This window comes from Lepus europaeus, chromosome Y (genome assembly GCF_033115175.1).
Source record: "Lepus europaeus isolate LE1 chromosome Y, mLepTim1.pri, whole genome shotgun sequence".
Classification (NCBI taxonomy): Eukaryota; Metazoa; Chordata; class Mammalia; order Lagomorpha; family Leporidae; genus Lepus; species Lepus europaeus.
Genome location: NC_084851.1, coordinates 31785092 through 31857180, shown reverse-complemented (window position 1 = coordinate 31857180; position 72089 = coordinate 31785092). Strand labels below are relative to the sequence as shown.

Genomic DNA, 72089 nt, shown 5'->3' with positions numbered 1-72089 from the left:
GTGAAGTCATAAAACTATTTAGAAATTATGATCATATAAAAGCTGTTGTGATATCATCACTGAAATGCTATTGTATTGAATTGTGATGCATTAAAGCACAATTTTATAATGTAAAATGAGTGTTGTGATGTTATCTACAATTATGATGCAACAAAAACCACTGTGATGCCTATTCAAATGTGATACCAAAAAGCTAATTGTGTTGTAATAAACTTAGCATTGCTGAATCATAACCAGTTGTGTTGTCATAAAAAGACATTGTGATATCATAATACATTTTGATGTTATAAATCACTATTGAGGTGCTATGAAGGCACTGTGATGTCACAACCAGACAATTGTGATGTCACAAGCTGCATTTATGATGTTTTAATCAATTGTGGCATCAATTGATTAAAGGTTGTGGCATCATAATCAAATGTGCCATAAAATTCACTGTGATATCATAAACTTATTGTGATATAAGTCCATCTTGATGCATTAACCAATCATTGGAATTTCATAAAAATGTGAATTCTAAAGTTACAATTGCAATGCATCAATCAATTGGGATGTTATACACCTCTGTTTTGTTTTAATACAATCAATTGTTAAGTCACAAAAAGCACATTGACATACTAATCTAATGAGTTATTATTATTGTGTGATGTGATAAATTTTGTGATGTCAGTCATTGACATGCCATAATGCAATCATTGTATTGTGGAATATTATGATCTCATTCATAATTTTTATGTACATTCCCATCATTTGATATGTCCTAAGCTGAATGTTGTGATACCATAATATTTGTGGTTAGTCCACTGTGATATCATAAATGAATTATATTGTTATCTTAACCTATTGTGGTGTGATAATAAAGTTTGATATAATTTAGAACTATAATTCAATAAACTTACCATTTTTATCTCTAAAACAGTTATATCATAAACATTTGTAATATTTTGTACCATTGTGAGGTCATAAAACAAACACTGAAATGTCATGAAGATTTGTGATCCTTTTCAACTCTGTGATGTCATAAACCCACCATTTGATGGAGTAAAATTATGTCAATCACATTCTGATGTCATAAACCATCATGAATTTAAAATTCTGTCATTCACCAATGTGATGTTATGAAACAAACATTGCGATGATAAAATTGAACAATAGTTTGTCATTCACCACTAAGACAATCAAAATACTGTGATGTCATTCAACTTCTTGACGTCATATACCAAATATTGTGGTGTCATAAACATTCAGAATTGTGCTGCAACAGAATAACCATGTTGATACTGTTAAATACAGTGATGTCACTCACATCATGATGTCACAAACTATGTGTAATAAATCAAAACTTTTGATGTCATAAAACATCATGATGCCATTCACAGTTGGGATTTCATAAACCAGGCAGAGATGTCATAAGCTAACTATTGTGGTACCACAAAACATTGTGATATTATTCTCCATTGTGATATCATAAAATAATCATCTTAATGTCATGAAATATGGTGACATTGTAATTCAACCCATGGCATGTTAACAACAATACTTGTGTTGTCATAAAGCACCCATTATGAAGTCCTAAACCATTGTGATATCATTCACCATTTTGTTGTCATATTCTAAACATATATCATAAACCATTCATGTGATGCCATAAATAATGTGAGCAGTTCATATGGCAAGTGCTGTAGCAGTGGGGGATTTTTCCTTTGGATGGGAGGAAATGAGTTCAAGTTCATTTCTCTGAAAAGGCCCTCTGTCCCTTCTGGCTCATCCAATCCATCTCCGCAAGTACTGTTCCTTCTCGGCTCAGTCACATATCAGATCCCCAAGGGCTGAGTCCCATTTCATAACTTTTTCTGATGTTCCCACAGCAGCACCTGGAGAGACTTATTCTATATTAATCTGCTTAACTGGGCACTGGTGCCAGGGCATTGACACTTCTCTTGGGAGACCCTTTCTCCATGGGACAGCAAGTTTGACTGCAATTTGAGCTGATATGTAACCTTGAACTTGCGCATGAGAGCAATTCCAAGGAGAAAGGAAGAAGCACCAAATATGAGCACAGAGAAAGCACCCTTTTCCTTTACCCAGCTGAACACATTTGGGGCACAGAGGATCAGTCCACCTTCCCCATCATCTGCCTGTAAGAGTTAACACTGAGTGCTAAACTGCTGCAGTTCTGTCACTCCAGACAGCAATGCATGAAATGCATGATGGAAGTCTGTGAATGCCAAGGGCTATGCTGCATGTAGGAACTTTAGTGCAGGAGACAGTGTTGTAAGCCTCAAAGTGGAAGCTGAGGATGTGGAGTCACATCCAAGTTATAACTGTGGGCCTTGTCTATCTAGAGGATGCTCCCAGGAATAGAATCATGAATTTAAGTTGTAGAGCCATTCCTGGATACTAGGACTGGGGATTGAAGGGATGTACCCAGAGCCCAGGAAACAATTTGAATCTAAGAGCAAATGCTTGGATTCAGGAATGCAGACATGGAGACCAGGAATAAATATGAAAGACTCAATATAGAGTTGTGATTCCAGCTTCTGGGAAGAAATTTAGGGACTAAAGCCTTTGCTAATGAAAGGAGGAACATGCTTGGTAATTCTGGACATAAATGAAATAGTTCAATGTAAATGCTTCAAAATCCTAGACTGCATATTCCTAAGCACAAATCCCAAAAGCTATAATTTCTGAGACGTTTTATGTGCTGACATGATGTAATTACTGGAAATTTCATATATAACCTAATGTGATGGATCAGATTCAAAACATAGGGTACAATGCAAAGTTCATTCAGCATTTCCAAGGGACCAAATCCTTGAAACAATCCAAGCAGTCTATCTCCAATGCATATCTCATGAAAAGCCATGGGAGAAATGTGCATGTAAATATTAGAAAATTAAAAAAAATAAAACTCCAAACATTTCTGGCCCTGCCTTAAGTCTTATTATATGTTCATTATAAAACTTACTAAATAAATAATTATTTAAAATTTATGAATGTTCTCTAAGCTTGTTATTCTAACAGTGCACAGGATATATGGTCATACTCTCAGGTAGCACTGGGAATTTCCACTTAAAGAAGTATTTCATTTTAGGTCTAAGGGTTTGTTCTTAATTTTGTTCTTTCCTAAGATAAAAGGAAGGATTCACACTGAAGGGAATGCTATGATTTGGATGTCTCCCTCCAAAATTCATGTGGAGATGCAATCAGCAAACAGTAAAGTTAAGAAGGAAGGCCAGCATCAGGTGATTAGAGTCATGGAGTACACATTTATCTATAAATGGGCTGTTATTTGGGTTAACATAACAAGAGGGGACTCATTCATTTCAGCTATCTGAGTCTTCTTCTAAGTGAAGACATAGTCTTACACTACAGAAAACAAGTGTCATCTGGAATCAATTATTAGGTTCTTGTTATACAGTGAAGAGTCAGTCTTAAAATGCATAGTCCCCAAATATGAGGGAATGAATTTCTGCATATTGTGAATTACCTAGCCAGAGATATTTCATTTTAGCAGCACAAGTTGGATAAAATAAAATGGATATATTGAAATAGAAATAATCATGAATTGTCCATTCTCTAGCTGTGCAAACATTAACAAATGTAAAAATAGACAATAAATGGATTTTCCTCATTCTAACATAAAAAGCTGTTATTTATTTTTGAATGATTTCTTTATATTTGTAATGCATAATTACAGAGACAAGGATAAGAAAGAGATAAATATTTATTAAACTTATTCACTCCCCAAATGGTAACCATGGCCAATCTGGGGTAGCCTGAAGCCAAAAATCTGGAACATGATCTGGGTCTTCCACTAGGATGCAGGGACCCAATGATATGGACCATCTTCTAGTGTTTTCCAAGACACATTAGCAGGAAATTTGATCATAAATGAGGAAGCTGGGACTTGAACCAGCACCCATTTCCAATGCCAGCATCATTGGTGATTGCATAGCTTGTTGCACAATGCTGGCTCCAAAAAGTTGTTACTGTATCCCCTTCTGCCACAGCCTGGACTAGATGACTAACCTTATGTAAAATGTGCTTGGGAAACAAAATGACTACGGTCATTATACAAGTAGGCAAAGCACAAATATTCCAGTCACTCTTCTTCTCTTAAAGCAAGGTATTTAAATTTCCCATGTTTAGAATCTCAATTATATCTTTGCCTCCACTAAATTAGAAACAAACTCAAGGTCAGAAACTCTGTGTACTGTTAACCTCAATGATTCTTGGGATAACTGAATTCAAAATATCAAAATCTCCCTTTGATCTTTTTTTTTGGGGGGGGGCAGGCAGAGTTAGTGAGAGAGAGAGAGATAGAGAGAAAGGTTTTCCTTTGCCGTAGGTTCACTCCCCCAAGTGGCCAATATGCCCAGCGCATTGTGGCCAGTGTGCTGTGCTGATCTGAGGCCAGGAGCCAGGTGCTTCCTCCTGGTCTCCCATGAGGGTTCAGGGCCCAAGAACTTGGGCCATCCTCCACTGCCTTCCCGGGCCACAACAGAGAGCTGGACTGGAAGAGGAGCAACCGGGACACAATCCAATGCCCCGACCAGAATTAGAACCTGGAGTACTGGTGCTGCAGGCAGAGGATTAGCCTATTGAGCCATGGCACCAGCCTCCCTTTAATCTTTCAATGAGAAAATTACAGTAATTTGACATTGATATCATTCTAGTCACAGGAAAAACCTGTCACAGAAAAGCACTTTGCAGATGGCCAAAATGATCTCTTAATCTTGAAGGATTTACATGGCTTACCTAATTGTATCATTCACTGTGCATAGGGGCAAATGCTAACACCAGAATTGTACAGACCATTATCCCTGATGAACAAAGATGCAAAAATACTCAATAAAATTCTGGCCAATAGGAAGCAACAACGCAAAAAACAATGAAATCTAGTCATTTGCAACAAAATGGATGAATCTGGAAAACATTATGCTGAGTGAAATAAGCCAGTCCCAAAGGGACAAATATCATATGTTCTCCCTGATGGGTGACAACTAACCAAGTACCAAAAAGGAAACCTGTTAAAGTGAAATGGACACTATGAGAAACGGTGACTTGATCAGCCCTTGCCCTGACTGTTGATGAACAACTTAATACGTTATCCCTCTTAGTATTTTTTTGTCTGTTGTACTTAGTACTATTCATTGAATTCTGTAATTAATACACAGTTATTCTTAAGTGTTGAAACTTAACTGAAAAGTGATCCCTGTAAATATAAGTGTGGGAATAAGAGAGGGAAGAAATGTACGATTTGGGACATGCTCAAGCTGACTTTCCCCAAACAGTAGAGTTAGAAACATACCAGGGAATTCCAATTCAATTCCATCAAGGTGGCATGTACCAATGCCATCTCACTAGTCCATTTGATCAATTTCAGTTCACAATTGATGACTCTGATAGGTCTAAGAGTCAAAGGGATCACACAAACAAGACTAATGTCTGAAAATACTAACCAATAGAACAAAAAAGGGAGAGAACAATCCAACATGGGAAGTGGGAGACACAGAAGACTCATAGAATGGCAGATGTCCTAAACAGCATTCTGGCCTCAGAATCATCCTTTAAGGCATTTGGATCTGGCTAAAGAGCAAATGAGAGTATTTTAGGCATGGAAAGCCAAACACTCTGGCAAAAAAAAATGATTTAAATGAAAGATCTCTGCAAGTGAGATCCCAGTGGAAAGAACAGGTCATCAAAGAAGGAGGTACCTTTCTCTGAAGGGAGGAGAGAACTTCCACTTTGACTATGACCTTGTCTAAATATGATAAGAGTCTGTGAACTCAAAAGGCTTCCATAGCTTTGGCAAATCATGACAAGAGCCTAGGGTGATTACTGATGCCATAAACAAAAAATAGTGTCAATTTGTTAAGTCAACAACAGGAGTCACTGTGCCCTTACTCCTCATGTAGGATCTCTGTCCTTAATGTGTTGTACATTGTGATTTAATGCTATAACTAGTACTCAAACAGTATTTTTCACTTTGTGTTTCTATGTGGGTACAAACTGTTGAAATCTTTAACAAGTATATGCAGAATAGATCTTCTGTATATAAAGATAATTGAAAATGAATCTTGGCCAGTGCTGCAGCTCAATAGGCTAATCCTCTGCCTTGCAGTGCTGGCACACCAGGTTCTAGTCCCAGTTGGGGCACTGGATTCTGTCCCAGTTGCCCCTCTTCCAGGCCAGCTCTCTGCTGTGGCCTGGGAGTGCAGTGGAGGATGGCCCAAGTGCTTGGGCCCTGCACCCCATGGGAGATCAGGATAAGCACCTGGCTCCTGCCTTCGGATCAGCAGAGTGTGCCTGCTGCAGTGCGCCGGGCGCAGTGGCCATTGGAGGGTGAACCAATGGCAAAGGAAGACCTTTATCTCTCTGTCTCTCTCTCTCTCACTGTCCACTCTGCCTGTCAAAAAAAAAACAAAACAAAAAAGAAAATGAATCTTGATGTGAATGGAAAGGGAGAGGGAGCAGGAAAGGGGAGAGTTGCGGGTGGGAGGGAAGTTATGGGGGGAAAGCCATTGTAATCCATAAGCTGTACTTTGGAAATTTATATCCATTAAATAAAAGTTAAAAAAATTTAAAAATAAACAAAAAAAAAGAAAGATCATCCACCCGAACCAAATGGGATTTATCCCTGGTATGCAGGGATGGTTCGATGTTTGCAAATCAATCAATGTGTTGCACCACATTAACATACTGCAGAGGAAAATAAAATATGATTATCTCAATAGATGCAGAGAAAGCATTTGATAAAATACAACAGCCTTTCATGATGAAAATTCTAAGCAAATTGGGTATATAAGGAACATTCCTCAACACAATCATAGCAATTTATGAAAAACCCACGGCCAGCATTGTATTGAATGTGGAAAAGTTGGAAGCATTTCCACTAAGATCGGGTACCAGACAGTGATGCCCACTCTCACCACTGCTCTTCAATATAGTACTGGAAGTTTTAGCCAGAGACATTAGGCAAGAAAAAGAAATTAAAGGGATACAAATTGGGAAGGAAGAAGTCAAACTATCCCTCTTTGATGATATGATTCTTTATTTAGGGGATCCAAAGAACTCTACTAAGAGACTGTTAGAACTCATAGAAGAGTTTAGTAAAGTAGCAGGATATAAAATCCATGCACAGAAATCAACAGCCTGTGTATATGCAGGCAATGCCATGGCTGAGAAAAACCTTCTAAGATCAATCCCATTAGTAACAGCTACAAAAACAATCAAATACCTTGGAATAAACTTAACCAAGGAAGTAAAATACAATTTTGAAATCTTTCAAGTGACATTAAATAAAATCAGAAATTCATCAAACAAATTAAGAATAAGCAGTATTGGAATGATTAATGCTTGTAAATATGAATATGAACCATGAATATATCTTTTTATTATGGAGAATCAAGAAGGAAAGACTATCTATTATTCAATCACATACAATCCATGCCTAAGACATTTTTAAAACTATGCGGAATATGTATTAGAAGTAGAAATACATAGCTAATGATGACATCATCTCTGATATCCCTTCCCACTTAGGGAAGATATACACACACCCAGGGATCCTGAAAAGCTCAGGTGCCATCACTTATTTCATTAAAGTGTGATTTATTCCACTTTATTAAACAATGGTTACTATTTATTGTCTACCCTTATTTTTTTTCAAAAACAGATGCACTGAATTTTAAGATTTTATTTTGTGTAATTATATCCAATGCCTTTAGTTCCCAGATTATTTGTGATGATTTCTTTACAATTCAAGTATAATATCTTGGTATCTAACTGTATGTTGAAAAATTAACATCAAGGCCGGCGCCGCGGCTCACTAGGCTAATCCTCCACCTTGCGGCACCGGCACACCGGGTTCTAGTCCCGGTCGGGGCACCGATCCTGTCCCGGTTGCCCCTCTTCCAGGCTGTTGGGGCCAGTGGCCCTGGCCCGACATGAGATGCAGCAGGCTGAGGCTGTCCCTTATCTAATCCTGTTTCCAAGACTTTTCGTCCCACATTCCTGCAGGCAGGATGTGACTTCTGATGAAGGTTTATGATGTTCTTTGCTCTATCTGCAGAGCTTGTACCCTGATCATTGCTACTTTGTAAACTTGCTCTGTTCCTGTGCTATGCATGATTGCACACAATGAATGTTATCTGTATGGGGTCTGGGGTATATATCCTTGTCTTTCTGTGTGCTCGGGGCTGGAGACTGAAGGGTTTCCTTAGGGAGACTGCCTCCAGTCCCTCATCGCCGGGCCCCCTACTTTGGCTTGGAATGCGATGAGGCAATAAACGTGGTGATGAATTGACTGAGTGCTGCGTGTTTCCATGTGGTTTGTCGGGTGGCCTCCGACAGCTGGTGCCGTGACTCGGATTCATCTCATCCACAGGTAAGCCTCTGTAAGAGGGAAGGCTGTGGCGGTAGCAGACCGTAGGGATTACAAGGGAGGCACATAAGCATGAGTAGGGTGTGGCAGACTAGGGCTTGCCCGGGGAGCCTCTCCTATTGCCCATGGGGAATATACAGTCACATCTAAATGTGACAAGGATATAAAGGCCTTGTTAAAAAGCGCCCGGGACGCCGGTTGCAGGAGAAAGGAGGGAGCAATTGGCACGTGTAGGACTTAAAAGACTAAAAATTTCTCAGGAGCCCCTCTAAGCCATAACTATGGAAAATGCGCATTTAAAGAAACAAAGCAAGCAGTGTCAAAGTGTCCGGACTACCCATTCTATTTTGGTATTATGTACTAACTCTACCCTTCTTATTGATAGGAATGCTTGGGCAGATTATGCGTGGTTGGCTTTAAAAAAAAAAATTAAATAAAAATATGCCCCAAATAGTTAAGATTGCACAAACCTACAAAAATATAACAATTTCAGATAGTAAGAGGCTACTATCATTATGGCTAAATGGTTACCCACTGTGTTCCATCCGCTGAAAAATTTGTTGTCTTATCAAAAAGAGATGTTACAAATATTTAATGAAACCCAAATCACTAATTTCAGAGTAATGCAAAATGTTAGCGCATTTGTTAATTGGACTGTGTGCGCCTCAACATGTCTGTTTAACAAGTAACAATGCCTCAGATCTCCATGCCATGGGATCATCTAGCCAGTTCTCAGGCTGTCTGCAGCAGCTTGAGTTGTTGTATTGGAATGGTACTGTTTTTTATGTCCCTGACATGGGTGCCCAAGAAGCTAATTCTCCCTCAGTTATGTTTCAATTTAACCTTAAAACACATTGAGTATTATTGTGTTTGATTACTAAATGTATGCTTGTATAAAAAATTTGTATTGTATTCTTATAATGTGTTAATTATGTCTACCTCTCAATGCAGCCCTAGGGCCAAATGTAAGGACAAATTTTTGGAATAAAGAGGCTTGTATCTAGGTTCAGCTCTGGTGGACAAGTAACTTTGTTGCCAAATGACCTTCTCCTGCTCCTTGGGAGCCTGGCCAGTTCCCGGGGAGGAGGATAAAGGAATGTTTCTGATAAACAGGTGGGCATGCTTCTTGTCTTGGCTCTCTGGCCAAGATCCGAGACGGGACGCACTGCTTGCCTAAAATCTTGGCAATGAGCCACCCTTGTCCTTGGGGGCTTTGAGAGGGAGCCAGAACAAGCCTCTACTGCTGCTTCATCCCAGGGGAACACACAGTCAAGCTAAATGTTAAACATTCCTGTAATGATTACTAATAATGTCTGATTCTCAGTATGGATTCTTTTCCGGTGCTTTGTAAAGATTGCCTAGTGATGCCCACAACACTATAAATTCTACTAAACATAAGTACAATGTAAACATGAATCAATTGGCTACTATGACTGAGGTGTTCTGTGACAGTTCCTTTGATGAAAAGTTAACAAAATAAATTCACTTAAAAACAGGACATTCAGGACCGGCCACTCTACATGGTTTGTCATTACAAAAATTATCAAGGAGGACTATGCCCAATAAATAAGGGTACTATAAATGTAAACAACAGGGACATGTACAAAAATTGTCCAAAAGTCAAAAATCAAAATAAGGCTCCTCCTGGTATTTTCCCCCAGTGCTAAAGGGAAAGGCATTGGGCCAATATTGTCACTCCAAAACTGATAAAAAAGGTAAGTATACAAAGCAATGCCTTTCTTTAAAAGAAAAACTAAAGTTACATGTGTAACCTGTAATGTTCCTGGCTGGAAAGACCCTCAGTTCACCTCTTTGGCAAAGGAATGGGCTCTCTGCTCAGGATTGAGTAAAGATTGGAATGACAAGTTACGGAGTGCACAGCCTCCACAAGTTATTGAGGTTTTACAATCGGTAAAATAAAGGGATCCTATCACCAATCAATGAAATACACCTAATCCAATACTGGTATGGGACATGGACTCCTAAGGGATGGGTTTTTTTATGTAGCAAATATGCCTTCACATCGTTAGCCTCTGATAACTTCCGCAATTGCTCCCTGGAATGTGTGGCCCCGATGCTGACATCTGTATTTACAGCGGCGGATAGAGCGCGTCAGCAGCATGCTTCACCTAAAGACTGTAATGGCAACGTCATCCTAATAGGAGAGGACACTGCCCTGGCCATGGCTGTACCAGTAGTAAGTGTTCCTGGACTGGCCTTTGGAAATAACCGTGGACTGCGAAGGCTTGCATATTCAGTGACCAAAACAATCAATCTTACTGCTACTGGACTGTCCAATATAGCCGAAACGTTGGATCAAGTTTACTCAGGAGTACTTTTAAACCATGCAGCTAACAATTACTTAATGTTAAAAGATCATATAAGTTGTAAATCTGTCACAGGAAAATGTTGTTTTAACATTACTAACAATGTGCCATATATAGAGTCTGTTATTGATAAACTTAAGAGTAAAATGCAAAACATGTTTATTACTAACCCCCTAACATTTGGAGGGTTTCAATGGATTCATTGGTTATTAATGTTGACTGGACCACTACTGCTTTTCCTACTTGGTATGGGATGTTTTCCTTGTGTTCTGCATTTTATGCTGACTTCACTACAGTCTGTATGAACTGACATTCATCATTATTTGTAATCACAAATAATTAATATTTGGCTGTATGTTTCATCTCTCACCTAATGTTGGGCTGGAATGGTACTCAGAGATGGGTAAGACACTCAGCATCCTGTACCAACCTAAGACAGGGCTCTAGGCCAAGCTGCCAGAGTTACCAATGACGGGTAAGGACAGAGATGACTGAGGGCAACCTAAGACAGATGCCATTCTCAGTTAAATAAAAAAGGGGGAGATGTAGGCAGCCAATAAACAAGTCATAGACAAGTCAAGGTCAGTCTTGGCTTGTGAAATTCCTAAAAGGAAAAAAGGTCACCTATTCCCATGCTCCAGAAGACTGATCAAACAAGAATGCTCCGAGTGGCAGTGGATCAGCATATCCATTCAGGAATCTTATTACTAAACCAACGGGTCAACGTTCTCCAGGAAGAACTGAATCTTAGACGGGGATGTGGGGAACCCCCTGCTTGGTTCAATCTGTCGCGCTTTGCGCTACTCTGTTTACCTGGCATAACTATACTTGTCTTGCTAATTTGTCTCGCTCTTTAGGTGCCACCTTAAACCATACCTGGAATAGTAATTTCACTCGTTTGCTGCATGAACTACGGCAAGAGATTTGGGTTCTTAACACAACTGGACACAGATATTTGGTCCCCATTTGAAGTCATCACTGCAAAACCCCCCTCTCCTGCAATACAGCAGGTGTTTCTTGGTTTCTTGGACCAGTAGCCAGAGACGGGTAAGTGCCTTGAGGGATGGCATGCAACCTAAGACAGCGGAGGGCTGAGACTGCTCATGCAAGTCGACCCTCTGGCAAAGACGGGTAAGCTGCCACTCTGCTCAGGGGCGCCTAAGACAGGCGCTGGTCCTAAAGTAAAAAAAAGGGGGAGCTGTGGGGAGCCGGCCCCCACAACCTCTGGCTTCTGCCTGCCTGTAGACTGATGTGAAGTAATACAACCAAACATTCCCACCGTTCCAATGTGCGCAAACAGAGAGGCTATCAAAAGGACAGTACATACCCTCTAGGACACTCTAAAACAGGGGGCTGCAGTATGTGATATGCCGTGGAAGCCTCGGTCTCTCTCTTCCTAACTGCCTCATTGACCGCTTGCTCCTAAACTGTTCTTAGGGTGGACCGGTAGTCAACGACGGGTAAGCACTCGCAGGCTTCTCTAGCAACCTAAGACAGAGGGCAGGACATGTTTCCTGTATCCTTGATGACGGGTAAGCAGAGTAAGCGCTGTGGGGCACCTAAGACAGGCACGAGTCCACGCCATTCAGCGTTTAACACGAGGGACTTGTGGGGGATGGATCCTCCCCCGCGGCCCTCTGGACAGTGTAGACACCGGTTACCATAAACACCAGGCCATTCTTGTACAAACAAGAAGGGGGAGATGTCGGGGCCAGTGGCCCTGGCCCGACATGAGATGCAGCAGGCTGAGGCTGTCCCTTATCTAATCCTGTTTCCAAGACTTTTCGTCCCACATTCCTGCAGGCAGGATGTGACTTTTGATGAAGGTTTATGATGTTCTTTGCTCTATCTGCAGAGCTTGTACCCTGATCATTGCTACTTTGTAAACTTGCTCTGTTCCTGTGCTATGCATGATTGCACACAATGAATGTTATCTGTATGGGGTCTGGGGTATATATCCTTGTCTTTCTGTGTGCTCGGGGCTGGAGACTGAAGGGTTTCCTTAGGGAGACTGCCTCCAGTCCCTCATCGCCGGGCCCCCTACTTTGGCTTGGAATGCGATGAGGCAATAAACGTGGTGATGAATTGACTGAGTGCTGCGTGTTTCCATGTGGTTTGTCAGGTGGCCTCCAACACCAGGCCAGCTCTCTGCTGTGGCCAGGGAGTGCAGTGGAGGATGGCCCAAGTGCTTGTGTCCTGCACCCCATGGGAGACCAGGATAAGCACCTGGCTCCAGCCATCAGAACAGCGCGGTGTGCCGGCCGCAGCGCGCCTACCGCGGCGGCCATTGGAGGGTGAACCAACGGCAAAAGGAAGACCTTTCTCTCTGTCTCTCTCTCTCTCACTATCCACTCTGCCTGTCAAAAAAAAAAAAAGAAAAAAAAAGAAAAATTAACATCAAGATCACATTTTCTAAACAGCAAAAAAGCCTGGCTGAAATTTTTATAATATCTCATCTTTTTTGTTGACTTGCATTATGTCAACTTACTCAATTTGAATTAAAAAGTTGAATTAAAAAGTCGGTTTTAATAATATGTTACATAGTTTTCCTTATTTTAAGTGGAGTATCTAATAGGAAACTGTGCCCTATACAATGCAAGAGATCTTTCCAAGTTTGGTTATTTAATTACACAGGCAAAAATAAAATAGGTCATGAAGACCAGGACTGGTTTCACATCAAGAAAAATAAGACTTATGTTGTTGAAGAGATTCATGAGTATGTCATAAACTGTCAGCATCATAAACTATTTCCCCATGATTTCCTTGGATTAAAACATAAGGGGCCAGTGCTGTGTCACAGTGGGTTAACGTCCTTGCCTGAAGCGGCGGCATCCCATATGGGCACTGGTTCTAGTCCTGGCTGCTCCACCTCTGATCCAGCTCTCTGCTATGGCCTGGGATAGCAGTAGAAATGGCCCAAGTCCTTGGGCCCCTGTACCTGTGTGGGAGACCCAGAAGAATCTCCTGGCTCCTGGCTTTGGATCGGTGCAATTCCGCTCACTCCGGACAATTGGGAAGTGAACCAATGGATGGAAGCTCCCCGCCCCGTCTCTCCTCTCTCTGTGTAACTCTGACTCTCAAGTAAAAAATAAATAAATAAAAAATAAAAAATAAATCTTTCAAAAAAAACATAAAATGGCATTGTGTAAACAAGTTTCAAAAATGGAACATGACACATTTAGAATTATGGAAATGCCCATTGTTTCCTTCTTGTTACTACCACTGACTGGTGCTCATTCCAAATTATCTGTAGCTCCACTCTGTTCTTGCTAAGTTCCTGGTAACAACTATTAGGATTACCAATGGCAGAGAAAACTTCTTCAATACATACAATACAGAGAAGCATCTTATTGCTTGGAATAATAATCATTACATGTGAAATAAACCCAAATTCATTAATAAATTCTTGTGAACATCCTCTTATTGATGCACAACAGTCATTTGAACTTTGCAGCATATTTGCTGTAAATATTTTTTGCTTTTTTCATAATAGCTGTCATCCTGTGGACCTTGGAATATGTACACTCAGACAGCTATTTGTGTATCATCTGGCATTGTGTGTCCATACGAAAGAACTAGTGACAAAAATTCAGATTATATAACCATGAAAATTAAAATTTATAGGAGGAAACCAAGAGCTAATATTAGATATACAGAATAATACTATCAATATCAAATTTCTCAACAAAAATAAATAATTGAATATAAAACCCATTTGATCCATAAACAGAAAGGCATATTCTGTCTTCTCAGTAAATGAAAGTCACAGTATTAAGATGTAATTTGTTTGAAACCTTAATATATTCACACCAAAAATTGAGGACAGATATTAAACACATTTTTATCATACTATAAGCACAAATAAGTTCTCAAATTTAAGAACTACCATTCTCCACCCTCCGCGGCGCTCCTCCCGCTCCCGCCCCCGGCCTGGAGTCCAGATCATGCCTCCCGTGGTGGCCCGAGTGCCTGGGACATGGTCGTCTAGGACTGCTGGGCCATTTGGTGACACCGCGTCTCCCCGCCCCGCCTGGCCCTCGAGGAGGGGGAGAGCGAGGAAGGGGTGGGGAAGTGGGCAGTGAACTCGGCTCCATCTGGGAGGGGTGTGTGTGTGAGGGGGGGGGGAGTGGAAGTTCCTGCCCCAGACTGCGGGGAGGGGCAGCCACGGTTGATTATGGAAGATTCCCACAAGAGTAACGCTTCAGAAACAGCACCTCAAGCTGGTTCAGCAGTTCAGGGAGCTCACATTTCTCAACAGGTATCATCTTTATCAGAAAATGAGGAGTCTCAGGACTCATCTGACAGCATAGGCTCCTCACAGAAAGCCCCCGGGATCCTAGCACTACGCCCATCCTACGGAAAAATTTTGAAAGCCCTCTCTTCTGAAGATACACGAGGCAGAAAAGGAGACGGAGAAAACCCTGGAGTTTCTTCTGTTACTTCTATGTCTGTTCCAACTTCTATCTATCAGACTAGCAGCGGACAGTACATTGCCATTGCCCCGAATGGAGCCTTACAGTTGGGCAGTCCAGGCGCAGACGGAGTACAGGGACTGTAGACGTTGCCCATGATTCATTCAGGCAGCGCTCAGCAAGGTACAATTCCGCAGTACACGCAGACCTCCGATGGACAGCAAATACTTGCGCCCAGCAACCAGGTGGTTGTACAGATGGCCTCGGGAGATATGCAGACCTACCAGATCCAGACCACGCCCTCGGCGACTTCACTGCCACAGGCTGTGGTGATGACATCTCCTGTGACGCTGACGTCTCACACAACTAAGACAGATGACCCTCAGTTGAAGAGAGAAATACGGCTGATGAAAAATAGAGAGGCTGCTCGAGAATGTCGCAGGAAGAAGAAAGAATATGTGAAATGCCTGGAGAACCGAGTCGCAGTCCTGGAGAATCAGAATAAAACTCTGACAGAAGAGCTAAAGACTTTAAAAGATCTTTATTCCCATAAAAGTGTTTGATTCTTAAGGAAGAAAGAAAATATTTTTGTGGACTTGCCTAAAAATTAGATGGATTTCTTTTTAGCGGAGTTTTATAAATTAAAAGGTCAAAAGTGAAGCTTTTTATTTAGGCTTTTACAACAAAGATATCTTATGCAAGAGATGTGTCGACAGGATTAAGTGGAAAACAACCTCAAGGAAGCTCTGGGCACAACTGGAAGCTGTGTAAAAATTAAACTCAAAAAGCCAAGAAGCGAGCATTTTCTAAATAACAATGGTGTCAATCCAGAAATACAAAAAAGATGAAATATGGTAAATTGAATTTTTAAAAATAAATCAATTTACCCTATAGGTTTACATTTCTTACTGTTTCCTGAAATTTACCTTTTTTTCAGTTGTGTGTGTGTATGTGTTATTTTTGCCAATAAATTCTAAATTACAATTGTAAAAGAAAACCTTACTACATTACTAAAAGATATATTATGTTTTATGATTATATATGCTTGTTCCATTGTCAGGTCTTTTAAGTGAGGTTTTTTTGTTGTTTTGTTTTGTTTTGTTTAAGTTTATTTATTGGACTTGAGAGGGTTTTTGAAACTGGGTTAACCATTTTAAGGTCTTGTCCTAAAGGTATCTGAGGTACATGAATGGAATGTGGTGATTTTATAAGAAAACTGTTTAATAGTTTGATATTTTTAAATTGGTCCTTGCTTACTCTGGTAATGGTGATTTTCTACAAATATGTAATAAATTTTTTTTATTCTATATTCTGTATGCAGTTGAATATCCATTACTTATTCTGTTGTGCTTTAATAGAATGGAATGTTTACAGGCCCTTAAAATATTATTTTTAAAAAAACCTGAAGATCCATACCAAAGTTTTTCCAAGAGGATTTTATAGTCAGTGTAAAGTTTATCAGATCTTAAAATAGTACGATTATTAAGATAATTTTATGTTAGAGACTATTTTGTAATGCAATAAATGGTACCTTTATAAGAAAAGTGACTGCCAATATATTTTTATAGCTGATCTTTATAAATTCTAATATTGAGTTTTAATGATTATTTTAAATGTTTATATAGTTTGTTTAGTAAAAAAATTTGCATCTCAAAGTAACATTTTTATATTATGAGAGTAAAGTTTTCAGATTGGCTAATATTTGCATTGTAAGTTTATATGCAGTTTATCTAAAGAGAAATGCTGTCAGTACATACACTTGTGTTTAACCTCTCTGTATTCCAATTTGTATACACTTCGAAATTGTACCGCAAAACTATTGTATGCTTCTATACAATATGTATCATATTGCCCATGAAATTAAAAAGAATTTGATAAAATTAAAAAAAAAGAACTACCATTGTGATATAGGCAATTGTAAGGTCATAAAACACAATATCATGTCATAAACAATGATGATATCAAAATATAAGGTGATTTTATAAACTAATACTGTACTGCCATAACTGTGATGTCATAAATACATTGTACTATAGTAAACCTTTGAAGTCATAAAATTGCCATTGTGATTTCATAAATACAATATGATGTTGACATTTAGTGTGATGCCATAATACCATCGCAATGTCATCTTTTTGATGTCATAAGCCACCAGTATTATGTAATAAACAATTATGATGTTCTAAAAAAATCATTGGGGTGCCATAATCTGTTCTGATGCCATAAAATAATTGTGATATATGAGCAACAATTGTGAAGTCACAAATCCAAAATTCTAATGTCATAAAACAATTGTGTGAGAAATCAGTTATGATGTCAGGAAATCAATGTGAGGTCATAAACCAATATTGTCATACAGTAACCCTACCATTGGGAAGTTAAATTCCAATTTTTGTGATGTAATGAATGCAATTGTAATGCCATAAGTCATGATTGTCATGTCAAAATAAATTGTGATACCATAAACCAATATCATTACACCATAAGTCCACCATGGCAGTTCTGTGAATCAACCAGTCTTTTCATAATCAATTGTGATGTTATAAACTTCAGTAGGATATAAAATTCAATTGTGATGTCATAAAAAACATTCTGCTGTCCTAAACAATTTTGTAACCATACATCTAACACTGTAAAAATTTTAAAATGATTGGGCTGTCAAAATCAAATGTGACATCATAAAAATATTGTGGTGTAATAAAGCAATCACTATTATTTCATAATCATAATTTCATAATAATGTTTCTGATTTATAATGAATTTGGACATGATAAACCACTATTGCTACATCATAAGCCAATAGTATGAAATCATAATTGATTTTGAAGAGATAAAACCACTGTGACATAATAAAATGGCCATTTTGATGGCATAATCAATTATGATGCTATAAGCCATCATGCTGTAATAAAGAAGTTTTATGTCAAAATCAATGGTGATATCATAAACCAACAGTGTTTTCATATGCAATTGTGATGTTTTAAATCACCAAAGAGATAGGCAATCAACTCTAAGGTCCTAAAAACATTGTGATGTCCAAATCTATTGTGATATATAAATCCATCATTATGATGTCCTTACCAGATGAAATGCTAAAAAAAAGTTGATTATGATATCACAAACCAATATCTTATTCTTAAAACTACGATCATGATGTCATAAATCTGCTATTGTTTTGTAATAATTGTGATGTCATAAACCACTGTTTGGATGTGATAAACAATTGCTATGTCATAAGTGTGATGTCCTAAAATCCATTGTGATTTCATAATCAAGTATATGCCATAAAGTGTGATGTATGATTAGCAAAAACATAAACATATCATCATGATGTCACAAAACACTTTTGATGGCAATGTAAATTGTGACAACATAGAAGCCATTGTGCTATCATAGTTACCATCCTAATCAATTTTGATCTCCTAAACCTACAGTTCTGTTTAACTGTGACTCAGGTTGTCTGTTGTCCTATTTTAATTTTTTTTTATTTTTAGAGCCCTGAAAAGGTCTGGATTTGGGCTGTACGTTCTCCCCAAGCGTAAGTTAAAAGCTTCCTTAAAGAAGCTGGGTCGGCCGGCGCCGCGGCTCACTAGGCTAATCCTCCGCCTTGCGGCACCAGCACACCGGGTTCTAGTCCTGGTTGGGGCACCGATCCTGTCCCAGTTGCCCCTCTTCCAAGCCAGCTCTCTGCTGTGGCCAGGGAGTACAGTGGAGGATGGCCCAAGTCCTTGGGACCTGCACCCCATGGGAAACCAGGAGAAGCACCTGGCTCCTGCCAGTGGTTCAGCGTGGTGTGCAGACCACAGCACGCCTACCGCGGTGGCCATTGGAGGGTGAAACAATGGCAAAAAGGAAGACCTTTCTCTCTGAATCTCTCTCACTGTCCACTATGCCTGCCAAAAAAAGAAAAATTAAAAAAAATTTTTTTTAAATTAAAGAAGCTGGGTCAGGCACAAGCTATGACTGCCTCTTAGAAAGCTTCACAGATGAAGTGTTGGATTTAGGCAGCAAGTGCTTGTATGAAGAGGATGGGAAATAATATATGAAGAAGGTTTTGGAAGGGAAAGGAGGAGGATGTCAGAGACGTCAATACTGCAGTGAGCTGAGTCTACTGATGGAAGTCTGAGGAATGGAGGCATCATGGTGGATACGCAGGAGTTCCTCTCCCTTTCCACAATTGCTTTCAAGCCCCTGCACCTCTCATCTGAACTAATCCTTCAGGTTATGGTTGGACATAGCTGCCTCCCACCTCCCCAGAACAGGCAACCAGAGACATTTCTGTGAAATTGAAGTGAGGTCAAATTCCTTCAGTGCCTTCTTTACTTGGGAGTAAAAATCTGAAGCATTTCTAGGGCCCACAAGCCCTACACAACCTTCGGCACCTTCCCAGACCTCAACACTACCCCCACCTGTCTCCCCCATCCTCCCAAGACCCTTCACCCCTTCTTTTCAGCAGCATATGATCTTCCTTCCTTCCTGGAAGGCTCTTTTCTCAGATAACTGCATGGTTTATTCCTGCTTGGGATTTACCTTATCAGAATATTAGTCACCATTCATCATCTATTTCTAAATCTATTGTCTCTTAGATTTTGGACTGACACCTAGCCAGGACTCAAGAAAGAGATTTAAGGAAAATGAATAGAGGCAAGACTTATTTAAAGCATAAAGCACACTGACAAGCAACACAGGTATGCTCAGAAGAAAGAGCTGCTATTGTGTTATTTTTAAAATCTATCATCTATATCAGCTCTCAAAAGTTCCTACCATTGCTTGTGTCTACACCATGTGCCAGTCATATGAGTTTCTACCCCTGTATGTTAGCTTAAGAAATGTCATGTGTGGTGCTCTCGTCATCTTGTGGTGGACAATGTCTCTTTGCTTGTCTCCACTCTGCATTCAATGATGATCTTCATGTCCTCCAGCCCCTCTGCCTGTAGCCTTGATCTTCTCTCAGTTATCCACATCCCTTGTTCAGAATGGTTTTGAGCCTACCATGGAGTGACTTTATTTCCTGAGCTTCCATATCATGCAAGACTTTAGATACCTCTATGCCAGTGCTTGAAGCAATTGTCTTTATCAGATGTATCAATGCCATTTACCTATAGCCATCGTCCTCCTTATATTTCTGGAACCAATATTACCACATCCCAGGGTTTTCTCCTATGTCTGTATGCCCAGTGACTACATTCTAAACATCTCATATGTGTTGATCTGTTCTCCTTCAAAGGTCTCCAGTTACTTTGATGGCTTGGTTATCTGGTTAATTACTGAGAAGTGATTTGACTCTATAAGTTTTGGCCACTGCCATATATATATATATATATATATATATATATATATATATATATATATATATATGACCTGGAAGAGACTCCTGGTTCCTGACTTTGGATCAGTATAGCTCCTGCTGTTGCAGCCATCTGGGGAGTGAACCATGGGATAGATGATGTCTCTCTCTCTCTCTCTCTCTCTCTCTAACTCTGCCTTTCTGTAATGCTGCCTTTCAAATCAATAAGTCTTAAAAATAATAATGGGGGATTTTAACACCTACCTTTCATCAATGTACATATGAACTATTCAAAATTAAATGAAGAAATATGACTAATCTCCTAACAGACCAAAGGAACCTACCTGACACCTTTAGTACAGTTCCCCGACAGCTGTGGAGTTTACAAACACAAGGAGATTGAACATGTCCCTTTTGAACACTGGATAAAAAATGGAAATAATAATATCTGAGGAATAAATTAAGCTAACAGCACAATATATCCAAATTTATGGGATGCAGCAAAAGTAATGTTAAAAGGAAATGTTACAGCAATTAGCATCTACATCAAGAAGTTAGAAAGGCATCAAATAAATGGTCTAATAATACATCACAAGGAACTAGAAAAAAAGAAAAAAACCAAACCCTAAATTAGTAGGATGAAAGAAATAATTAACCTTGAAAAAAATAAAACAACACTGAACATAGATTCAAAACCTTTCAACAACATACTAGTTAATCAACTCCAAAATGTATCAGAAAGATCATCCATCTGGACCAAATGAGATTTATCCTTGTTATGCTGGGTTGCTTCAACATTCCAAAAAAAGTGAGCTCCATGAATTTGAAGACCTAACAAGTAAATAGCCTAAATGCCCTTCATTAAATGTTAAAGTTTCATGATTATATGTAAAGACTAAAAAAGACTGCTAATAAAAGTGATGGAACTGGCACTAGATGGTTCTCAGATAGTATGAACATGAAATTTGCTCAGGCAACTTCTAGAATTTAGACAGATGATGCCTTACCAGAGACAAAGCAAAATAATGTACCCTGAAATTCCTTGTGCTAGATTTGACATAAATTAGGTTGAGTATTTAGTCAGGTGGTAGATATAAATTCAAATATAACAGATAAATGTGCATATTTCTATGTATATTATACTTTGCCTACTGGGTATAGCAGTGGGGAATTTTGTAGGAGCAGAATGGGCTCACAGGAGATACAATGGATATAAGTAAAATAGTCAAAATTACTTTAAAATACAGAAATGTTGCAGGCATTTAAATCAGAGTAATCATAAGTAGTTTATTTCTTTTTGTTTGTTTAAAGATTTATATATTTGAGTTACACAGAGGAAGAAGGTGATAAAGAGAGAGGTCTTCCATCTGCTAGTTCACTCCCCAGTTGGCCACAATGGCCGGAGCTGCACCTATCTGAAGCCAGGAGCCACAGTTTTTTCTAGGTCTCCCACACAGGTGCAGGGGATCAAGGACTTGGGCCAATGTCTACTGCTTTCTCAGGTAATAGCAAAGAGCTGGATCATAAGTGTAGCAACCAGTACATGAGCTGGCACCCATACGGGATGTTAGCCCTGCAGGTGGCAGCTTTACCTGTTATACAACATTTCCAGTCCCAGTTTATTTCAATATTTTTTTTCTTTTTGAAATTTTATTTAAGGTATACAGGTTTCCTATGTTTCATACATACTGATTTAGGAACATGGCGATGTGACCCTCTCCTCCCTCCGACCCTCCATCTCTTCTTCTACCTTCCTCTCATATTCCCACATATAATCTTGAAACTGTGGAAATAGTGTCTCAATCTAATGCATGGGCATTTTAAAGTGAATGGCAAATGGTGAGACTAAAAAATAAACATGTGAAAAAGGTATTTCATCAAATGTATAAAAGTATATCATTCTAAAATGATTTGATAGACCATGAAGATGGAAGTTGCTAGGACAACTTGAATAATTTTCGGTAAATTTATCACAGTAAAATGTAAATGCCCAAAAGAACAATCATATATTTGTAGTGAAAAGATTGGTGTGCTTATTAATATTGATAATATGTGATAAAAATAACAAAACAAAAGAAAAAATTAAAAAAAAGAAATCTGATGGACATGACAAAGTAATATTCTGCTTTGATTCCCCTTACCAATAATGAATATTTTATGGTGAACCATAATTAAAAGACAAATATACGCATGCATATTTGCTGAAATGCAAAAATTTGGTATGACGCATTTTGGAAAATTTAAAAAAAAACGGAAGTTAGTTAACAGATCCAAGAATATTAAAAAAAAAAACTGAAACATATATCCACTACTGATAATGATTCTGCTGGCCTTTGAATGCTTAACTCCTGTTAACCTGAGTTAGGACAAATTGCAGCAGTTAGAGCAAGATCATATAATGATAAAGCAACTCATGGTATCTCTGTTAGGATGGTCATAAAGTAGAGTTTTTTTAGCTATCTATTCACGTAGGAATAATAAATTCTAAGATAAAACTGAGAAAATGTCTCATTTATAGAAGATGTTTGATTTTGATTACAGGATGTAGTAACTAAATTGATAAAATCAGTAATGGAGTAACAATTCTATATAAAGGATATAGACATAAAATTCTTAAAGTTGCATTCGAATTGATAATAAAAATTTTGAGGGCCGGTGCCATGGCTCAACAGGCTAATCCTCTGCCTTGCAGCGCCAGCACACTGGGTTCTAGTTCCAGGCAGGGTGCCGGATTCTGTCCGATTTGCCCCTCTTCCAGGCCAGCTCTCTGCTGTGGCCAGGGAGTGCAGTGGAGGATGGCCAAAGTGCTTGGGCCCTGCACCCCATGGGAGACCAGGAGAAGCACCTGGCTCCTGCCATCAGATCAGCGCGGTGTGCTGGCCACAGCACACTGGCCACAGCGGCCATTCAAGGGTGAACTAATGGCAAAGGAAGACCTTTCTCTCTGTCTCTCTCTCTCACTGTCCACTCTGCCTGTCAAAAAATAAAAATAAATAAATAAATAAATAAATAAATAAATAAATAAATAAATAAATAAAAATTTTATGCTGCCTAGTGTGCTAATATTTTATTCAACATGTGAGTACCTAGATTGAGAAAATTTTAGCAATACTTACAGACACCTCATAAACTGAATGTATCATACAGCATAGTAGCTGTGGTATGTGCACAGTTACCTAATAAGTACACAGAAAATTATGCTAACATAATTATTAACTCCAGGCAAAACACAAATTGTATGAAAAGCAGAAATATGGCTTGTTGTCACATTGTTTTGAGAGTTCACTGCTCACAAGACAAAACACATGCTCGTGGGAAACACAGGCCATAACACAAGGTAAAGATTTCAGGTGCTTTCTTAAAATTCTGCTTTCCAAGCCCACTCCTCTCTGAAAACTTTGTTCATGATGCAAAAACATCTTGTACTATTGCAGAAGTGTTTTAAGAGGTGAAGACTCTAAATTGGGGCAAATATATATTTTGTCCTATGTCTAAATTCTCACCTGAACACCCTGCACATCTTTAGCAGGATAAACTTAGTTGAAGCACAGGGAAGTACTGTATTATGAAGGATGACATCTACCAATTAAAAGACAGTGCAGTCCCTTATGTGACACCTTGAAATGTCTCCAGATAATTCACAAATTTCCAGGAAGTCAAACTTACCCAGTTGAGCCCATGTCTCTATATCATGTTACTGCAATTAGTGGATGCTTTCTAGTAGTGAAGAACAATGATGATGATTGGTAGGCATTGTCTCCTTTTTGTTATAACATTTATCATGGAGTAAATTCTCCCTGATCTCATTTAAATTGTGATAAACCTATCTAAATTTGGATTGACTGCTGATATTTTATCATTTGCAATTTCAAGTTTGCATATTAATGGCAGAGTCTTACTTAATGAAAAATGATAATGTCATCTCTTTTCCTTTGGTCTCTTCACTCTTTCTTTTTTTTTAATTTTTTTTTTTATTTTTGACAGGCAGAGTGGACAGTGAGAGAGAGACAGAGAGAAAGGTCTTCCTTTTGCCGTTGGTTCACCCTCCAATGGCCACCGCGGCTAGTGCGCTGCGACCGGCGCACTGCGCTGTTCCGATGGCAGGAGCCAGGTGCTTATCCTGGTCTCCCATGGGGTGCAGGACCCAAACACTTTGGCTGTCTCTCTCCTTTGATCCTGGGTACCACTATATTTCATACAACAGTTGAGAGTGTCCCTCTGCTTCCAGTTAACAATCATGTTCAAAACAACCATGGCTATTCAAAAAGTATCCCTGACTGAAGTTAAAGTGCAAATGCTTTGCTCTGCACATTGATAAAATAGTTCATGTATCATTTACAAGGGTCATTTAAAACTTCTACAGGAGTGAACCCTAAGGTACACAGTAAAAAGGCACAGCCTAGGGAAAAAATGAGGTCTAAAGAAATGCTAACAGCCAAGGGTTACTGTTGATCAGAGATGTCTGACCAGGATAATAATGTAGACCACAAATGGATGTTCCTCAGCCAACCTGAGTCAGCTTCATTCATCTGAAGATATTCAGAGAAGAATTTGTACTGCGTTTTCTTTTTTCTCTCATTATGGGCTTTCCAAATGAGCAACAACATTTTGATCTCTTCTGCCTCCCTTTTGGGAAGTAGCTAAAAACAATGATACTGTCTTTACTCAATAGGAGACCACCTCAGCTAACTGTCTCCCTGGTGGAAACTGGGGCTAAGGTTCCTCCATCACTATTATACTACCAGATTACATTCCTAGTACACAGTTACTCTTGGGAACTGTCTGCAAACTGCCTGAAAACTTACTTGTCTCATAGCCAACCCAAAGTGGCTGACATTGAGTAGGATTGTTGGCCTAGGAAACTTGATGGATAAAACACTGGGCTTCAATTAAAGTCTAGAGAAACTTCTGGTGAGAAATTGCTTTGTAACCTACCAAAATTGCCTTTTTGAAATTCTTTTAAAGATTTATTTTATTTATTTGAAAGACAGTGTTTGAGCCTATCCAAAAGCAGGAGCCAGGAGCTTCTTCTTGTTCTCCCATATGGGTTCAGTAGCCCAAGGTCATGGGACGTCCTCTGTTGCTTTCTCAGGTACAATATCAGGAACCTGGATCAGAAGTGAAGCAGCTGGGACTTGAAATGGAGCCCACATGGAAAGACCCAGAGGAAGTTACAGGCTCCTGGCTTTGGATCCACACAGCTCCAGCCATTGCATCCAACTGGGGAATTAACCAGTGGATGGAAGACCTCTCTCTCTGCTTTTCCTTCTCTCTGTGTATAACTCTTTCATTTAAATAAATGTTTTAAAAAAATATTGAAGGCTTAAAAGGTGGCAATTGTAGTTGTCACCAAGAAGAAAACAGCAAGCAGGTTGAGAATAAACACAAATGAAATGAAATTTCTTAGAAGAGTAGCAAGTAAAGATGAAGCAGCTGAATGCAGATTTCTGTACAACATTCTTTCAAATTCAAGAAAACACTTAGCTTTATAAATGTTCATAAAAAAGTGGAGTTAAAATGTTTTCAAAGCACTTCAGAAAAGAGACATTCTAGGGAAAGCAGCTGAAGGTGCCCCAAGTGCTTGGACTCCTGTAACCCATATGGGAGACCTGGATGGAGTTGGAGACTCCTGGCTTTGGCCTGGTCTATCTTGGTCTGTTGCAGCCATTTGGGGAGCGAATCAGCAGATGGAAGATCTCTTTCTCTAACTTTGCCTTAATAAATAAATAAATAAATTTTAAAAGTCTTCCAAGACCATGTAGATTTTCTTCATTTCTTTTTTGTCTTATGATTTTTATACTTTGCATTGGAAACTTCAGCCTATGGAAGGCTCTGGAAGACAGGGTCCTTGGTGAGACAGGGTCGTTGGAAGCCAGACATGGTCAGGGCACTTGGAGATGGAGTCTGAGGCTGGACTCCCACAGGACTACTGGCAGATGGAGTCAGATGCAGGTGCCCATGGGGCTCTGGGAGATGGAGTCACCCTGACGTGCGACACCTTCAGAGCCTGTAGGGTCCGTTGATGCTTGTCGCTTGCTTGGCTCTGGGTGTTGGAGTCAGGTGGGCACCAGTGGGGCTCAGGGAGATGGGGTCTGAGGGGGGATGCCCACGGGGCTCTGGGAGATGGGGTTTTCTATGAGGGGACCTCCTGTGGGATCCTCAATGAGACAGAACCCTTGGAGGCTGCACACTTCAGTGCTCTGGGAGATGGAGTCTGAGGCAGGATGCCCAGGGGGCATTCTGGGAGACAAAGTCTTCTGTCATGCAATGCCACAAGGATCACTGGGAGGTAGCAGTGGGTTCGTTTCTGAGAAGAGCAGCGTGGTGGGGGCAAGAGGCGCAGAGTCAACACACAGACCCCGGGAGTCCGGTGAGAGCAGGCTTGAGGCGAGCAGCCTGCAGACTCGTTTATTACAGTTGATACAAAGCTTATATAGCCAAGACCAGCCAATCTGGTCAAGGGGCGGTCTATACCCCAACCAATCACAGCCTGTTGCCAGGCAGTTTCCAGAGCCATCCAATCACAGCCTGTCGCCAGGCAGTTTCAAAGCCATTCCTGACTAACTGACGCTCGCTTGCCAGTGGCCACCTTGGCATGGCCTTCTCACTCCACTACATTTCCCCCTTTTCGTTTATTTTTGAGCAACGGGAGGCATGATTCTTGGCCATACCATTGTTGACCCCGTTTCCATGTGGTCTCCGTACGCAGCTGTGCCTGTCTTAGGTTGTCCCCCAGGGGATCTTACCCGTCATTGACTAACCAGTGCTCAAATCGAGAGACCACAGGATTACTTGCTCAGATAGGGGTAGGAATGAGGAATAATGGTTATCAGGAGTGGCATGACCGCACACAGGCTGTGGGCCATTGGAGTGGCTGACCAGAGCTAGTGGGGTACACAACAGTAACAGATATGGCTTTGGGCAGTTTCTCAGGGTAGGATGATAGGGCAGGAGCGTCTGCTAACAAGGCGGATTCTCGGTCTTGTTCAGCTGGTTCTGGTTGGCTGTCAGTTGCAGGCTTGATGTTTCTGGCTGGTACCCAAATGGGCTGTTCCGCATTCTCTGGAAAGACACAAGCATATCCTCGACCCTTGGTTAATAGAAGCCTTTTTATAGGCGTTGGAATCCAGGGCCTGAATTTTGCATACACTTCAACATTAGCAGCAAACATGCTGATGGCATGGGATCTAGCGGCTACGCTGAGAGCTTGGGGTGCCCGAGGACTGCCACAAATGTGGGGATCCTCACTGGGTGCGGATGGGATGACATTGCATGAGTTATTGTGTAAAGGTCCTCTTAGTTCATCCCACGGGTATGTGGGGGGTGGCTGACTAGACATTGCTACCTTGTTTGCTACGTTGTTTTTTTTCACTGTCGGAGTTCTCTCTCCCTAAGTCAGCAACCATTGTCTGTGAGACAGGGACCTGGAGTGTCAGGCTCCTATCACTCACAGATTCACTATCTTTGATAATCTGCACAGGATTCTGAGAGGGGGGTATCTTTCCCATGTCTGAGCGCTTAAGAGAGGCACGGTACGCCAACTCTAGCCAGAGGAAAGACACGTATAGCACTGCTACCGTAACAAAGCAAATTCCTAGCACCTCAACTGTGGATGGCATTTTGCAGGAGGTTTCCCTATGCTAGACAAACAGATAGTGGTGTATCAGATCGTACGTATGTCCTGTGCTTAGTGGGGGACTTCCTTGATTCGTTAGGTCAAGGCCGTATGCCCACACGGTGTCTCCGGAGCGTCACCTCTCTCGAGTGAGGGAAGATGACTTGGTTCCGAATTCTGGGATAATCAGTCCCTTATGTAAATTCGCCGGGCGAACCGAAAGTAAAAGGAGGAGCCGAGAAGCGACGTACGCTTCAGGGCGGTGTGTGCTAACCTGGGGTCACTTAGACCGAGGACAAGGACAAGGAAAGGGGCGTAGGAGGGGGTTCTGTGCTCACCCTCACAGAACCGAACAGCACACCAAACACCGAGGGGCCTACTTGCCGAAATCCAGGGGGGACCTCGCCGAGTCCGACACACTGTCTCTTTCTCAGTCACGTTGGTGCGCCAGATGTATCAGTTGATTTCTCCACAATGTAGCAGTGGGTTCGTTTCTGAGAAGAGCAGCGTGGTGGGGGCAAGAGGCGCAGAGTCAACACACAGACCCCGGGAGTCCGGTGAGAGCAGGCTTGAGGCGAGCAGCCTGCAGACTCGTTTATTACAGTTGATACAAAGCTTATATAGCCAAGACCAGCCAATCTGGTCAAGGGGCAGTCTATACCCCAACCAATCACAGCCTGTTGCCAGGCAGTTTCCAGAGCCATCCAATCACAGCCTGTCGCCAGGCAGTTTCAAAGCCATTCCTGACTAACTGACGCTCGCTTGCCAGTGGCCACCTTGGCATGGCCTTCTCATTCCACTACACACAGGGATCTCTGGGAGATGGAGTCTGAGATGGGCTGATGTCCCTTATAATGGTGCCCTCCAAGACAGACATAGGCAGAGAGAGATTTTCCATTTCCAGCTTCACTCCCCAAGTTCCTGCAACACTGGGTCTGGGCCAGGCTGCACCCACGAACCAGGAACTGCATCCAGGTCTCCCACTGGGCCGGTCTTGTTGTGCCCTTTCAGGTGCATGAGCTCCATGCTGGATTGCAAGCTGGGATTACCCAGGACTCACACCAGGCACTCTGACACAGAATGTGGGCATCCGAAGTGGCAACTTAATCCGCTGATCCACAACATCTGCCCCCACAGAGTAGATTTTAAATCTAACAGTCTATATTATTGATTATTTTCTTTCATTGTTTGGCTTTTGGGCTTACATCTAAAAAATTACCATGGGAACTGTGCTATGACACAGCGGGTAAAGCTGCTGCCTGTAGCCCAAGAATCCCATATAGGCTCACTTTGAGTCCTGGCTGCTCCACTTACAGTCTAGCACACTGCTAATAACCTGGGAAAACAGTATAAGATGAGTCCTTGGGTCCCTGCACCCACATGGGTGACCTGGAAGAAGCTTCTGGCTCTTGGCTTCAGATTGGCCCAGCTCTGGCCTTTGCAATCTTTGGGGGAATGAACCTGTAGATGGAAGCTCTCTGTCTCTCCTTTTCTCTAACTCTGCCTTTCAAATAAATAAAAATAAATTTAAAAACATCACAAAATACATGTTTCTTAAAAGATTTATTTGAAAGAGTTACACAGAGAGAAGGAGAGGCAGAGAGAAAGAGGTTTTCCATCCACTGGTTCACTCCCCTGGACAGGAGCCAGGAGCTTCTTCTGGGTCTCCCATGCAGATACAGGGGCCCAAGGACTTGGGCCATCTTCCACTGCTTTCCTAGGCCATAGCAGAGAGCTGGCTCGGAAGAGGAGCAGCCGGGAAACTGGTGCCCATCTGGGATGTCGGCACTGCAGGCTGGGGCTTTAACCCACTGCACCACAGTGGCAACCCCTAGGTTCACATTTTTAGAAAGATTTATGTATTTGAAAGACAGAGTTATAGAGAGGCAGAGGCAAGTTCATGTTTTAAATATAAGTATATGGGTCATTTTGAATGACTTTAAGGTGTGTGTCAAGTTCCAAGGTTTTCTAAATACATATTTATATTTTGTTAAGATTTTGCTTAAGGACTTTAATTTTAGGTAGTGCAACTGTTACCGGTGTCACATTTTAACATTTTCATTTTCTAGTTTTCAAATTTCAATGTTTCTTTTACATCGTTACTGATACATAGCCAATCAAGTGACTTCTGTCTCCTGGCCAGGTCCTTCAGTTCATGCTATGTTGGCGGCTCCGGTTCTGTTTGAATCTCCCTCCAGCCAGAGTCTGGAGTGCTGGGAGCCACAAGCTTCAGGATAGGATCAGTGGGGCTGCCGCCTGGGGGCGCCCGACCCGGCCTCGCCGCCCAGGTAGCGCCGTGGTTACTCTGCGCGGTTGGCTCCTCCCACAGGGCAACGACCAGAAGCTCGTTCTCCTTTGGACTGACCCCGGCAGGTGCCTAGGCCTGGGAGCCCATGGCCAGAGCCGCAGCTCTGTTCCCCTCAGCACCGGGCAGGGAGGCACCTTCGGAGTTTCGGGGGGCGGGGCTGAAGGAAAGATGAGGGAAAGGCAGCGATAGGGGGGAGAAGCCCCTGTGAGCCTCGCCCACAACCCCCTGGAGGCCCTGGGCGGAACCCTGCTCCTAGACCAGTAAGGATTAGGCAGCAAGCTCTAGGTTTAAAAATTCGTTTACAAGGAGTAGCTCTGGATTAGCTTTATTTATTTTTTATTATTTATATATTTATTTGAAATAGTAACAGAACGAGTGTGAGCTTCCATCTGCTGACTCACTCTGGACCGCTGCAGTGTCCAGTACTGGGCCAGTCCAGGGCCACAGCACTGCCTGGAGCACTCAGTTCTGTGACAGCGCAGAACCCGCAGATGTCCCACAGCCATGAGGGGCCTGTGTGGAGCTCATGGCTCTGAAGGTTTCCTATTCTGCCACAGTGCGGTGAGGCCTGCTCCCTGGGCTCCGTGTGAAATAAACTCGGCTGACCGGTGGCTTCAGTCGTCTAGGGGGGACCTCTCCAAGCCTTCCCTCTGCTAATCCCCCTCCCCAGTCTTGTAATTTTAATGTTACAAGTAAGTAAACAGGCAGGCGTCTGAGAAAAGCAACAGTGTTTTAGGGTGAAGCGCTTGCTTCCTCTTGGTGTTGCACAGACATCCTGAAGAAAACCTGCAGGTTTCCCTTGGGGCCAAGGCTGACTTGATGGAGCACTCTCCATCCAGTCGTGTTCAAGTAACCTCTTTTTAAAATGATTTATGTATTGGGAAGAGTTACAGCGAGAGAGGGAGAGACATCGAGTTAGGAGGAGAGCTTCCACCCAGTGGTTCCCTCCCCAAATGCCTGCAACGGCCAGGGCAGGGCCACGTTGAAGCCAGGGGCCAGGAGCTGTATCCAGGTCTCCCACGTGTGTGTAACGACCCAGGAACTAGGATCATCATCTGCTGCTTTCCCAGGCGCATTAGCAGGGAGCTGGATTGAAGTGCAGCACCTGGGACTTGAACCAGTACCCATATGGGATGTTGGCGCTGCAGGTGTTGGCTTAACTTGCTGCACCACAGTGCCATCCCACAAATAACCTCTTCATAACATCACTTTGGGGGTTGGATTTCAGTGATGAATTGTGGGGAGACCAAAACATCCAGGATATTTGTTTTTCTGAGTTCTGTGAACATCATAGCAATGATTGAACCTGAGTAGGGAGCTATGTGAGCCCTCAGTCTGTGGCCATTTCAGAGAGGAGCCTCTTTGACCTGGGGACCTGCTGCTGTGGGAGACAGGCTTGTGATGGGCGTCTGAAGTGGGAGAGGCAGTCGTGTGCTGCTGTGCCTTTAACTGACATCTGGGTGGTGTCTGGAGACCTGAAGCTTCCTCCTGCTTTTGGAGTTGGGAGTCCAGTGTAGAGCACAGAGAAACAACTCCTGTTCTTCTTGCAGACTTGTGGTGAGTGCACCATGGATGGAGTAGCCCAATTCAGTCACACATCGCTCTGCTATTGGAGGAGTCCTATTACTGTAAGTCTGAACAAATTTACCTGGTGATTTTTGTCTGGAAATATTTTTTCAAAGCAATGTTTTAAACACAGAGAATGTAGGGTGTAGATGTTGGATTGTAAAGTGACACTTGCTTCACCCTGGGAAAAGCACTGACACGTTTTTCCATGGTGGCTGTGCCATTGTCTCCTGCCAGCACCAAGGAAACTTCCTGTTCCTCACCCTCCTGCAGCTGTTGTTTTGTTCTTGCTTTGTGGTCTAGCAGCCCTAATAACAATTTTAGTGGCCATGTAACCATTTATTTGACTGTTTTTAGTGGAGTTGTTTGTAGTTATTTTTTATTTTTAGGAATCTCTGTGTATTTTGAATATACATTCTTTGTCAGATGTATTTTGTTAACATTTTCTCCCAGTCTGTGGCTTCTCTTTTGTTCTCTGCACATAATGGGTCACAGAGTAGCAAATTTAATTCTATGAGGTCCCTGATATTAATTTTTTTGGGGGAATTGTCTTTTGTGTTGTGTGTTAAAAGTAATTACCAAATGCCAGGACACATAGATTTTCTTCTGCTTTTAGTTCTTGAATGTTTATAATTTGCATTTCAAATTTTAATGTATACACTGATTTGAGTGACTGTACATGTAGTAAAGTTTGTGTCTACATTCAGTTCATTCTATATTGTTTCTCAACAATTATTTCATCATTTTAAGAAAAGACATAGTATTCAGGCTGGCATTGTGGTGTAGCCAGTAAAGCTGCCAAATAAGATACCAGCATTTCACATGAGTGCAGGTTTCAGTTCTGGGTCTCTAATTCTGATCCAGCTTCCTGCTAATGGCCTGGGAAAGTAGCAGAAGATGATCCAAGTGCTTGGGCTCCTGCCACCCACATGGGAGACCAGGATGAAGCTGCTGGCTCCTGGCTTCACCCTGGCCCAGCCACAACCATTGCAGCCATCTGGGGAGTGAGCCAATAGATAGATCTTTCTTTATCTTTTACACTTTCTCTTTCTCTGTCTGCCTCTCTGTGACTCTGAGTTTCATATACATAAATGAATGTTAAAAAGGAAAGAAAGCACATATAACATATTCTGGACTGCATGCTGTTAGATATGTAATGTGTAAATATTCTCTTCAAATTTTTAGATAGTGAAACAAGAGGTGCACATTTGACCTCCTGTGCCTCAGTTTCCTGGCACTTAGCTGTTATGTAGACTTTAGAATGTGTGAAGTGATGTCTTTTGTGTGCTAATGGATGGTAGTTAGAGGTTCCTGGACAGCCCCATGCTGCCTGGTTGCCAGGAGAACCAACCCTGTGGTTCCAGGTACAAAATTTTAGCCTCTACCCCAACCTTTTACTCAACTCTCAGCCTTTGTGGAGAGAACTGAGTCAATCATTAATGAATGGCCATAAAGTCCAAAGGTATGGGGTTCAAACAGCTTCTGTGTTGCTGAAGATGAGGAGGTGGGAGGGAGGCTGCACATGGAGGGTTTGGGAGCCCTGTACTCTGCCCTGACTGCCTGGCCTGCACTTGTCCTCTGGCTGTTCATGTGCAGCCTTAAGAGAGCTGTGTAATAAGCTGGTATTGGTGAGTGCAGTGTTCCCTGGGTCCTGTAACTCTAGCACATGATTGAAACTGAGGAGGGGATTGTGGGAGGCTCTGGTTTGTGACAAGTTTGGACACAAGTCATTGGTAATGTGGGAACTTGTGAGTGACATCAGAAGTGGTAGCCTTGTGGGACTGAGGCCTTATCCTGTGCTTCTGATGCTATCGCTAGGCAGACTGCATCATATTTAGACTGAACTGTGGGACTCCAGTTGATGTCTGAGACCCGGAGTCTGGTCGCAGAGGTTCTATGTTGGATATTGGAGAAATAATAGGTGAAAACAGTGGAGTTTTTTCCCCCTAATCTGACAGCGTTTTCAGCTGTCTTTATGGTGTCTTCAGATGTTAGTTTTGAGGTAAATCCAGTGTATCTGGTCCTACTACTGCTGCTTGTGCTGTAGGTGTCAGATCTACAAAACAGATGCTAAATCCAAGGTCATGAAGACACCACTTGTTAAAGACATCCTTCTTTTAAAAATTATTTCTAAGTCTATATTCATATGAGAGAGAGTGCTAGCGAGATCATGCTAGCTCTCATTTTCTGGTTCACTCCCCAAGTACTTGATGGGATGTGGGGGTGCTGAAGTGGGAGCCAGGGGGAATATTCTGGGTTTCCTGGCTGGATGACAAGCACCCAAGCCCTTTTTCCATTATCTCTGCCCCCAGGCTCTGCATTAGCATGAAGCTGGATTTGGGAGCAAGAGGTGGGCATCAAACCCAGGCATCGCAATGTGGGACACAGATGTTTCAGCTGATGCCACAGGCACCAGGCCAGGTGTCCGCTGTGAAGATATCACACTTTCTCTGTCTTAATGCATTGGCTCATTGTCAAAAAACAGTTCACTGTAAATGTGTGGTTTTTTCTGTACTCTCAGTTGAGTTCAGTGTCTTCCTTTCTTTGATTTCCATTGTTCAGTGTTAAGATTTGAAATGGGGAAGTGTGAGTCTCCTTAATTTATGTTTCTCTGTTCAGGGTTGCTTTAGCCATTTAGGTAGCATCCCTTGAAATTCCATGTGAGTCTTGGGATAATTTTCCCAATACATTGCCCATGGAGAAGACATTTTTGGCTTTCCTCAGCAGGAAGGGCCCAGTCTCGCCTGTACGACCTGCAGCCCCCTGACCAGCAGAGGCTCCCCTCTTAGATTTATGAGTCTGTGGCCACTGGCATCTGGCTGCCTGCCCACCCTGCCTCCTCAGGGTCCCCTCAGAGGACTCCTGGGATTTCTGAGCAGCCAGAGGGGCCTCCAGCACCCCTTCCAGCCATCCTTTTTAGTTCCACACTTCTGGTTCAAGCAGTGCTCTTCCTCCTGTCTTTCTCCACCAGGCCTGCTGGCTGCCATGTGGGCCTCCCAAGGCTAGTGCTGGCCCTGGCCAGTGGGTCCAAAGGCAGAGCCATCAGGGAGGAGGGAAGCCTGAGAGGAACAGGCACATGTCAGGACTATGGGTGTGCTGCTTGAGTGGTGTGTGAGAGGTGGCATGAGTGGCAGGGGAGGCCCTCTCCAGCCTCCAGCCCGACTCTCCGGAAGCTCTGGCCACCCACTCCAGCTCCTCCTCCTATCCTCCTTTCCCTTCCTGTCCATGTCCTTTTCCAGAAAGCTCACCCACATGCCCACCTGCTGCTGCTTCCTGCCCCTGCCCTGCCCACCACTGCCATGGCCTGGCTGCTCTTGCCTTACCACCTGTCTCCCTCCTCTCTCTCCGCTATTCTCTCTGCTTTCTCTCCCACTGCCAGCCAATTGGGTCAGGCAAGTCTATCCTGTCCTGAGAGCCCCAGGCCACCCTTTGACCTCTAACCAGATCCTTCCTCTTCCTCGGAGACCTCCATTTTCAAGCCTGCCCAGACAGCTGTTCTGTGACTTGACAGGGGCCCCTCAGCCCCAAAGCCTCCCCTTCATCTGTGACTTTCTGTTGTGTGGTGAGCTGACACCTCCAGGTGTGACACTGGTGAAAATTTGTGCCCCTCTGGGTCCTGCTCCTCTCCTGTTCTATAAATATCTATAAATACACACACATACCCACACATACATATATATGTGTATATATATATATATATATATATATATATATATATACACATACATATATATACATACATATATATATATATATATATATATGACTGACACAGCCTCGCCTCTAGTGTTGGGAACCAGTCACCATACTGTCCTTGTGGAGTCTTGTGGCTCAGTTACAAGGGATGCTACCACCCTGACCTATCACTCCAGTGTGTGCCACTTCCTGTGAGCCGCCCTGTCCTGCCCATCCTGTTGACAGCCAGCCCTGTTCCCTGGCCCCTCCTTGTGTGGCATGGGGTGCTGTAGTGGCAGCTGTGTGGTTCCCTGACCGTCACCATCAGTCCTGCTGTCTCTTGGCCTGGAATAAAGCCTGTTTCCACACAACAGGAACACCGTCTTGTGTCCTCTGTGGGGCTCTGGGTGAGGGGAGGTTTCAAAGTTTCCCCCTCAGGGTGCTGTGTGGGAAAGGGTGCTGTCCAAGGTGTGGGGACAAAGGCCCCTTCCTTTCCTAGGAGGCTTGGAAAGTGTCTGGAAGTTTCCTAGTTCTCAGTCCTCTGAATCCTGCTCTGACCACCAAGGGGGAGGACCAGAAACTCAGCCTGGAGTCAGGCTGTGGGACTGGAGGCTTGCACTATAAAGGCAATGACAGGTTAGGGTGGGCTAGTGCTGGAAGTTAGCACCCTTGGATGCTGACACGTGGCATTCCCTGCATCCCTCCACCATTAGCTCAGAGCCTGTGTGCCACAGGGCAGAATTGTCCCTTGCAGCCCCTGTGGCAGTGCCCCTGGAGTCGCAGTGTAAGGAGACTAGCCTGGAAGATGCCTCTTCATCCCACTGGAAGCTCAGCACAGCACAGCAGGCTGCCTGCTGCTGGCAGGCCCTGCTGCCCTGTGCAGTGCCCACCTGCAGCACAGAAGACCCTGGGCCCTGCGACAAAACTGCCACACACGGGGCCAAGCAATATGGCTCAATCTGTTTATTTCAAGATAAAAGAATAACAGGAGCCACATCAGCAGGGTGCCACAACCCTGTCTCCACCTCTTTCCTGGGCCATAGACTGTCAATAAATAAGTTTCCCAGCTCCAAATAATTAAGACCTCCTCCTCATTTGCAAGCTCCAGCCTCAGCTATGATACAGGGGGTGGCTCTACCCCCAGAATATACAAAATGTTACACAAGTACAACATGTACATGGGGGCGGGGGTGGGGGAAGCCCATTGGCAGCAGCTGTTTCCCCTCATCAGGCCTACAGTTAGCCCCAACTGTCATAGGGCCTGACAGAATGCTGCCTACTGCCCTGCCTGGCTGGTGTGCCTCTCAGTAAGAGAACAGGCACCCCTGCATCGACTGCACCAGCTGACCTTTTGAGGGCTGTTATCTGTGCCTCCCAGCTGGCCTGCCTGGGGGCACAGGCATGGAGTGAAGAGCTGGCCCAGGCCTGGCCTACCATGAGTGCCACCTGTGCTAAGCACCCAGCCTCCAGTTAGCCTCAGCTTGCCCAGGCCACTCTGCCATTTGGGGACTGGGAGCCTCCCTGAATAAGGGACTGCCCTTGCCCAGAGATGACCCTTGCCCAAATACCTCTGCCCAGAGATGACCCTCACCAAGGAAGATCCTCATCCAAAGATGCCCTCCTCACCCAGAGATGCCCTGGCCCGTAAGTGACCCTTGGCCAAAGATGACCCTTACCCAGATACCTCTGCCCAGAGATGACCCTCACCCAATGATGTCCTCATGCCCTGGGTGCCCTGCCTGGAGATGACCTTCACCATAGGATACCCTCTTACCCAGGATTGCTCCCACCCAGAGAGGACCCTCACCCTATGATGCCCTCCTCGCCCATATACCCTTACCCATGATGCCTCTGGTCCAGAAATGACCATTGCCCAAGATGTCCTTGCCCAGGTGTTCCTGCCAGCAATGACCCTCACCCAGATGCCCTTGTCTGAAAATGATCTCACCCGAAGATGCCCTTGGCCCAGAAGTAACCCTTGCTCATGATGCCCCTGCCCCGAAAGTGACCCCTGCCCAGCAATGCCCCTGCCCAGCAGTGACCCTCACCCAGATTCCCTCCTCGCCCTGATGCCCTTGCCTGAAATTTACCTTGTCTGAAGATGCCCCTGGCCCAGAGTGACCCTTACCCATGATGCCCCTGGCCTGGAAGTGACCTTGCCCAGCGATGCCCCTGACCAAAGATGAACCTCACCCAGATGCCCTCCTCACCCAGATGCCCTTGCCTGAAAATGACTTCACCCAAAATGCCCCTGGCCCATTAGTGACCCTTACCCATGATGCACCTGGTACAGAAGTGACCCTTGCCCAGCAATGCCATTGCCCAGATGCCCCAGCCCAGCAATGACTCTCACCCAGATGCCTTCCTCATCCAGATGCCCTTGCCTGAAATTGACCATGTCTAAGATGCCCCTGGCCCAGAAGTGACCCCTGCCCAGTGATGCCCCTGCCCAATGATGACTCTCACCCAGATGTAAAATGTAAATGACCTCACATGAAGATACCCCTCCCCCAGAAATTACCCTTACCCATGATGCCCCTGGCCCAGAAGTGACCCTTTCCCAGTGATGCCCCTGCCTAAAGATAACCCTCACCCAGATGCCCTCCTTGCCCAGATGCCTTTGCCTCAAAATGACCGCACCCAAAGATGCTCCTGCCCCAGAAATGACCCTTACCCATGATGCCCTGGCCCAGAAGTGACCCCTGCCCATCAATGCCTCTGCCTAAAGATGACTCTCACCCAGATGCCTTCGCCTGAAAATGACCTCATATGAAGATGCCCCTGCCCTAGAAGTGACCCTTGCCTAGTGATGCTCTTGCCCAGGTGCCCCCGCCCAGCAATGACACTTACCCAGATGCCCTCCTTGCCCTGATGCCTTTCCTGATATTGACCTTACCAAAAGATGCCATTGGCCAATAAGTGACCATTACCCATGATGGCCAGATCACCCACCCAGAGATGATCCTCACCCTCTGACACCCGCCTCACCCAGATACCCTTGTCCATGATGTCCCCTGGCTGAAGGGAAACTCACTCAGACTGCCCTTGCCCATGATGCCCCTGTCCCGGGAGTGACCCATGCCCAGCAATTTTTGAGCAGGTACACCCGCCCAAAGATGACCCTCACCCAGATGCCCCCCTCACCCAGATGCCCTTGCCTGAAAATGACCTTGCCTGAAGATGCCCCTGGCCCAGAAGTGACCCTTGCCCAGCAATGCCCTTGCATGGAAGCCTTCACCCAGCAATGACTCTAACCCAGAGATGACCCTCACCCTATGATGCCCTCCTCACCCAGATGCCCTTGCTTGAAAATTACCTCACCCAAAGATGCCCTGGTGCAGAAGTGATCCCTGCCCAGCGATGCCCCTGACCCAGAGTGATCCTTGCCCGGATGCCCTCCTTGCCCAGATGCCCTCGCCCATGGTGCCACCTGGGCCAAAGTGAACCTCTCCTAGACTGCCCTTGGCCCTGATTCCCCTGGCCTGGAAGTAACCCTTTCCCAGCGATGCCCCTGCCCAAAGATGACTCTCATCCAGATGTTCTTCTCGCCTAGATGCCTTCACCTGAAAATGACCTCGTGTGAAAATGCCCCTACCTCAGAAGTGACCCTTGACCAGATGCCCTTGCCCAGAGATGATCTTTGACCAGATGCCCCTGCCCAGAGATGACCCTTACCCAGATGCCCTCCTTGCTCAGAAGCCCTCACCCATGATGCCCTGTGGCCCGAAGTGAACCTCACCCAGGCTGCCCTTGCCTGAAGATGCCCTTGTCCAGATGCTATTGCCCAAAATCTCCCTGGGCCTGGAGATGCCTTCATCGAAGATGCCCTTGCCCAAAGATGATGCTTGCCCAAATATGCCCTCCTCACCCAGATGCCCCCACCCAGAGATGACCCTCACCTGAAGATTCTCCTTTCCCGGAAGTGACCCTTGCCCAGTGATGACCTCACCCAAAGATGCTGCTGGCCCATTATGATCCTTGCCTAGATGTCCTCACCCAAAGATGCCCCTGGTCCAGAAGTGACCCCCACCCAGAGATGACCCTCAACCACTGATGCCTCTGGCCCAGAGTGACCCTTGCCCACATGTCCCTGCCTAGTGATGACCATTGCCTGAAGATGCCTTTTGTGCCCAGATGCCCTCGCCCACAGATGACCCTGGCCTGAAGATGACCCTGGGCTGAAGATGGCCTTGCCCACAGATGCCTGTGGCTTGGAAATGACACTCGCCTGATGCTGTCCTGCACTGGAGATGTCCCTGCCAGGTCATGGCTCTTGCCTGCTCATGTCTGTGCCTGCTGATGCCCCCACATGATGTTCCCGGCCAGATTATGCCCTTGCCAGGCTGACAGTTAGCGATGAAAACTACCTGGCTGACTTGCCCAGGGAGATGAGCACCCCTTAGTCTTGGCTGTTCTGGGGGCCACACAAATGCTGCCTATGTTGGTTATGGCCTCTGAGGATGGAGCTGGAAATGAGGAGGCCCCAGGAGCCCCTGGGGGTCCTCCAGAGAGCCAGCCTAAAGAGTCCTTTCTCTCCCCATCAGGGGTTCTATCTAAGGAGGGAAGGGAACTGGGAAGGAATGGCAGGGGATAGGGTGGCTAGCAGGGGTGGAGTGGCAAGGATTGGGTTGGGGCTCTCCAGGCTGACAGCATCTGGTGTTAAACGATCATGATCTTAACATCATCATGCTCATCAGCCCGGTAGAAGAAGGGGATGCAGGTGTTGTTGCCCAAGCCTGGACGCTCCTGGGGGTACTGGATCTCCTGCAGCAGCTTCCTGAACTGCTGCACAGTAGGGTTCTGGGTGGACAAACCCTCCCCAGCCTCTCCTCACCCAGTCTCCATGGTGTCAGCGAGGCTCACCTTGCGAAGATCTTTGGGAAGATGGAGGGCTCTGAGCAAGCTGCCAGCTCCTCTGCTCCAGTCTGCCCTCCCTGTGCCCAGGGCACTCTCCTCACCAGCCTGCAGGTCAGCATCATTCTGGAGGGCTGGGGACCCAGGAGCAGGATGGTCAGCGTGGTCTGGGGTGGCAGCCAGGACTTGGCCCTGCCACTCACTGCGCTCACCCATAAGCTGCAGCATCAGTTCCTGCAGCTGCAGGAGTTTGATCTGGAAGGAGAGGTGCTCAGCACCCCTGCCCGTGTCCTCGTCCCCTGCCCCAAGAGGCAGCAGGGTCCAGGGCCCCTATCTTCACGTCCTCCTGTCCTGGGCCAGCCAGCTGGTGTACTCCATCACAGTGCCACTTCGTCAGCACTGCCCTCTGGTTTTGGTGGAAGGCAATGTGCTCTCCTGCAAAGAAGGGGTGGTGGAGTAGCGCTCAGAGGTGGGGCACACCTGACCCCCATGCAGCTCCTCCCTCTGCCAGGGCCCTCAGCTCCCGGCTCACCGATGGTGTCCATCTCTCCAGAGAGCTGGATGCAGCGATGTTCTAGCTCCTCTATCTGCTTTCGGAGCTCTGCTTTCTCCCCCATCACCTCCAGAAAGCAGATCTGGAGCCACAATGATGGGATCAGGACTTGGCAGTCACTGGCCCCACCCCCACCCTTCCTAGCCCATGGTGGGAGAGAACCCCTCACCTGCAGCTTCTCAATGGCCCTCTCAAGGGCCTGTGGGTCTCCCCAGACAGAGTCACCCCCAGTCCCAGAGGCTGAGGTCTCAGGCTCCCCTTGTGATGGCATGGCAAGGAGAGCCAGGCACTGGCAGCGAGCCTTCTGCTCCCTCAGCTGCCTGCAGAGCCGGGCCTGCTCTTCCTCAGCTCAGGCAAGATCTGAAGTAAAGAACGTCACCTAAGGGCAAGAGGTGAATGAGTTCGTGTGTGCAGGTGCACCTGCTGTTCCTGGGTGGATTGATATCTGACCACTGGCTCCCAGGTTAGGTGTGAGGTCAAGAAAAATCAAAGTGGGGGGGATCAAGATATAAGAATGTATCACAGAGGGAGGCAGGCAAAGGTGGGATGGAGAGGGCACAGGGCACAGCCTGGCTTACCACAGCCTCTTGGCCCTCCAGGTATTCCAGGAGGGGCAATTTGGCCTGAGGAATTTCTTCCTCCTCCTCCCCATCTCCTGAGGGCACAGCCAGAGGGATCCCAGATGATCTAATGAAGGAGGGAGGAAAGCTCAGGGCTCCCCTCAGCGCCCACCCTCCCTGGGAGACCCAGGGCAGCGACTGCCCTGAGGAGAGGGCTCAGCCATCCTCAGAGTCTCTCTGAACTCAATGCTGTGCTGCCAAGGCCCCCTCCTCCCCCTACAGCTGTGTCCTCTCCCATGGGAGCCTCACTCACCCTCTCCAGGGAGGGCCAGGAGGTTCAGCTGAGCTTGCAGCTGCTGGTTTTGCTGGGCGGCAGCCTCCAGGTGCTCCTAGGGGCCAGGAAGAGTGAGAAGGCACACAGGTGGCAAAGTCCTCCCACTCAGGGGCCCCACCCCATGCTCATCAGCCCCTCTCCTGGGTCTCCTGCAGCTCTTGGCGAGCCACCTGGACCACCACCTTGCCCTGTACCTCCTCACGCTGCAGCTGGTCCATGAGCTGCATCTGCAGCAGAATCTGCATGTGCAGTGCCTCCTTCTCAGAGCTCAGCTGTTGATAGGCAGCCACATGCTGCTGGTAGGTGGCCACATACTGCTGCAGGTGGACCAGGTACTTCTGAGCCTCCTGGCTCTTCAGTTCCATCTGCAGGGAGACACAAGGGGGGTGGGAGAAGCATGAGGGCAGGTGTGGGTTTGCTAACTGATTACATTGGTTGCAGGGGGTGGCACAGACCCATGTCTCCTGCACCCAGCCTCACACCTCATCCCCCTCTTTCCCATCACTTTAACTTGAGGCAATACACTAGAGGGAAGGTATCATCTTTAGGGCACACTCGTGTCTAATACTTTACATGCACAATCTCAGCTAATCTTCAATACCTGTATAAGGGAAACACTGCTAGGTTCCTTTGTCAGGAATCTGAAGATTATCAAAGGGTAGCCTTTGTGTAGTGACCAGTAGAGCTGGGTGACATGCCTCTCCTGGGACAATGATGTCCAGACCTGGGAGGAGCCTGGGGCTTCCAGCTCTAAGACACACAGGACAGTCGACATGAAGGTCATCTGTCACTCCAGACTAGAGAAGCCTCCCTCCTGGGCCTAGCACTGCTCTTCCCAGAGACTTGTACCTATGGCCCAGTCCTTTGCAGCCGAGCTGAGCATTACCATTTCCTTCAGCTCTCCCAGCTTCTCCTGCAGCTAGCCAAGTTTCTTGGCCAGCTCGTTCTTGACGTGCTTCTCTGCCTGCAGTGAGCTGATGAGCTCTATGTTGTCATTGCTCCGCACAGAGAGAAGCAATCCGCTGCCACCCAAAGCTGCTGGATCCATATCCCAGAACTGGTGCCCACCTTCCACAGTGTCAAGAGGGCTGTAAACTCGGCCCCTCCCCTCCGACAGACATTTGGCAGGGTCTTGGCTCACAGGGAGCCTTCCTAGGTCTACACCATCCCCTTTGAAAGGGGGGGAAATGAAGGCCCAGAGGGAAGTGTTTTGTACCAAAAGGCCTTGTCCAGGGAGGCTGAACACACCAGTCTCACAAAGCCATCTTGCAGCTCAGCCAGCTTGAGCTTGAGCTCCCGGTTCTGCAGAAGCGCACAGCTGATGGTCACCAGGTCACTCTGCATGCGCGCCAGGATCTGCTTGCGCTCCTTGGCCTGGTTGCCCCACAGCTCCGCCTCCTGCTCCAGCTGCAGCAGCCACTGTTCCTGCTGCTGGTTCAGGCGACTCAGGCCTTCATTGTCCTGCATCTGGACCTGCAGCTGTCCCACCAGGCTCTCCAGCTCCTTCTACAGCTGCTCAGCCTCCGCCTGCAGCTGTTGTTCTGCCTCCAATGGCCCCGCTGGGGGTGCTGGGGACTCCAGGGTGGGAGACTCAGCTGAGAAGTGAAGCAGCCATCAGAGGCCCCAGCCTCTGGGTTTTCAAAAACTCCTGTCTTGGTCCTTAGCTCCTCAGGCAAACTGCTTGCCCCTACCTTGGTGCTGGCTTCTTGGCTAACAACTTTCCATATTCAGATGATCATTATCCTTCCAAGCCACTTTCACAGAGTGCTTGACCATACATGATGGACAGTGGGTACGCCACCCCTATTTACAAATGAGGTCACCGAGGCTCAGAGATGACAAGACTTGCCATCCCCTGGTGCAGACCTGCTTCCTTCTGCCACAATACCCCTCGCCGGGGCAACTGACACCCATCCTGCTCCCAGGCCACCTCCGCCCCTGCTTACCCATCTGGCTCTTGAGCTCCAGCACATGACTCAGGCTGCACTCCTTCTCCTCCCTCAGTGTGCAGAGCTGCCCAGAGCACAGTGAAAAGAGCCATGAGCAGGGGCCACCACCTCCCTCTGCACCGATGCTGCCCCCAAAACTCAAACATGCAGCCACCTCTGGCTGCAGGCCACAGCAGGTGCACTTGATGTGCCCATTTACAGACATCCAGAAAGATCAAGTGAGCTGTACATGGGGGCCTGCCTCACCTTGGCAGACATCTGCTGCATTTTCTCCTGCCACATGGCACGCTCTTCCTCCAGGCCCTCTGCATACTGGTCCCTGTCCATCCACAGTCGTCTCTGTGTCTCCAGAAGCTTCAAGAATGGATGCAGAAGTTTGGAGGAAGTGTCATGGATCCTCACCTATCCTGGTCACCTGGGGCTCTAGTCCTCACACAGCCCCCCTCCTCCTGCCAAGCCTCACCTGTTGCACGTGTTTCTCCAGCAGGGCCCGCTCTTCCATTACCTGCTGAAGCTGCTGCTTACCATCAGAAACACCAGACTCACTAGAGAACTGAATGGGTAGGACAAGCTGAGAACTGGAGAGCTCCCACAGCCAACACAGGACTCAGGATCACAGAGAAGGTAAAGTGTTGGCTGGGGCTCCCAGATGAAGCAAACAGGCTCATGGGGAAGCTGTACCAATGGCATGGATAAAACAATGGTTTGGGTGTGTGTGTGGTGCAGTGAGTAGGTGCTACTAGGCATGCCTGCATGCCATAGCAGAGTGCCTGGCTCCAGTCGTGGCTACTGCACTTCCCACCCAGCTTCCTGCTACTGTGCAACTTAGGAAGCAGCAGGTGACAGCCTCCTGGGTTCCTGACACCCACACAAGAGGTCTGGATTGAGTTTCAAGCTCCTGGCTTCCATTGGACCCAGCCCTGGCTATTGTAGGCATTTGGGAGATGAACTAGTGGATGGAAGATCTCCCTCTATCTCTGTCTGACTTTGCCTTTCTAATGTAAACTGAGATGCTAAAATAAAATTTTTTGAAAAGCTGTATCACTGAGATTCTGATTTTGTAGGCCTAGGCAGGGGCTCTCTGTGCAGAATTCTAGCAATTTTGGGAGGTCTATGGCAGGGCCAGAATAAGGATTCAGAATTTCCAGCTCTTGGCTGGGGTCCTCCCTGATAGTCCCTGGGGATGGTGGCCCCAGCAGGCTAGGGCTAGGGTTTCATGGGCTGCAGCCTCTTACTTGTTGCAGCAGCAGCTCAGACATTTCTAGCTTCTTCTGCAGCTCCTCCATGCCCAGCTGCAGGGTCTTCTCTATCACGAGGACTCAAAGCCTCTCTTGGAACTCAGAGTTCTGCTGTTTCAGGTCCTCATTGCTTTTGCTATGGTGAGAGGTGGCAGCAAGAGGAATGAGCAAACAGAGAGGACAACTTTGGTGACCAACCCACATTCTTGCTGCACCTCCCAAGAACCTTGGTGTTGGAGGGGTCCCCAACAATCAGGTCACTCACGTGGCAGGCCCGAGAGAGAACCTGAGCTGCCTGAGGCCATCGCATGAGCTGGTGGCACAGCTGGCACCAGAGCTGGCTCTGCACACTTCCCAGCCTATATAGACACTTCCTCCTCATGCTCCCCAGCACCCCTCCCCTCATCACCCATACTAAGGTCCCCCAGACTCCTCCCCAAACCTTCCCCTTCTTACTTGTTCTTGCATAACTCCAGTTTGAGAGCATCTCGCTCTTTGGTCAACTCCTTGTTGTGCTGCAAACACAGAAAAGCTACTTCAGGACTTGGCAGGACCACAGTAGAGCTGGGGTTCTGGTCACAGTGGCTACAGGAACCATGCCACAGCCACACTTGCACACCCTCACTCTCTGTCAAGGCACTGCCAAGCCCAAGGTCCTGTTGGTTTTTCTAAGAGCTTCGTAAGGGCAGAAGAGGAAGGGAAGGAGCTCTGACTTCCTCTGGCTAGCAGAGGCTCAGACAGTGGGCAGCACTGTCTCTGGACAGTGTCCTGTCCCCACAGGTCTGAGAACATGCCAATCCTGCCCTGGCTCCCTGCCCACCCCCTCTTGCTCTGGGAGTGGAGTAGAGGGGACATCCTAAGTCACCATCCTTTCTTTGACTCTCCCCACAGAAACAACAATGCTGTTACCAGCATCACTGTGTAAACCTTTCCCAGTGCTCCACCTGGCACCAGGCTAACAGCCCTGTTTTATTCTCACAGACACCCTAGGAGGCAGTGACTACGCCTCCTCTTTGCCGAGTGATACAAAGCAGAACAAAATGTAGTGCTTGTCTGAGATCTGAACATCCTGGTCGAATCCTCTGGGCCCATTTTTGCCCCTAGGGAGGAGGGCACAGACATGGAGGGAAATCAAGTTTGTGTTTGAATCTTCTGTTCACTTGTTGAAGGGATGGTGCAACATTCACACAGTCTACAACTCAGCAAGAACAGAGGTCAAATGACTCCCAGCCACCATGTTCCTCTCCCTGGGGTTTATGGCCCCTTTCCTATCCTAACCAGCCCCCTCCATGGATGATAACTGGCATGTTCTTCTGCACCTTCCCAGCCCAAGCACCCCCTTCTCTCAGCACTTGGACTCCAGTGCTCACTGCACAGCCACCTGCACTCACCACCCATCTCAGTCCCAGGTTCTTTTTCACCAATGAAAGCCACATGAAATGGCTTGGACTGCATCTGGGCCACTCCAGGCTGCAGAAGGGACCTTTCCACTCACTCCCTGCTTGGGGAAGCCAGGCTGCTAGTGGCTCACCCTGTCCACCTGCTTCTGCTGTGTGGAGACGACAGACAAAGTCCACTCCTGCTCTCCAACACGCTGGTGGGTAGTCTTCAGGCAATTCACAAGGTCCTCAGACTCTCCTGGAATCAGAGGGGTTGAGATGGAGCCCCAAGGCCTCCCCTAGAGGCCTGCCACATGCCTGGCTGAAGGAGGGAGGTGCTCAGTCCCACCTGCTTTCTGCCTGGCTGTCTGTTGGGTGTGAGCCAGGACTGACTGTAAATCTGCCTTCTCAGACACTAGAATCCCAATGGTTTGAATGTGAACCTTTAGGAGGAAGCCAAACAAGTGCTCAGAGTGAGAGAAAGGACTGTTGTCCTGGGGGATGCGAGGGGCCACCACACCAGTCACTCACCTGGAGTTGTTCTCTTAAAGCCCCCTGTTCTTTGGCCAACTTTTGCTGACATTCTTTCTTTTGCTATAGGAAGAGAAAGGAAATCTGCCTTACTGGGGGAGGTACAGATGGCATGGCAAAGGACACGTCCCCGGAATGCCACCATGGTCCTGGATGGGCCCACTGATGAGATCAGATCTCAGGGACCCTGGAGGGGGAGGGGGTGGGGTGCAGACCCAGCAGCCATGCAATGAGCAGAAATAGAAGTCACATTACTTTTTCCACTTGATCCAGAGCTTCTTGCTTCTGTTGTTTCTGTGAGGAGAGTCAAAGGAAGGAAGGTGACTAAGGATGTCCCCTTGACTCCACTCCCAGAGCAAGAGCGGGTGGGAAGGGAGCCAGGGCAGGATTGGCATGTTCCCAGACCCTGTCCCGAGGCTCCCAAGGAAAGAGCATATGGGTCTTTGCTAGTTTTTGTTCATAGCTATGGAACTGCATCTGAATCAGGATTCTCCTAAGGCGACAGTAAGGTGAGCCTCCAGAAATGGAATGTCGAGAAGACGGGCCTTCCGCTAGGTTTGGATTTACAGGGGTGTGCTCATCGTTCGACAGCTCAGCACATGCTACATAGGGGTTGGGGCTGCTCTTAACAGCAGGGATACAGGAATGAAAAGCACGGGTAAGATCCCTTATCTCCCTGAGGTTTATGTCCCAGGGAGTCTGGAAATCTTGGATTCTTAGAGCTAAAAGAAACTTTTGACAACCACCATTTCCACCTCCTTGGGAAACTCAAGCCCAGGGCAGAGAGGTGCTTGTCCAACTCAAAGCTCAAGTCAGGGCCTGAGTCAGGGCAGGGACACAAGGCTCATGGCCAGTGCTGAATGAGAGGCCACAATCCCAGGGCTGTGTGGCCAGGATACAAGCAGGGGTTTCTGGAGAAGAGAGGAGGCAGAGAGGGCAGCGACAGAACGAGAGCCATGCTGCATGCTCCATGTTCTGGGGTCCCTCCAGCTGAGACCTGGCCCACCCAGTACCCCACTCTCCCTCACACCAGGGGGTCCCAGCCCTTTTCTTCAGAGCCCTGTGGAGAAATGGAAGCCCAGGGTGGGCAGCATGGAATCAGGGGACCCCACTGGGCTCTTACCAATTCCTCTATGGTGTTACTGAGTTTGTTAGATAGCTGGAGTCCAGGGCTACTGCCAGCTCTTGGAACTGGCTCTGAGGCACATGCAGAGAGCAGGAGTTGCAGGAGGGTTGGGGGAGAGGTAGAGAGAGCAGTTATTGGTGCTGGGGGGCATGGGCTATCTCAGCTGGCAGTGGGGCACCCAGCCCCCACTGGGAGAGGGGAGGGGGACTGGCCTGCAGAGCCACTCACCTCCAGATCCTTCATGTTAGAAGATGTGAGGCCCTCTCCATTGATGTAGGACATTGACTAGAAGAGACAAAAGCTCCTGTGGAGATGCTATGCCCTCCACTGCCAAGTCCCTACCCTCAGACTGCCTCTCCTCCCCCACCACCTGGCAAACTCCTCTGCCCAGCTTGTCCTCTTCCTCCCCTGACTCTCTATGCCAGCTTCTCCTGGGTCTCATCACTATCCCCCTCCCTTCCCATGTGCTGCTCTTCCTACTCTTCCTGCACCAAGATAAAGTGTCACCATTCTCCTGGCCATGTCCTCCATCTGCATGGCTTCCAAGAAGAAGCCGTCACCCAGCATGCCCAACACTGCCCAGCAGGTCAGTCTGTCCCAGGATCTCCCCACTCTCTCAGCAATCCCAGCCTCCATTTCTGTAGTTTCCTGTCTCTTCTCCCTTTCTGAGTCCCAGTTTCTGGGACACCTCAGACACAAGACCATTGAGCTGCTGAGCAAGTTGATGCAGGCTCTCTGTGGATGGCAAAGTCCGAGGGACAGACACACAGAAGTCAGGGGTGCAGAGGCTTGATGCAAAAGAGGTCCTGAGGCCATGGCCTGCCCTCACTCTCACGGTTTAGGGACTGCTGCCCACACAGGAAGACACTCACTTGGTCTCATCTATGAGGACAGGGCCATGGTCAACTCCATGTTTCTGAGGGAGAAGAAAGAGACAGTGATCACCTGATTTCCAGTAAGAACCACCCAGGGGTGGCAGGAGCCCAGTGCTTTCCAGCAACCTGCCACTGCCACAACCTCAAGAGAAAACCCCATCTTGGCCTCCCCCATCCCAGTGCTCAGGAAGGGTGTCTGGCCCTGGGAACCAAGCTGCGGGAAGAAAAGAGAAGAGAATGCAAAGCAGGTGCACTCCTCTGGGAAGGGAGATGGTGCAACCATATGGCAGTAGCAGGCACAAGGACAGTGGCACAAACCTGAGTTGGTACCATGCTAGTTAGACTAGTGCCAGGGGATGCTACACCGCCAAGTAACATGGTGGCATAAGCAGAGGGTGGTGCAGGAGCAGCGCGGTCTTTGGGTGCCTGTCAGAATAGAGCAGGGGGTTAGGGGGCCATGCAGGAGAGGAGGTGCCTCACTGCCATGGACACAAGGGTACAGGGCAGGTAGGACAGATGTTGTAGCAGTCAGAGTGACAGTCACACATGCTGGGATCCACAGGGGTTGTGGGAATGGCTTGCCCAGGCTTGGGGACACATGACATCTTCTCAAGTGGCCAAAGCTCAAAGGAAGGGGGCTATGACCTCCATGGACACGAAGCTCTGGTTCTCCCTGTAGCACAGCAAGGGCTCTGACCTCCGGCAGCTGCAGCAGGCAGAAGGAACGGGCACCCACATCAGGGAGCACCGCAGTGTCTTCCAGAAAGCCAGTCTCTGCTGCACAGTGACCCTAACTCTAGGCCCCTGCTGGGCTGAGGCTGCTGGTGGTGACGGGGCTCCCTCAAGGTAGCTCTCTGCTGCTCCTCTCTCCTGCTCTCCACCCTTTCTCCCTGCCCTCCTCTCTGCCTCAACCATCAGCTGTTTTTTTCTCCAATGCAGGCCTTTTCAAGGAAAAATGTTGCCCAAGAAGCCTCTCCCTGCTTTCTGGAGGTAAAATCAACCACAGCCGCCTCATTGGCATACCTCAGCCCAATCTTGCAGCTCCAGAAACACCTACTCTACCAAAAATAAGCCAGGAAATCACAGGTAAGACATCTGCCCTATGACTTGGCATACTGGCAATCATGGCACCTCATCCCCAGGAAAATCTTCTAGGAAACAATGCGGGGATCTAGTACTTGGAGCCATGGAGAAGCCTCTCCTCCTCTCCCAGTGGGACCCCCTCCCTCGTCCAGCCCAATCCAGCTTCTTCCCAGGCTCAGGCCTAACTCTCAGTCCAAGCATCTGGCTCTAGAGACCACCTCATGTCAGCAGGCTAGATCGCCACAAACAGCCAAGATGGCTGAACAAGTGACAGCAGCCAGGGAAGCTGAGTGGAGGCAGGGATTTGCTGCCTGCTCTCTTGACCCTTCAGCCCTGGACTCTGAAAACCCCAATCACTGCCTCCTTAGAGTCCAGGCTGCAAAACCTACAGATGAGATGAGGCGTGCTGAGTCTGCAGTTATACCGTGACCATGGCCTGGAAGCCACTGCCCACAGCGAGTGTTGTCCTCAGAATCCACTGTTGCCTTCACAATGTCTGTGACTGCAGAGGGCCAGGCATGAGACTTTAGAGAGGCTGCACCCCCAGCCATGGACCCAGGCTCCAGGTCCCTCTTAGCATCTTAGTTCTCACTGAGCTCTATTTTAGACACAGAAGCAACAGGGGAGTGGGGAGAACACTTCTCTGAGCAGTTTCCTTGACTTGTTAGGTTTATTTTATTTATTGGAAAGGCAGAGTGACAGAGAGAAAGGGGAACTCAAAGAGAATCTTCCATCCACTGGTTCACTCCTCAAATGGGCACCATGGCCCAGACTGGGCCAGGACAACCAAAACCCAAGAGTCAGAAACACCAATCAGATCTCCCATGTGGTGGCAGGGGCTATCTTGTGCTGCTTTCTCAGGCACATTAGCGGGGAAGTGGATCAGAAATGGAGCAGCTGGGACTCAAGCACTCACATGGGATGCCAGTGTCATAGGAAGTGGCTTAACCCACTGTGCCACAACACCAAATCCTCTGAGCAATTTTAAATATAGGTACTGCGGCCAGTGCTGTAGTTTAGCAGGTAAAGCAATCGCTTTCAGTGCCAGCATCCCGTATAGGCACCAGTTCAAATCTCAGCTGCTCCTCTTCTGATCCAGCTCTTTGCTATGGCCTGGGAAAGGAGCAGATGGCAGCCCAGGTCCTTAGGCCCCTGCACCCATGTGGGAGACCTGGAGGAAGCTCCAGGCTCCTGGCTTCAGATCAGCCTAGCTCTGGCCGGTGCAGCCATTTGGAGAGTGGACCAGCAGATGAACACCTCTCTCTCCCTCTCTCTTTCTCCCTCTCCCTCTCTTTCTCTTTCTCTCTGTTTCTGCTTCTCTGTATTTTCTGCTTTTCAAATAAATAAATAAATAAATAAAAGTTGAATCTATGTACCATGATTATTTTGTGTACAACCAAGATCACAATTTTAAGTCTTAGGGTGAGAGTTTAGTCTAGCAGTCAGGATGCCAGATGAGAGGCCCACATATCACTTCAGAGTGCCCGAGTCTGATGCCTAGCTCCAGCTCCTGATGTCACCTTACTGCTCATGTGAACCCAGGGAGACACAGTGATAACTCAAGTAAACTGAGCTCCTATAAGTCATATACACAGTTGTCAGGACTTCTCTGTGCCTGTGCCCTGCCCAGACTATGTCACTTGGTGTCTCCTCTGAGGCAATAGAGTCACAGCCCCTGGCCAGACCTACCTGGGTGGAAGCAGCCATGATGGTTGATCAACCACCTGTCCCTTTGCCCAGGCTCATATGTGGATCAGCCCTGCTACACTGGCTTGGCTGAAGGCCCTGGGGCAGTTAGACAGGAAGTGCCAACATCATCTTCAGGTTATGGCCTACCTAGCCCCTTGTGCCTGTGCCCTGCCCCTCCCCCACTCCCAGGCTCCCTGCATCCCTAAAAGGTGTTCTATGACCTCACAATGCCACCTATGACCTCATCACTTCCTCTGCCTCCCCCATTCACCACTCAGATGAATATTACCCACTTTTAATCTTCACACAGGCCTCAAACGCCACCTCCTCCAGCCACAAGTCCTTTTGGAACCCACCTCCCTCACCTAGCCATGCAGCTGGCCTATTGCTGTCTTTCCCCTGCCCCTCTCAGAGGACTCTTTCACCTCCATGTTGTCTCCTGTCTTGTTCTTCTACTTCCACCACTGTGCAACCAATGCCTTTGCCATCCATGGGCCCAGTGAACATGGTTGAGTGTCCCATCTGATTTGTGTCAAAGAGACGAGGGGCAGGCAGAGTGTCCTAGCCACTGGTCTGTCTGGGTAGCCTCACATCCTTGCTGGTTAGTTCCTCTGGAAAGCTAACTTCTATCCTTGTGATTATAAAGCCAATTCATTTTTTTCTTAATTCTACCTTCTCTACCCTCAAACTAAAATGGAATTCAAAATTTGAAAAATCATTAACTTCCATCTGATCTACTTGCCCAGAGGGCAAGACTTAACAGCATTTGTATTTTTTCAAATCTCTCCTAGTCTTAACTGCACTGGGCATTCAAAACCCCAAAACCCCACAGACCTGCTCTGAAAGTTATTCCCAAATTACCAAATCTTTGAGGTGTGCCTTAACCTCTCCAAGATGAGAAAAGACATGAGGGGAGGGAAAAAATTCAATTAGCCAAGCAGGAGAGGAAGCAGACATAAGCAGACCTAAGATTAATGGCAGCAACATAAAACAAGCCAGTGGCAGAGGCTCCCCCAAATGAGACAAGCCTCAGGGGCATGCATACCTGAGAGAGAGCAAGCCAGAGAGGGGGTCTCGGCACTGCATCCCTTTCCACTTGTCCTATGGGGCAGTGCTACCCCATCAGAATGGTTAAGGTCGAACACCAGCACCTTCAGTATGTCCTGAATGTAGAGGCAGTGAAAAGGGAAAAACAAGGGCGGGGAAGACACAGAGATGTGCCTCAGAGAGAGGTGAGGATGTCGGGGAAGAAAAAGGTGCAATCAGGAAATGAAGGCTGAGGAAGAGCAGAGATCCACACTGTGGTCCCCCAGGCCATCCTCTCAGACTGGCCATTGCTGCCTCAACTGACAGAGGGAAAAGTCCCCAGGCCCCAGAGTCATATAAAGTGCAGTCACGGACCAGCACAGCTCTCAGACCCTTCCCCAGACACAAGCCTCATTCTCCATGTTAAAACCAGACTTCTGCATAAGAGTTCACTTGAATAAGGGAGGCAACACCTGAACAATTAGAAGACACTGTTCAAATATAATAATATCTGACCGTCTGAAACTGAAGCCCAGGGGAGGATGTGACTTTTCTGAGGTCACCCACAGCCATGACCGCATCCCAGTGCCTGGGGCTTCCTAAGGGAACAGCCCAATGGCCAGGGCTGCTCTCATTGGCCTGGCTTTTCCCGAGGCCGGGGATGAGGAAGTAGCAAATACCAGCGACTATGAATGGTTACAAGACCCTGTATTCTGGATTAATAAGAGAACAGCAAAAACTCTCAAACTTTGTAAGTAAAATATCAGCCCTATCTATTTTACAGATGTGGAAAGAGAGGCCCAGAAAGTTTAAACAAATTGCCTTAAATCATATCCCTAGCAGAGGGAAAGAGAGGATTCAAACCCAGAATTCTTGACCAGTATCTAACACTCCCTTCCACCATCTTCATTGTTCTCTGGATCCCCAACCTCCCCAACCCCCTATTGTCCCTTAGCCCCCTAACCCCCAGGAGCCTGGCCAGCCAAGACTCACATCCTCAGTTGAGTGACAACCCCCAAAAGTGGTTGTCTCAGCGATATTGACATTTTAAAGTTTTTTTTTTTCTTTTTTGCTCCTGCAGGACCACCAGGCCTGTTCTTCCACTGATACTCTCTTAACTGGAAAGGAAAAGTGGTTCAGACTCTGGAATGCTCTAAGCCCCTGCGGTCACATCCTACTTCACAGTGTTCACAAAACACTCTCAAGTCTACCATCTGACTTTATGCCAACAACAACCCTTCAAGGGGCTGGAACAATCAGTATATGTCTGAAGAACTGACAACAAGCTTTAATAAAAGGGAATAATGGAATTTAAAATCAGTTTCTAACTCTCACTTCTGTGGTTCTGCCAAGAATCAGCAGCTGCCATGGGAAAACCAGAGGTAGAGGTAAAAGATTAAACATTATGTCATCAAGAATTGTACTTTGTGTGGTTTGGAAACAAAAAAATGGGTCTTTTCTTCCATATCAGAACCTCACAGAACTTCGAGGGTCACCCCAAGTAGCCCTGGAAACCAAGGAGAAAGAGTAGAACCCAGGCATTATTCCTGCATAGGGCCCATTATAACCTCACAACAGGTTCCTATCCAAGCCACAGGGCGGCCTCACCAAGCTGCTCCCTTGCTCCTCTGTGGCAATCCCCTCACCCCAGCTTCAAAAACTCCCCTGGCGAGGCTTCAGGCTATAAAGTTTAGTCTTCTAAGGTCTGTTCCACAGAAGGTAATGCAGCTGTCACTCGAGAGAGCCCTGACTGTGGGGCACTCTCTGCTCCCAGGATTAGGGAAATTGAATGTGAGCCTGAGAATTCGCACACCGCCCCCCCCCCCCCCCAAATGTCTCTGCAGAGTAGAAACCTGGGGGAAAATCAAGCCAGTTTTCCCACAGTCACCCAGAAACACTGCCCACACTTCCAGCTCCCCAGGGAACAGGACACATCTCACACTGTCAGTGTCTGAGCTGAGGAAGGAGGTCCCCAAGTCCCCAGTCTCCTTGCAGGCGGAAGCAGTATGGGGGTGAGGCCTCTTAGGGGACTGGGCCGGGAAATCAAAGCCCGAGCTTGAGGTAATGACAGTCCTGAGGGCGACTTGGCCTCAGTGCATTCCACTCTGCCCTCCCTATGCTCTGCGCAGGGGAGGGGCGCGAGGGCCGGGACCCAAGTCCTTGGAGACTGCAGCCCACGGACCCCAAGGAGGTCCAGCTTCAGGAGGCAAGAGGCGAGGTCTGAAGCTGGGCCGAAGAGCCCTGGGAGCCAATGGCCCAAAGTCGCCTGGGGGCAGCGAGCGTGTGTGGGGGCTGGGCGCTGAGGGGCGGGGCTGGCTGAGAGGACTTGGGTGGGGAAAGCCAAGGGGCGCCAAGGGGCTCGACCTGAGTGTCTCAGGAGCCACAGAAACCCTGACCGTAGACCGGCCGTCAGAGGGGCAGTGGGCTGGGCCGGGGGGCACGACCCGACGTTTTACCTTTTTCTTGGCAGCAGCCAGTTTGCTCTGTCTGGTTTCTTCCGACATCGCAGGGCGGGGAGGAGGCAGGGGGAGGGGGTCCACATCACCAGGATCCCAGCAACCAATGTGAATTGCTCCCGGCTACTACCTCACAGATGTGTGACTGAGCCAGGAGATGCAGGTTCAGGGCAGAACTCGGCCAGGCTGGGTGGGCGTGGTCTCAAGACCTCAAGCCCATTGGTCAGTGAGAAAGACGAAACAAAGAGGGGCGCGGTCAGATCTCTGCCTGTTCTGAGGCGTCAAAATGGGAGCTGCCCCTGCAGCTCTGTCACCGCCCACTCTGGGGGCGGGGCGATTTCCCTTAGGTGTGCGCAGCTTTCTGGGAGCCCTCTCATGGCATCCGCCACAGAATTCTAGCTAGAAGGATGTCTTCGTGCCCCACACAGTGGCAGTCACAGCTGCCCCCAGCCTCCCCCGCCCCAACCGTAGCCAACAGGTGGACCTTCTTCAGTTTCCTGGGCAGACAAAACTCCGGGAGGCTCCTGAGCTGTCTTTCAGAATCCCTATCAGTGCCCCCTGAGGAGCGTCAGCCAAGGTAGGTACCTGCCATACCTGCCACTCTGCCTGCTCAGGATCACATCTGCCCGGTGCACCAGCCGCACCTGGGGGGCGCATCTGGGACCTCAGGGCCAGGCCCCTCCCTCTCCCTACTGCAGCTCCAGACTCCCTCTTTCCTGTTTCTGTCCTTATGCCAGCTGGCTTCTCTCCCTTCCTAGCCAGCCTCAGGACTCACTGCCGCTGCCCAGGGCCTCCGTGGCTGAGCCTGGGGGTTCTCGGGACAGGATCCGTACTCACTAGCAGACATGGGTACCCTCTGGAGCTGTCAGAGAGGCCAGGGAGTTTGTGGTTGATGGTGTAGAGGCTGGGAACTTGGAAGGTGTGGTCATGGGGCAGCCAAAGGCCTTTGAATTTCCTCCTGGGCATGCCACATCTGCCCCAATCTGAACTATGTTGCTGGGGGCAGGGGGAAGGGGGTATCCAGCCCCCCAGCCTGGGAGCTCCACCACAGGCCAGGGGTGACAGCCAGGGGTCACCTCATCCCTTGGGTGTGTAATTGAGCAGTGGCCAGGGGTGAAGCCTCTGGTTGCTTGATGACCTCAAAGACTGAGAATCCTCTGCACCCTATCAGCCCAGGCGAGGCAAGAATGTGCAGCCTCCTGCCTCCCTACTGGGTGTTGTCACACCTGCTACTGGCTGAAGGGTCCTCAACCCCAGATGAAGCCCCATAGCCAGGGCAGGTCAGCTATTTGGAATTCCGCCTGGCTGGGCCATAGAGTTGTCCCAGGGCCCCACCTGCCAGTCTTCGCTGGCCTCTGACTCTCCCTCTTCTGCTTTTCCCAAGCAGGAAGGGCCCAGCCTCACCTATACGACCTGCAGCCCCCTGACCAGCAGAGGCTCCCCTCTTAGATTTATGAGTCTGTGGCCACTGGTATCTGGCCGCCTGCCCACCCTGCCTCCTCAGGATCCCCTCAGAGGACTCCTGGGCTTTTTGAGCACCCAGAGGGGCCTCCAGCACCCCTTCCAGCCATCCTTTTTAGCTCCGCACTCCTGGTTCAAGCAGTGTTCTTCCTCCTGTCTTTCTCCACCAGGCCTGCTGGCTGCCATGTGGGCCTCCCAAGTCTAGTGCTGGCCCTGGACAGTGGGTCCAAAGGCAGGGCCATCAGGGAGGAGGGAAGCCTGAGAGGAACAGGCAGTGTCAGGACTGTGGGTGTGCTGCCTGAGTGGTGTGTGAGAGGTGGCATGAGTGGCAGGGGAGGCCCTCTCCAGCCTCCAGCCCGACTCTCCGGAAGCTCTGGTCACCCACTCCAGCTCCTCCTCCCATCCTCCTTTCCCTTCCTGTCCATGTCCTTTTCCAGAAAGCTCACCCACATGCCCACCTGCTGCTGCTTCCCACCCCCACCCTGCCCACCAGTGCCATGGCCTGGCTGCTCTTGCCTTACCACCTGTCTCCCTCCTCTTTCTCCGCTATTCTCTCTGCTTTCTCTCCCACTGCCAGCCGATTGGGTCAGGCAAGTCTGTCCATCCTGTCCTGAGAGCCCCAGACCCCCTTCGACCTCTAACCAGATCCTTCCTCTTCCTCGGAGACCTCCCTTTCCAAGCCTGCCCAGACAGCTGTTCTGTGACTTGACAGGGGCCCCTCAGCCCCAAAGCCTCCCTTTCATCTGTGACTTTCTGTTGTGTTGTGAGCTGACACCTCCAGGTGTGACACTGGTGAAAATTTGTGCCCCTCTGTGGTCCTGCTCCTGTCCTGTTCTATAAATATCTATCTATCTATCTATCTATCTATCTATCTATCTATCTATCTATCTATACACACACACACATGCACACACACACACGTGGCACTGCCCCTGGAGTCACCGTGTAAGGAGACCAGCCTGGAAGATGCCTCTTGACCCTACTGAATGCTCGGCACAGCACAGCAGGCTGCCCACTGCTGTCAGGCCCTGCTGCCCTGTGCAGTGCCCACCCACAGCACGGCAGACCCTGGGCCCTGCGACGATGATGCCCCTCGTCCAGAAGTGACCCTTGCCCAGCAAAGCCCTTGCCAATGCACCCTGCACCCTATGATGCCATCCTCACCCAGATGCCCTTGCCCATGATGCCCCCGATCCGAAGTGAACTTCACACAGACTGCCCTTACCCATCATGCCCTCCCTCTTCAAGGAACAGTTCCCTGGAGTCTGCGGAACTCCAGCGTGCCCTGTGGATGCTGAGGCCAGGCTCTGCCACAATGCACTGAGGTATTAGGGCCCCCCCTCCTTAGGAAACAGTTCCCGGAGTCTGCTGAACCCCAGGGTCCACCTTGGATGCTGAGGCCAGGCTCCAGCACAGCGCGCTGAGCTGTTTGTGTAGATTTGCATCTGTTTCAGGGGTAAATCCTGGCACAAAGAGAAAAACGTGGACAGCTGGCATCCGGCCAGGTGAGTGTTGGCAGCAGCCAGCTGCAGTTACTCTTCATTGTGTGTTTCAATGGCTTTGTTTTTTTTCAGTGTTCAAGCATTTGCAAAGTGGATGTTTTAAAACTCAAAACACTATATACTTATATAGTTATGTCTGTTAAAAGAGCTCTGGGGGTCTGGCTCTGTGGCATAGCAGATAAAGCTGCTGCCTGGGACACTTGGCACAGGTTTGAGTCCTTGCTTCTTCACTTTTGATCCTGCTCCCTGCTAATGGGCCTGGAAAGCAGTGGAGGATGGCCCAAGTGCTTGGGACTCTGCACCCACATCAGAGACAGAGGAGAAGTTCCTGACTCCTGGCTTCTGGCTTCATCCTGGCCCAGTGCTTTCCATTATAGGCATGGGGGTGAGGAGGTGAGCCAGTGGATGTGTAGCAAAATCTGTACAGAGATAAGAAATCAAGGTCTTTTAACAGTCTGGCTTTCAAATAAATAAACTAAATAAGTAAGTAGAAGAGCTTTATATAAAATAAGTGGTTCATTTGAACAGAAGAGTGATGCATTGTTACAGAAATCTGAGGTGAGAAGACTCCCTTTGTATAAACAGACACCGGAGACAGTGAAGGATCCAAGCAGTTTAGTACACCAGCGGGCTCAGCTGGAATAGTTCCCCGAGAACTGAGCAACAATCCCCAGTTTCTTACAATATTTGTAGGTTCATCAGCATCACACCTTAGCTATTACAGCATTGGGGGGTTTAAACTGCAGGCTGTGTGACTTAGGACCACACTTCCAATGGTCGGTGGGCCTGGTATGTTTGTAAAAGAGATACCATGAGCAGATTTGTTAGGACGGATATGACTGGAGTTTACCGAAGCAGAACTCAGGACTTCTTTCCTCCCTAGACAAGATCACAGTGAGCAGCTGCTTCACTGGTTAATTGTGAACAGCTACTTTTCAAGGTCTGTGTGGGAGGAGGGGTCTGCTTCTCTTTGTCTCTGGTTGTGGCCATATTTCCACTACAGCTTGTGTCCAGAAGTACCAGAGGGAAACCGCCTTTAGGCCCCCTCAAGGAGTGAGCAGGGAGCTTTTCACAGCTGAAGCAAATGGAGGAAGTGTCTGAGAGGGCACAGCTAGGGGACTGCCCCTTTGTGGTGCTTCCTGGGGAGCTCCCTGGCTATGTAGGTACTGAGCAGGTGGGCAGCTGGTTATCCTCTAAGGTTGGATTTTAAATTCTTGTGGAAGTTAAAAGAAAGAGGTCTATTTAAATATTTGTAGAAGTTCCTATAAAAGAAATGGCTGCAAGTTAAGTGTTAGTTGAGATGCTAATGGCTAACTCAAAACATTTTTCTCTTTGGGGCAGGCCTCATGGGGATGCCAGACCTATGCTGTGTGTTGGTGAGAAAAAGGCTTCCTGAGAACTCTACAGAGGAGGGGCTTCAGGTAGAAAAATGCAGTGAAAAATAACCACACTGTTTAAACTCTGCACACATGTCTGCTCATATGATATCCACAGGGTAGTCCCTAGTAATAAATATCTACCTAGTGGTCTCTAACACATAATATCCTCATGACTTTCTGAGTCTTACTAATGTGATTGGTTTCACAGCTTTGGCTTCACTGAATTTTATTAGGGCTTGCTCTCCATGATGAAGTTTGATGTTGTCATTTTTCTCTCAACATGGTTTTTGTTTTAAAAAGTAAACTTTCTTCTCAATAATGTCAGACTTATGGGAAACTTGTAACAGTGATGCAAGTGCTCTTTGTCCCTTCAGTCTGATTCCCCACTGGTTGCTTTTTATCAGATTTGCCACACTTCATAAAACACTCTACTGTTTTTCACCTAAAACGGGGACACAGGTAATCATCACAGAGCCCACAAATCAGAAAATCAACCTGCCTACTACGAAACAGGTAATGGGACCTATTTATTTTCACCACCTGCGTTCACTAGGAAAAGGTTTCTTATTTTCTTTGTAGCCTGCTTTTTTTTTATTTCAACTGTTATGTAGATTGGCACTTTACATATTTATGGAGCACACAAGTTTTTGTTTGATCATCTCTTTTTAGTTATTTGGGGTATATACCTAACAATGGAGTTTTTGAGCCATGTGGTAATGTATTTTTAACATTTTTGAGGAACTACCAAACTATTTTATGTCTTTATATTGTCAGAAGCAGTGTTTAAGGATTTCAATTTCTCCACCTTCTTACCAATCCTTGTTATGATTTTCCTTCTTATTATAGTTATTCTAATGTAAGTGAAGAAATTTCTCACTGGTTTTCAATGTGTCTGTAATGGCTAGTGATGCTAAGCATCTTTTCATGTCTGTTGAAATGTATGTTCAAGTTCTTTATCATTTTTTGAATTGTTTGTCTTTTGTTGTTGAGTTGTAAAATTTACTTAGGTATATTTTGGGTATCACACCCTTATCAGATACACAACATGCAAGTGTTTTATTCCATCACTTGAGTTATTGTGAAATACAACAGCAAATACATGTTTGGTCTTTTCCCTGGTTTTGTGGCACTTTGCTGTTATTTTATGCAGTGGTTGTTTTATGTGCTAACAAGAGGAGTGATGTATGGTGGCTTGTGGAAAGCCCCAGGGTGGCTGGTTGCCAAAGGAAGTAACCCTGTGATCTGAGGTTTGCAATTTTCAGTGCCCCTCACCTGACCTCTTGGGAGGGGAGGGGGACTAAAAATTGCCTTGATCACCAATGGCCAGTGATCTAATCATGCCGACTCCTTAATTGAACCCAATAAGAATCCAGAGGGACAGGGTTCAGAGAGTTTCTGCATTAACAGGTGGAGGTGTTGGAAGGGAGGCAACCTTGAAAATTTATCAAAATTCCATAGTCTTTCCACCTACCTTACCCTATGCACATCATCATCTGCTTGTTCATTTGTAGCCTTTCTGGTATGCACTGTCATAAATCAAGAATGGCAAGTGTGCTGTTTCCCTGGGTTGTGTGAGCCACTGTAGCAAATGATCAAGCTAGAGAATGTGTCAAAATCAAATGAAAGTCATGTGGTAATCTGGGAAACTATTTCTTCTCCCATGAAATCTTTTATTTAAGGAATACAAATGTCATGCATTTCATAAGTGCAACTTTAGGAGCATAGTGATTCCTCCCACCATACCTGCTCTCCTACTCCTCTTCTTCCTCCCTTTCCTATTCTCAGTTTTATTTTTTATTAAGATCTGTTTCAATTAGTTTTATACATGGAGGATTAACTCTGTACTAAGTGAAGAGTTCAATAAATTGTATGGGGAAAAACTGCTCCTCAACAGTCAAGATAAAGGTTGTTTAAAGTCATTGCATCTTGAAGTTGATTTCACTTTTTTAAAAGCTTTTTTTTGAGAAATTTAATTAACTTTAAATAAGAACCCAAGAATGGTACATCTTTTGTGAGCACTTAGACATAGCTACAACTTATGAGACATAAGAATATCCTCCACTTGATACAATACAAATAAATCTTTGAGAACAAGTTTTCTTATTAACTCATAATACAACTCTCTTATTTTTTAATTTTTTTTGACTTTGCTTCTTTCTTTTTTTTATTTAGTAGATATAAATTTCCAAAGTACAGTTTATGGATTACAATGGCCTTCCCCCTCATAATTTCCCTCCCACTCGCACCCCTCCTATCTCCTGCTCCCTCTCCCATTCCATTCACATCAAGGTGCATTTTCAATTATCTTTATATACAGAAGATTAATTTAGTATATAATTAGTAAAGATTTTATCAGTTTGCACCCACACAGAAACACAAAGTGTAAAATACTGTTTCAATACTAGTTATAGCATTACTTCACATTGGACAACACCTTAAGGACAGAGATCCCACATGAGAAGTAAGTACACAGTGACTCCTGTTGTTGACTTAACAATTTGACACTCTTGTTTATGACATCAGTAATCTCCCTAGGCTCTAGTCATGAGTTGCCAAGGCTATGGAAGCCTCTTGAGTTTGCCGAATTCAATCTTATTCCAACAGGGTCATAGTCAAAGTGGAAGTTCTCTCCTCCCTTCAGAGAAAGGTACCTCCTTCTTTGATGGCCCCGTTCTTTCCACTGGGATCTCACTCGAAGAGATCTTTCATTTAGCTTTTTTTTTTTTTTTTTTTTTTTTTTTTTGCCAGAGAGTCTTGGCTTTCCATGCCTACAATACTCTCATGGGCTCTTCAGCCAGATCCGAATGCCTTAAGGGCTGATTCTGAGGTCTGAGTGCTATTTAGGATATCTGCCATTCTATGAGTCTGCTGTGTATCCTGCTTCCCATGTTGGATCGTTCTCTCCCTTTTTTATTCTATTAGTTAGTATTAGCAGACACTATTCTTTTTTGTGTGCTCCCTTTGACTCTTAGACCTATCAGTGTGATCAGTTGTGAACTGAAATTGATCACTTGGACTACAACTCTTTTTTTAGAAAAAGTTTTATTTATTTATTTGAAAGAGTTACACAGAGAGAGAAGGAGAGGCAGAGAGAGAGAGAGAGAGAGGTCTTCCAACCACTGTTTCACTCCCCAGTTGGCCATAACAGCTGGAGCTGGGCCAATCTGAAACCAAGAGCCAGGAGATTCTTCTGGGTCTCCCATGTGGGTGCAGGGGTCCAAGGACTTGGGCCATCTTTTACTGCTTTCCCAGGCCATAGCAGAGAGCTGGGTGTGAAGTGGAGCAGCTGGGACTCGAACCAGCGCCCATATGAGACACTGGCACTGTAGGTGGCAGCTTTACCTGGTAAGTCACAGTCCTGGTCCCTTATAATACAACTCTTTGAGGACAAAAGTCCAGCATGGGAAGTTAGTGCACAGCTGGGGACCTATTAATAGCAATTTGCAATTTGCTTCAGAAGTGGGAACAGTCTTTTATGATTAAGCCATTAATCTGTGTATCTTATCCTGTCTCTAGGCAGGTAGTACTAGGATTGGACTGAACTACAGGACTCTGTAAACCACCCCCATCTCATCACAAGGTGCTCTATGTGGACTGCTGAATCAATAGTAGAAGGAGAAAATGGTATTTCTTTCTTCTTCTTTTTTTTTTTTTTTTTGACAGGCAGAGTGGACAGTGAGAGAGAGAGACAGAGAGAAAGGTCTTCCTTTGCCATTGGTTCACCCTCCAATGGCTGCCGTGGCCAGTGTGCTGCGGCCGGCACACTGCGCTGATCCGAAGGCAGGAGCCAGGTGCTTCTCCTGGTCTCCCATGGGGTGCAGGGCCCAAGCATTTGGGCCATCCTCCACTGCCTTCCCGGGCCATAGCAGAGAGCTGGCCTGGAAGAGGGGCAACTGGGACAGAATCCGATGCCCTGACCAGGACTAGAACCCGGTGTGCCAGCGCTGCAGGCGGAGGATTAGCCTAGTGATCCTCAGAGCCGGCCTGGTATTTTTTTCTTGTTTAACAGTTTTCTTGGTAGTGTTTTCTGATGGACAATATTTTTAGTTTTGAGGAAATCCAATGTGTCTGGTTTTTCTATTGGTTGCTTGTGCTGTTGGTGTCAGATCGAAGAAATGTGAAATCCAAAGTTATACAGATCTATCTGTATGTCTTATTGTACAGTTTATCCCTTTATCTCATATTTAGGGTTTTTAAAATTACCACTGTTTTTTGTTAAGATTTTAAACTTAGAAATATGAATCTGCTACACTTGTGTTTGTTTTTCAGTTCAGCTTTGGCCATTCATGTTTCTTTGAAATTCCATAAGAATGTTAGGATAGGTATTCTAATATACATGCCCCAAGGTCCATGTGATTGTGATATGAATCAGTCTTTAAAGATTGCAGTCTTTAAAGACAAGTCTTCTAGTACATTAGCATGACATGTCCTTATATTAATTTTGTATTTATTTTATTTCCATCACTAATGCTTTGTAATTTGGAGAGTGTGTGTCTTGTCTCAATGAAAAATTTATACATAAATACATTATTACTTTTTGTGAGCATAGTAATGTCACCGAGGCTGTGTTTATTCCAATAAGAATTTTATTATGCAGTGGGGAAGGCACACATTGTAATTCTCACAACACACTGGGCAAACCGACCACCCAAGGTCCCCAAAGTACCTCTGGTGCTCCTCACAACATGTCTTAGCCATGGAAAGCAGGTTCTCACAGCATCCGCATGGGAAGTGCCCCAGAGACCGCAGATCTCAAAGGGCGAGTAGACTCTCATCATTGGGTGAGCAGAGCTTCAACATCAGATGAGCTCAGAGCCCCGGCATCAGGCAAGCAGGCCTCGGCATTGGCTGAGCTCAGAGCCTCAGTGTTGGGCAGGCGCAAGGCTAGCTGAGGGAACTCTCTTGCAGGAAGGTCTGAGTGCAGTGTGTTAATCTGGGGCTTTTGTTCTGCTGCTCTCAGGAGAGTCTGCTCAGAGTCTCTCTGGGTCTCTTTAGTCTGAAGTTTGTATATATTTTTGGTGGTCAGCAGAGGGCCAATAAGGTCCTGAGGAGGGTGTGTGCTGCCCATGGGTGGTTCTTAACCAGCCCATGCAGATCTCCTGCAGTCAGCTTATCTCTTGCTTATTTCTTGTTAATATTATGGTGAGACTGTTTAATTTCTGCTCCTTACATGTGTGTATGTGAGACGAGTGTGAGTGTGCCTGTATCTATGAGTGTGGTTGTACATGTGTGCTTTTGTATGTGTGTGCACACAGAATGCTTCTATGGGTATGTGAGTGTGTCTTGTGCTTATATGTGTAAGTGTGTGACTGTAGTGAGTGTGACTGTGTGTGTGTGAATGCAGTGTGTCTGTGAAGGTGTGGATGCATGCATGTGAGTGTGCCTATGTGTGCCCATGTGTTTGGTCTCAAGGACTGGTGGGCCTAGCATCACCCTCAGCACCTGCTAACTGCCTCCAATCCACAGTGGGCCCAGCACAGGGACCACGTTGTTGGGTTGACCAGGATCACCCTTGGATCCATGGAGTTGGACCCTGGCTTTGCCTATGAGTGCAGGCCGCAAGTGCAGATGGCCATGTTGGAGGATTTTGCAGAGGGGGAGCATGAGGGCCAGTCAAGTGAGTGGAGCCAGCCCCCGTGTGCTTCCACCCTCCCCGAGATGGTGTGGGTGCTGTCCTCCAGGGGCTGGTCCAGGCCCCCTCTCTGCCCCTCCCACTCCTGTACCCTGAACCCTGCCAGACCCCCTCTCTGGGGCAGTCCTGCCCACCTGACCCATTCACCTGGCTGTCAGAGATATGCACAGAGGAAGCAGATACCCTGGGTTTCCTGAGAGCCTTTGTTTTGTGGCATTGTTTAGAGGGCATGTGGTCCACGGCTGCCTGGAGGCCAGACATGACCTTAGTCACCTGGGTGGATGCTGGACTGATCCTTGCCCACAGGTGTGCTTACCCCCGTCTGAATCACAGATGAGGAAAGGGAGGCCCGGCTGTGACTCAACCCAGGTATCCCAGCAGGCAAGCCACAAACTTCCCACTGTGGCCCAGTGCAGTAACAGGGACTCTTGCTGTGGGGGTTTGGAGACAATATCCTGGCAAGGAGGCTGCTCACAGCCCAGAGCCCTTCTGCCTACAGGTTCCCTGATCCCAACCTGGGGTAGCTGGACAGCACCCTTGTTGCTGTGTCCATCTTTAACCTGCTGAGTGGCCTCATCTACCTTCTGTTCAAGCTGTCACACAGGTAGGTAGGTAGTGTGTGTGTATGTGTGCGTGTGTGTGTGGTGAGTTGGGCATCAAGGGTCACCCCTTCCCACCTCTCACTTTCAGAGTTGCGTGGATCTGAAGCCAGGAGCCAAGAGCCAGGAGCTTTTTCTGGGTCTCCCACATGTGTGCAGGGTCCCAAAGACTTGAGCCATCTTCTACTGCTTTCCTAGGCCATAGTAGAGAGCTGGATCAGAAGTGGAGCAGCCGGGAAATTGGCACCCATATGGGATGTGGGCTCTTCAGGCCAGGGCATTAACCTGCTGTGTCACAGCACCAGCCCCCAAGCCTAATATTCTTTAAGCTGATAATTTAAGTTGCAAGTGGTGAGAAGTGGCTGTGCATGCACATGGACAGCAGCAGGATCAGTGTCTTGCAAGCCAATGAGTCAGTAGTTCTGTGCCACCTTGTACTTATGGAAGATTAAGTAGAGATTGACCTCCAGCACAAGGATGCACATGGCAATCTTACTTTTGGTACTGTTCCAGCGGGTCCACATCCAACATGGTCATGCTTCCCATGATCAACAGTGTGGTCAGGTAAATTTGGAGCTGGTACATGTATGGCAGCACCATGGTTAGCACTCAGGACAACAGTCTAGTCCCATCTGGTTCATGTGAGGCAGGAGGAGGTTCTGGGTGCCAGGTGCACAGAAGCAGCTCAGCTGGAGATCATGGAGCTTCCAGGCTGGGAATAGGACAATTCTAGCTGCCTTTAGGCCTCCAGAACTCCCACCAAGCAAAATCAGAGCCTGGGAAAGAATGGAAGAGACATTTCACACTATTAGCAAGACATCCAACCCCCAGTCCCCGAGGGAGTTTCCTGAAGTAGTGCTGTATCCACATCAGGTGCCTGAGCCGTCCATCCCATGGACATGCCAGTGCTCAGTGGGGAACTGGAGCCAGGGTGCAGAGCTTCCAGGAGCAGCATGCAGGTCCACCTGAGGGTCAGACACCACATTGCCATCACCTCCAGAAAGAAAAGGGTAATGAAGTGGCTTCTCACCATTTCCCACATCCTCCAAGCCCTGGCATTTGTCTCCGTTGGACACCATTGGTCATCCATGGGTTGCCAAAAGAAGCTGGATCCACAGTTGTTGTGGTGCTCTCTGTCCTCAAAGAGAAATATCTGCTCCTCTGACAAACGGGAGGCCCAAAAAGCCAAGAAGGCCCAATGTAACAGTAAGGAATGGGATCTGGCTCAGAACAGGGTTCCCATCTACAATCAAGAATTACTTTGCACCTCCCTAGCCCTACCTTGGAGCCCCATCCAAGGACCCAACATATGGGGGAGGTCTGGAACTCTACATCATCATCCAGCTCTCCCTCCTATGGGTCCCCACAGACACATGCAGGTTCCTGACTCCTCATGGCTCTCCCCTGTGACTAGTAGAGCACATTATGAGTCCCTGAGCCCAAGTCCCTTCTTCAAGGTTCCCTGAGTTCCTGCTGCCAGTGACTCATCCCATTTTCATACCATCTGGATCTACAGTCTAGCCAGGAAATCCTTTAGTGTCCCTTCCTGCCCAGCTGGGAATACTTTGATTGCAACCACAGCCTGAAATGTCTTCCTTCAGTGCTCTGCCACTGTGTTCTCCTGCCCTCATTCTTTCAGCCACTGGTTACACCCAGGTTTGAGGTGTGCTGGCAGTGGGAAAGATCCTGCCCACAAGAAGCCAGACCTGTGCAGTATCCCCATCCAGCCAAAGGAGAGTGGCCAAGTAAGAGGAATCCAGGTTGACATCACTTACTCAGTGATAGAACACACCAGAACTTAGAAACCTAGTGACTAGACACCTACAATTCAACAGATAGTCACCACCCAGCTTACTTGGCCAGAGACAGTTGGGACAAGATAGTCTTGTGTTACTAGAAGTCTTCTACTTCCACTGTTTATGGCTTCAGGAAGCCATGGAGCCAGTGGCTTTTCCATCACATACTTCAGTTTTTACTTTAGGCCACCTCCCATGTGCCTTAAAAATAATCCAGAATAAAGAATGATTCAAGATAAGCATACCAGGAGCAGGCCACCCCTGTGAACCGAGTTGGGCAGTGCCACTCTCTCCTATTGTGTGTGAGGAGAATGGGTACATAGGAGAAGAGTCATGGGAATGAGCAGGTTGTAAGCTGGTGGCTGTGTCATGTTTACAGCCCATGTCATTGCTGACAGGGTGGAAGGAACAGCTAAGGCACTGACATCTGGCTAGATGTTAATCCAGATCTCTTAGGTAATCCTGAAATTTGCTCCAGGTTTGCTATCTGATACAAGGTTCTCAACTGCTGCCCTTTCTAGAGGAAGGCAGCAAGTACGCACTTGTACAACAGAAGAATGACTCTACAATTTCAATTAATTTTGCTGAGGTAATTTTCCATTAGCTGTTTTACTGTGTATTTGCTGCTGTGCCTTGATGTCCGTGGAACATTGTTCTGGATAGTCCTTACATATCTTCTCCAAATTTCACAAACCATCATGAGTAGTAGGGCTATGTTCCCCCAAAAAGTACAGGGACATCTTCATAGTATACCTCATTCCCTGAATCTTACTTTCTGTAAGAACACAGCCCAGAGCCATCTCTAGGTAAGGATCTAGAGCCAAAGCTGGTTGTAGAAGTTCCAAAGGAGAAGCAGTTATCACAGTGACTCAGAATTTAACTACTTTGAGAGCTTCATGTGATTCAACAGTGCTGCAGGGATCCCATGTGTCCTAACACAATGGTCCTTCAAACTTTTGCTTAAAACTCTGCTTTTTCAACTTCTAGGATTAGGTGTATTTCAAGAGTGACTAGAACAACAACCTTAAAACAAGCAAGTACTACCAATACTCAGTTGACAAATTGACATTAAGGTATTCATATGATTCAATAGTCTCTTTTGGAGTCTAATTTGGCCACTCAGCATATTATCTCTGATATGGCAGCTCATGTCTCCCCTATGTACAGGAATCATGTGCATGTTTTAAAAGTAGCTTTTTTCCAATCTACAAGTATCTATTGACGCCCTCTATTTACATGGTACCATGAAAGTATTTGGAGTTAAAGTAGTGAACAGGAAAGACATGCCCCTCTATGTCATCATAGGGCATGGGAGACAAATATTAAACAAGTTGATTTAATAATTTGCAAATAATATTGTTTTTGTGATAAAATATTCTTTTAAAGTTTTTATTAATATAAAGAGAACAGTTTTCCTGTAATTCATAGGTAAAATTTTAAGAAAATAACCATATTTCCCTCCCTCCCTCACTTCTTCCCCAAATCCAACTCCTTCCTACCTTTCTTTTTCTATTTTTGTAATAAGACATAATTTCACAGCATTCTATAATCACAGACTTAATGTACCACTAACCATAATATTCAAAAAGTAAAAGTAGAAAGATATCAGTTCCACAGGAGTATAAACAAGAGCTAAAAATTACAATTAAATGTGGCTGGCAATGTCTCACAGTGAGTGAACCTACTCTCAAATAAAAAAATAAAATATTAAAAATAAATAAATAATAAGTAAAACTGTGAATGCTTAGGCTAAAATTATGTCTAAAACTTTCTAATAATGAATTAAGAGGCGATTGTTTTTACTAGAAGTTTCTTCAATTTAAAGAATTTTGCCTCACTGTGCCTTGAATGAAATTCATAGTGCATATAAATATTTTTCTAAATATTACATAGTTTGATAGGCAAATTTTAAATCAATAGGATCCAAAAACAGTCAACCCTAATCAAAGAAATGTGAATTCCGAAATTTTAATTCACATTCTGTACTATGAAAGCTATGTCTGTATAGACATTTTCTCTAAGTACAGTTCTAATATATGTTATCATATGCTAATAATGATGGATAAAGCATTTATATTTGCAGGTTTCCTGATCAAAATGAAAGGAGTGAGGAAATTTTCTGAAATATGAAATGGCAAAATTTGAACCACTGGAAATGATTGATCCTTTAACTTGAATTCATCACATTTGCTAAAATATTTATACTGTACAAAATTTTAACTGCTTAATCAAATAGTTCAACATTAATTCTTTATCATATAAGAAGCTTATAAAATAGGATGAGCAATTACTATTTGGAAAATTTTGCTTCAAGAATAAAATTTAGAAACAAATTACTACAGTGTCTGAAAATAATTTAAATTTTTCATAAGTTATTTTTTACATTAAGAGTGCATAGTAAAGGGACAGTATTGTGTCATAATAGGTAAAGTCATGGCCTGTTACAATGAGGTTATATACGGGCATGGTTAGTGTCTTGGCCATTCCACTTTTTTTAAAGATTTATTTTACTTGAAAGTCAGGGTTACATAGAGAGAGGAGAGGCAAAGAGAGAGAGAGAGAGAGAGAGAGAGAGAGAGGTCTTCCATCCAATGTTTTACTCCCCAACTGGCCACAACTGCCAGAGTTGTGCCAATCCAAAACCAGAAGCCAGGAGCTTCCTCCAGGCCTCCCATGCAGATGCAGGGGCCCAAGGACTTGGCCCATCTTCTCCTGGTTTCCCAGGCCACAGCAGAGAGTTGGACAGGAAGTGGATCAGCCCTGTCTCAAACCAGCACCCATATGGGATGCTGGTGCTTCAGGCCACGGCATTATCCCACTGCACCACAGCATCAGCCCCAGCCATTCCACTTTTTATCCAGCTCCCTGCTAATGGTCTGGAGAAAAGAGCAAAATAAGGCTGAAATGTTCGTGTTTCTGCCACACACATCAGAGACTGAGATGAAGCTCCTTGTTCCTGGCTTCAGGCTGGCTCGTCCCTGGCTATCACTGGCATCTGGGGGAGTGAACCAGTGGATGAAAACATCTCTCTCTGAAACTCCCACTCTCTCTGTAACTCTTTCACATAAATACATACTTTTTAAAAAGTATGCAAGAAGAGTGCATACACAAGGAAGAACTATTTGTTTTCCCAGATGATGTAAATCCATCCCCAACCCCCAAGTTGGCAATGCACTCTTGGTACCGGTTTCCTTGGTGATCACTCATGCATTCATCCATCCATATGCCTGTTCACATCTGCCCAGTGTTGAGGTGTTTTGCAAGTCTCCTAAATAATAGAACCAGCAATAACTCCTGGATGCTTTTAACTTATGGTACAGGGGAAATGATTATCCAGATAATCTCAGTCATGTGTAGAAAGACCTTCAGAACATCCCCTTGCAGAGGCCAGTGCTGTGGTGTACTGGAATAAACTGCTGCCTGCATATGAGCACTGGTTCATATCCTATTTGCTCCATTTCCAGTCCAGTTCCATGCTAGTGCCTGGGAAAGTAGACAAACATGGTCCAAGTTCTTGGGCCTCTTGCGCCTCTGCACCCAAGTGGGAGGTTCAGATGAAGCTGTTGGCCTCAGCTTCAGCCTGACCCAGCACTGCCCATTGTGACCAACTGGGGAGTGAACCAGCAAATGGAAGATCTCTCTCTCTCTCTCTCTCTCTCTCTCTCTCTCTCTCTCTCTCTCTCTGTATGTGTATGTGTGTGCTTAAATAGTGACTTTTTTTTGACAGATAGAGTTATTGACAGTGAGAAAGAGAGACAGAGAGAAAGATCTTCCTTCCATTGGGTCACTCCCCAAATGGCCCCTATGGCTGCCTTGTGCTGATCCGAAGCCAGGAGCCAGGTGGTTCTCTCTTGTCTCCCAAGTGGGTACAGGGGCCCAAGCACTTGGACCACCCTCCACTGCCCTCCCAGGCCACAGCAGAGAGCTGTACTGGAAGAGGAGCAACCAGGACTAGGACCTGGTGCCCATATGGGATGCCTGCACCACAGGCAGAGGATTAACCAAGTGAACCATGGTGTCAGTCCTAAAGATTGATTTTTAAATAATAAAGAATTCTTAAAAAACAGAAAAGGAAAGTGATCTGAGTTGGGGGGGGGGTAGAATATCCTCAAAGAGTTATGTGGGGCCTGGTGCTGTGGTATAGTGAGTGAAGCTGCCATTTGCAGTGCTGGCATCCCATATGTGTGCTGGTTCTAGTCTCAGTTGCTCCACTTCTGATCCAGCTCTCTACTATGGCCTTGGAAAGTAGAAGAAGATGGCCCAAGTCCTTGGGTCCCTGAATCTGTGAGAGAGACCTTGAAGAGGCTCCTGGCTCCTGCTTCAGATCAGCACAGCTCCTGCCATTGCAGCCATTTGGGGCATGAACCAGTAGATGGAAAACCTTTCTCTGTCTCTGTCTCTGTCTCTCTCTCTCTCTCCCTCCCTCTGTAACTATGATTTCAAATAAATCTTTAAAAACAAGAGTCATGTGCTTTCTTGAATTGAGGA

At 46.4% G+C, this 72089-nt stretch overlaps 2 pseudogenes; one reads left to right on the top strand and one right to left on the bottom strand.

Moving 5' to 3' along the window:
* The first annotated feature begins 14879 nt into the window (after positions 1–14879).
* Positions 14880–15977, top strand: LOC133754020 (cyclic AMP-dependent transcription factor ATF-1-like; annotated as a pseudogene).
* Positions 15978–40238: 24261 nt separating this feature from the next.
* LOC133754194 (golgin subfamily A member 2-like) lies at positions 40239–56079 on the bottom strand (annotated as a pseudogene).
* Between the last annotated feature and the right edge of the window lie 16010 nt (positions 56080–72089).